The following is a 72,089-nucleotide window of genomic DNA, read 5'->3' as shown; positions in this document are numbered from 1 at the left end:
GGGGCAGTCGGTCGATGTTTTGGTTCATGCCTTCTCGTGTCTTTGAGTGGACTTTATTAACCACATTTTGAATTAAAACCCCCGAATAACGCATTTGAAAGTGAGACATATGTACACTCGATCAACTAGTGTTTATAAATGTTAGTATAAAATGTCTTCTCAAGATACTTTTTGGGGTCTGTATGCGCTTTTACAGCGCAACAAGCAAAGTCTCTTGAGATGACAAGCAAAAATGCAGCGCCCTTTTCGCTTTTCGACCCAATACTCGGAAGAGTTCCAAAACCTGTAAAGGGCTTACTTCAGTGATAAGCCACTTACTTCAGGCGTATTCATACAGGTTTGCTGAATGCACCATCCATCCCCTTATTTGAGATCAGTGAAATTGCCCGAACCTCTTCTTGAATGGACCACGACCTGCGGGCTTATTTAGACCCCAGTACCTTTCCAGCGAGAGGGACATCCCGTGAGAAATCTGAAATGGCGGGAAAAGCTTTCACTTCTAAAACGAAGAGGAAGTATGCTTTTATGCGTGTCAAGGCCTCCTGGAGAGAAAAGTCAAAGTGTTGAATATTGGGTTCTCCTACTAGAATCCAGCGAAGATGGCACACGAGCGCTGCTCACTGTTCCGCAAAGAGTCTGGTTTAACCAGGGAGAACTCCAGACCCAGCCGGGCGCTGGCACGTCACTCGTGTCCAATTCTGTTGGGTGACTTAGTCCTCCAGTGCTGCGACCCTAGTTATCGAGGAGACGCAGCACAAGCACGCTCTTTGTCTTCTCTTGTCAAGAGCAGAAGCAAACATTTAGTTACGAAAACGGCTGCCCCTTTCGCATTAAAACTCCCCACCGACGTGAAAGCGCGGATATTTGCGACTTCAATAACACAAATAACACTGTGCTTCATACCTCGTCCGGCCAGTAGAGAGCCTAGACCAAAGAGAGGGAGCAACTTCAACCAAGGGGAGCGTTCGCAACTTCATGGCTGTCGCCTATTGCGCTATTTGGTCGCAAGGGCGCATGCCCTGCGTTGTCGGATCACGAGGGCTAAAGCGGGCGGAAAGGCTGAGACGCTGGCAGACGATCGAAGCTGTCAGCACCTCCTCGCAGCTCCTATTGCAAACGCGGCCCACAGGTCACGTGATCCGGTCAATCAGTTGGAAACTATCTGAAACGTAGGCTCTCTATACCAGCCGTCTGTTTAACAGAGACGATGAGAAGGGGAGGCAGCGCTGGCGATGCAGACGTGGCAATGGCCGCTGTCCTTCCAGTGGTGTCGCCCATAACCTCTGGCGTCGGCGTAGATTGCTTCGGAATCTTCTACGACGCTTCCACCGCCACAATACGCTGCCTTGACGGAAGATAGGCCCCACCGATGCCTCCTACGTGACAAGGCCGCGGGACTCGACTTATACGTCACCTAATGGAGGCCAGCACGGCCCGGAGATTGGATATGATTGCTGCGTCAGCGTCCGACTGGGAGTCTTTTCCCATCCCTATTGCGCTCACTCACCTCACTCACCCTCAGCGATCAGGTGTGAGGTGAGGGTGAGCGAGTTCATAAGCCTCGAAAACTCGTGAGGTGGATGCTGAGTGAGGGACGTGGGGAGCTCGGTGAGGGGTGTGAGTTCAGTAAGGGGCGTGAGTTCGGTGAGTGCATGAGTTTATTGAGTTCATAAATTCCATGAGTTCATGAGTTTGATGAGTTTTAAGATCGGTACGGGCGTGAATTCGTGAGCTCGGTGAGTTCATTAGTTCGGTGAAAGTGGTTCTGGAGGTCGGTAACTGCATGAGTTCGGTGAAAGACGTGAGTTATGGAGGGCGGTGAGTGCATGAGTCCGGTGAGTTTAAGACCGGTTCACACATACAGCGAAGCGCTAAGTTAGCGCTTCGCTGTATTTGTGAACATGAGGCGCCTTCGAGCGCTAAGTTAGCGCTCGAAGGAGCCTCATGTGGCGCTTCCTAGCGTGTGATGTAGCGCTCGCTTAGCGCTTCAGTAGCGCTATGTTAGCGCTTCAGAAGCGCTTTGTTAGCGCTCTGTTAGCTCTGCAGAAGCGCTCTGTTAGCGCTCTCACGCTCCTTGTGCCGTGCTTGCTGCTGCGGAACATCGCGTGCACGGCGATTCCTTTGTTGTTGTTTTCCCCTTGGCATTGAAAGAAGAGGAAGTAAAACAGCCGCTCTCCAAGCAAAGCGTTGGGCAGGCGATCCAGAGGCATCGACTCTGGGGTGCTATGTTGCGCTTTTTGCACTCCCAGGAGACTTAGAAGAAGGAAGTGACGTCAACGACTAGAGCAAACGCAGATTGGATGTTGAGAGAAGAAAACAAAATCAACATCCAATCTGCATTTGTTGCGCTGTTGACGTCACTTCCTTCTCCCTAGTCTCCTGGGAGTGCAAAAAGCGCAACATAGCACCCCTGAGCGACTAATTGATTGGGTACGACCTCATCGCTTTCTATTCGATATGCGTGATCCTGGTTTTAAAGACACGCAGTTGAAAATAATTTATTTATTTATTTATTTTTATTTATAAATACTGTTAACCCTTGCCAGGGTCATTACAGAGAGGGAAAAACAACAAAACACATTACCTAACATCTTTCACAACAATAGTACAAGTCAAGTAGGCTCTCAAATTCACGAACATTTCCCTGTCAACAATATAACTAGGCAATGTATTCCAGGAATCAATCACATCAGGAAAAAATGAGTATCGAAAAACATCAACACGGGCATTGAACGGCTGAATGGCTAGGTTGTGATTTAATCGGTCACTTCGTTTACATGGTAGTTTTACATAGCTGTCCTTATTAATCATAATTTGTCCATGGATGAGTTGAAAAAACAATATCAGTCGATGGTTTTGTCTCCTTATCTCCAGTAGCTCTAAGTCGCATGAGTCTAACATTGATGTAACCGAATCTGTCCATTTATATTTAGCACAAACAAAGCGGACAGCTAATCTTTGAATTCTTTCTAATTTGGACTTCAAGACTTTCTGATGTGGACTCCAGACAGCCGATGCATGTTCTAGAACTGACCTCACGAATGTTTTGTAGGCAATTAACTTAACGTTCTTTGTTGCGTTGTGAAATTTTTTCCTTAAGAAGTACAATTTCTTTGAAGCCTTAGAGCACACGTTTTCCACATGTTTTCGCCAGTTTAGATCATGGGTTATGGTCACTCCTAAATATTTAAAACTAATTACATTGTTCAAGAAGTTATTTCCAATGTTATACCTAAAACAAAGTGCACTCTTTTTTTTAGTTATATGAGTAAATGTGGATTCAGTATAGTTAATTTCCATGTCCAACTTTTCACACCACATGTTCAAAGACTGAAGGCCACGATTGATTTTAATTTGCTCATTCACATTTGTGACTACCGAATAAAGTAAACAATCGTCGGCAAAAAGCTTCATTTCTACGCCTGGCTCTACAATGCTAGCAATATCGTTGATGTACAACAAAAATAATAAGGGTCCCAACACAGATCCTTGTGGGACACCAGAAAACACCTCCAACGAACAAGACATACAATCGTCAACACGCACCACCTGCCTGCGATTGATCAAATAAGCCTCAATCCATTCTAATATTGTAGAGCTAATACCGATTTGTCGAAGTTTGAAGAGTAGTTTATTATGAGAAACCTTATCAAAAGCTTTTGCGAAGTCTATACAAATAACATCTATCTGCCTCTGGTCGTTTATTGCTAACGAAAAATCGTGAATAGTTTCGATTAGCTGCGTAACAGTGGAAAGATTGCTTCGAAACCCGTGTTGATGCGGGTAAAGCAACTGGTTCTCTTCAAGAAAAATAATAATATGGTTTGCTATATTGTGCTCCAGAAGCTTACATGAAACAGAGGTAAGAGACACGGGGCGATAATTATTCACGATTGCTCTGACTCCGCCTTTAAAAATAGGTATTACGATTGCACTACGCCAATCTTGTGGTAGTGAGTGAGTATGCAAAGATTTCTGAAAGATAGCTTCTAGATAAAATGGCACCCACTCGGCATATCGTTGCAAAAATGCAGTCGGTATTTCATCAGGCCCACTAGCCTTCTCTACTTCCAACTCTAGCAACTGCTGAAATACGCCCACCCGAGTTATTGAAAAATCTTCCATGCAGCACGGGAATGAATTAAATTGTTCACTGTCATAGCTATTACCATTCGCATTCGAATCGCATTCGAAAGAGCTGTGTGTCTCAGTCCCTCAGCCTGGGAACAAGGTTCGCCGGGTACCCGTCGGTATCTCGGTGGCAAAAGATTTCGCGCACCCAGAAGGCTCTTCTGGGCGTTAAATCGTCCAGACACATATGCACTAATCACGTATCTAGGAGTATTTGTCGCATTTCTATTTCAGCATCCCACATGTCCACCATGGTGCTGCTGATGCACACCCAACCATAGGAACCGGAATCGCAGTGCACGCACTAATCCGCAACACCGCGGTACAGCAAGCGCTACTCAAGCGCTAACACAACGCTACTGAAGCGCTAACAGGGCGCTACTGGAGCGCTAACAAGGCGCTACAGAAGCGCTAATCGCGCGCTATGTTAGAACTAAGTCACGCGCTATTAAGCACCATATGAGCGCTCGTTGGAGCGCTCACGTAGCGCTAACTTAGCGCTCCGCTGTATGTGTGAACAGACATTTATAAGGTCGGTGAGGTCATGAGTTTGGCGAGGCATAATGTCCCCCAGGGGCCACGGGTTTGATGAAAGTTTGCGGGGCGACGTCGAGGAAGGGCAAGTCATGTGACTTCTCCGTGCATTTCCGGGAAAGTTTAATCGACGCTCGCTTCGCAACGGCGCTGTTAGCTCGAACGGCTGTTTCCCTGCGAGCTATAAGAAAAGAGGAGTGGTGCCTATTTTTTAATCTCCGCTCTTGGGCTCTCGCTTGTTTCTCGGCGGCTTGGCGTGGTCTCTTGCCGCTGGTCGCTGCTTCGTGGCAGGGTAACGAGAGACAGGGCAGGCTGTCCAGCTCGCCTCGGCCGCTTTCCTGTAGGCAGCTAGGTACCGATACTCGAGCGGGATTTTGTTGTTTCGTGAAGGAGGCAGGCGGGCGCTACGTCAGTACACCTGAAGGCAGATGTTGCTATCTGAAGCGCGCTCGTCTTATGTGCGTTTCCTAATAGTGAATCAACATTAAAAGGAAAGCCGGCTAGGAACTGTCGAGATTCGCCTCTATACTTGTTTTAAAACCATCTGGTGGGCCAGTTGGTTGTGCGATATGACAATATATAGCGCAAACAGCAAGTTTGTTGTTTTGCCCTATATATCATCATAATATACTTGTCTGTTCTAGTCGTGGCCTAGAATTCGGTACAAAAAAAATGAAAGCCGAATTGAAGCGCAGCTCTTGAGGAGGAGGAGGGAAGGGTACTGAGGGGAGAATAGACCCCTCCTTCTCCTCCCCTCATTCTTTAATATGCTTCGGGGGGGTCACCTGACCTCGGGGGGAGGGGGTCACGTGACCTCGCGGGGGGGGGGGGGGGGGGTGTCGCGTGACTTCGGAGGGGGGAGGGGGGTCACGCGACCTCGGGGAGGGGCCACGTGACCTCGGGGGTCACGTGGCCTTGGGAGGGGTCACGTGACCTTGGGGTGACTTTGGGAGGGGTCACGTGACCTTGGGGTGACCTTGGGAAAGGTAACGTGGAAGTCACGTGACCACCTCAGATCACGTGACTTTCACGTGACCCCCCGGTTGCATGCTCTCAGGTTGCAACTCAGGATGCATGCAACTCAGGTTGCATGCAACCTGAGTTGCATGCAACACGCGGTTACGCCGACGCCGACGCCGACGCCGACGCCGACGGCGACGCGACGGCGACGGTGACGCCGCTCAAGCTGGAAACGGGCGCCTAAGAGCTGCGCTCTAAAAGTACGCATAACGTCTTCGTGCTCGTGTACGTTCGAAACGCCGGACTCGTTCGCAATTGGGTTTAAAGGCTGCTCTGCTACATTTACTCGGTAGAGTGTATACACTAATTGGATTGTGGGTTGCCGTAGAACAGTTGAAGACGATATGTTTCTAAATTACATTAAAAGCGATATGAAGCGATCTTTTTGGTTTCACTTAATAATCGCGATAAGAAATCGACGTTTCTAACCTGCAATGTGACACCCCATTATCCACTTAAAAGAGGGCCATCGAGCATACTCGGAATACTGCCTGCACGTTAAATCGTTTTGCAGGTCGGAGAAAGTGTTTTCTTAATTGCTCAAATAGTGTTCACAACTAGTTATGATTTTTATATATTATTATTTATCAACCGGCACTCCCCCAGGTGCATGTCTCAGTCGTTTACTTGGAGCGGTATTTGTCTTTTTAAAAAAACACGATTTATATTTATACAAATAACTAACACTGGGGAAGGAGTAAGAAACAATCCTAAGTAATAAAACAAAATATTTGATATCTGTCCATATGCGTGCTTGTACGGAAGCAAACTTACCCGCCGGAAAAAAATTAAGCGCCCCAAAGTTTTTGTATTTAACAAAACACATCTCCAAGAATTGTAGACCCTTTAATTAGGTTGCATGAGCACGCCCTTCCCCTCCACAAACATAGCCTGGATATCCGCAGTAGGCTATCGGTAGTTACAAGTTAAGTTATCTAAATATACAAGGTAAAATAATTTACGTTACACCAGTAGGACGTTTGTTCATTCAAATTAGTGAATAGCAAATAAAAATTGCCACCCATCAGAAATAATAAATGATTTTAATAGAGAACGCCACTTTGTACACGTATTTTGTAAAAATTCGTATTCAAGGTATTGACTAGTTTTAATACTAGCAAACATTGTCTGAACAACACGAATACCGAAGGCATCTCACACCGATCACGATTTTAACCGCCGAATTCAGAAACCTCACTCAAACTACACTCAAACTGAAGGGCCCCTCCACTTCCTGGAGGAAGGCGCGAGGGCCGGCGCTGGCCAATCGCGAGGACGGATCCTGCGTCGCGATTGGCCAGCGCCGGCCCTCGCGCCTTCCTCGGGGAAGTGGAGGGGCCCTTCAGTTTGAGTGTAGTTTGAGTGAGGTTTCTGAATTCGGCGGTAAGTCAGGATCCATAAAATATAACGCTTTACGAGGCACAGAGTAGGTAGATTAGAAAGTTCCAGTTTTAATTGGTATGTGCGTACAACAGAAAACAAGACACGATAAAAAAATGGCAGTTTGATACTTTAAAGCCATGTTACGGATAAAAAAAAAACAAAAAAAAAAAACAGGACGCGGGATGGCTAGAAAAAAAAAGACGCGTTTTTCGTGTAAGGCTCGTCAAATAATGAGGCGCTGGAGAAATGCAGCCTTCTGGGTTAAGTCCTTATTTTCAACTCTTTTTGTTTGCTTTCCGCCCATTGAAAAGCATGCCGGAAGGGCCTTAGAACGCACCTGGTATCGCTGTGCCGAAGTGTTCTTCCGCAACATAAAGTTCGTCTGCTTTCGCCGCCGTCACCATGGCAACGAACGCCGAATGAATGAATGCACGCACGGTACAACCGCGTGCAGCCAGCTACAGCTGAAGCCATTTGACGAACGCCGTCTGCTAGCCAAAGCCGAACGCGGAGCGTCAGATCAACCGCCTCCGCCGGTGCGCCGCTGGCAAAGACGACGAAGCTGAGACACGCTGACGGCGACCGAGCAAGCAACAGCACCGCGAGACGACTGCAACGGCGGCATTTATTCGGATGAAAGAAGCAAATTAAGCAAGAACAATTTTTATTTGAATCATAACACTCGATATCCAAGCTGGGGACCACATACCTTTGCTGGGTCTTTCCTGTGAACTTTTTACAGAGACACGAGGTGCCGCATTGAGAAAACAGCTCCGTTTGCAAATATGGGGGCCCTGAAAAGGAGCGTTTAGGCCGCTACCAGAACCTATAACTGACGTAACGAGCACTTGACAAGAGGGTGGCGCATAAGTCGTCTTTATGGATGCAGGCGGTGCCGGGCTCAGCGCAGCGGATCAATCGAAGTCACTGGGGACGTCAGAATCCTCGCCCTGTCTGAGTCGGGGCTCCTGATTTTGGCGGCCGCGGCGACGAACGACTGAAATCTATCAGTATTTCCGCGCGCCTTCTCTCTCTTCCAAAACATAAACTTTCCAAGGTGACTAGTGAAATGGTGGCTCTCGCGCCGTCCAAATGGAAGAGAGTTTTTGACGTGGGCCTAGCTGCCCTCCACCGTACTGGTGTGCGCACCAGTGTTCGGGTCGACAAAGTGCAGCTTGTGGTTGACGGTGAAGTGCGTGAAGCGAGCGTCATCTGCAAGCTTGCGATAGCCAGCCCAACAGTCAGTGATTATTCTTGTTCCAGGGAGGACCTACTCGGGTATTAGCCCTTGCTGGGTTTTAGCGTCACGGGTCTCCACAGGAACAACAAAGCAGCACTCGCTGCTACGCTCCATACCGCCGAAAACCCACTGGCCAGGCCTTAAATACCCGCGATGGTACTTTCGCCGCCCGAACATACTCTCCAGTTCTACAGTCACGCCTTCGTCGCCAATCATCTCTGAATGCGTAAAGGCGGCATTTACCACAGCCTCCCTACAAAGGCTCGTCAAATCAGTTATGATCTTTCTTGCGACATCAGTATCCCGCTGAAGGACGGCGCACGGTAGGTTTTGGCACCAGAGGTAGATGATTTTCATGAGTTGAGAAAGCGTCAGGTGCGATCCCTCGAAAAAGGAACCGCTCCGTACCGAGACCTCTCCTGGCACTGAAACTTGACCGGCTTCCTCTTAGGCACCTCACGAGTCATCCACACACCGCATATACGCGAGTATTGCCAGCCGCAGATTTACCGCGGATTTGCAGCGCCATCGCAGCTTCGCACCCTGGGCACGCACGAGAACCCAGGAGCAGGCCCATGCTCTGAAACACATTAATTGCTTCAAGAGTGTCTTTCATGGCGTCATGAAGACGGCACAAGTTAAACGCCATGGCACTGCGATGCTCGCCTCTCGGAGAATAAAGCTCCGAGGTCAAACTGCGCGCTTTTTTGCATTTAATATTTTTATTTATCCGCCATTTTATACCTCGTGACACAATTCTATCATACTCATTGGTTGATCGGTGGGACCACACCATCGCGCGACAAAACAAACACCAAACGTATGTCCACAGACGGCATCGTCACAGAGAAGGGAGCAGTCGAACCTAACAACAAAATGAAGTAACAAAGTCAATGAAAAGAAAAAAATAAGAAGGGAGCCGTTGGCTTTCCCGACGGCGTCTTCTTTGTTGAGAGGAGGAACGGCCGTGCTGCTCTGGATGCTCGGAATGTTCCTTGTATTTTTTTTTTTTTAACCTAGAGGGTGCCACGACAATTTTGATGTTGATTTCTTCATTTAATAACAAACAACGCGTTGGAACGGAGGGGGTAGAGAGTCTTAGCGTCAGAATTCGACATGGTAGAAAAAAGAAAAGAAAATAACGAATGCACAATACATACGGTTTGCCAAGACCGTTTTACTCCGCACTCGGCGAGGCCTCATGACGCCGCCGACGACCGTTAGGCTATTAATTTTTTTTTCTCTAGAATTTTTATCTCGACGACTACTCCTCCGTGCCTCGGAGTCTCCAGCGAAGATCCGGCGGTTTTTAATAATAATTATTATTGTCGCTTGAAGGGCACTCTTTCTATGCTGCTTCGTTCCTGGCGCCATAAAACTATTCCTTCTGTTTAGATTATAGGCGCGAAAAATCCACACTGACTAGGGTTTGAGTAACAACTCTGCATTACTCAGGCCCTAGTCCGTGTGAAATTTTCGCGCCTACAATCTAAAAAAAGAAGATTGGCATACAAAGATATCCCACGCCCACGCACTCAAGGTTGATTCAGAAGTCCAGTGTCCCCGACGTGTTTTTGTAGCGCTTTCAAAACGATACACTGATACCGCCAAGTGTTCTGCGGCCCAGGATTTTGGTGACATTAAGGGCCGGTTGCACCAACGTCGCTTACATTAACCCCAAGCGGCTCTTTCTTAAGTAGACTTAGCGCCCTAAACCGAGCTCGAATAAGCACGGGTTTAAATTCTGGTTGCACCAACGTTAACCCGGCTTTACAGACGCGCCCCTAGCTAAACGCTGGATTTGCCTAGGGAACGTAGGGACAAACAGAGCGAACTAGGAAACGCTCAGAGGTACGAATACGATTGGCGGGGAGGAATCCTGTGATGTAAACAAAAATACTGCTGCTGTAGGCGTCGTAGGCGTCTGCTTTTCGCTGTATTTCTTCGGTGAGTAACGAATTAAAGGTCTCCAAATTTAATAATTTTTTGTTTAACTTTAAAAAAGAGGAGTCAAAGCTTTAAATAAACACGTATGCTCCTTACATCTGTGATTGTGTTTTTAATATCGGCTGATAACAGAATATCTTGACAGTAACAGCAGTTTTCGTGCTCACATTTTAAGATAAAGGAGCCATCGGGGGTCCCAAATCTCTCTGAACGCGAGAAGGACGTTCTACTCGCTACATCGCTGAAGACCAAACATCATCGAGAATAAGCTGGAAGATAAGATGACTACTAAAATCAAATCATGCCTGAGACCGATGAAGTTCAAAATAGTGACGAACTCGCCACGGCAGCTGCGAAAATGCCTAGAAATCGTCGAATAGAAGTCGATGAGATCGTCGCGAGGTCCTTGCATCAACCGTACTCGTTGCTATCAGCCAGGTGACAGAGCGGCACTGTACCGTCATTGAACATGCACTGCAGCCTCAAAGGGACTTCAGTTTCACTGTCGAGTTCACAAGAAAAAAAAAGTGAAATTTTTACTCGATGTGTCCCTCCGCAGGCACGGATTACTTGTCAACTTTATATATGCCCCAGTACGCCAATATCCTGAAAACGGCAACCACGGTGAGCGGTTTGAGCAGCGCCAATATGTTCCAAAAGCCAAGGGTAGTCATATTGAAATAATTTTACGCTTGCTTAACACTGGCTTAACACAACACAGCAACGGGACCAAGGCGTGCAACACAAACCGGGGCCCCCTACCGGACGTTTACGGGGACTTGTTAGATTAGAGTCGACTGGTTTTTGACTCTCTCCACCCCACCACCGGGCCAGTTCATACTGATGACGCAACCCGGATAGGTGGCGAAACGTCTGTGTTGTTGTTATATATATATTTTTTTGTTGTTGTGTTAAGCCAGTGTAAAATTATTTCAATATGGTTTGAGCAGCCTTGGGATCCCCAAATCAATAACTCAAACCCGATTCGTTTCGTTAGCGTATAATCGGAAGAATACACAAGATAAATTACACCAAACTTTTCCATGTAACTTCTTAGTGACCTTGACTGCATTTATTGCAAAATGTAAAAGGGTGAGAGACGGAAGCTAGGCTATTGGCGTAGAGGAAACAAGCTAAAACATTCACAATCGGGAAAAGTTTCAGCTTTCTTGGTCACTGAAGCTCTTGTATTACGAACTTGAAACTCTCCAATGTATGTCATGTCAAAAGGTGGCTTGAACTAGTCAGAATAAAGTTCTTGTTGTTGCTCATTCTAATGCCTTTGTACACAAAGGATCGCCCTTTATTGAAAGCATCATGCTGTGTTTCTTATTTTCATATTTGTCTTTCTCACTGTTGTCTTTATTTGTAAATTACCAACTCACTTAACTTACCTTTTCATAAAAAACACATTTGTTGAACTATGAAATATCTACCTGTCTAGTGTATATGTAATTAAAGAGAATCAATTGTTTATAAAAGTTAGACACTTATATAAGCAATTATGTGAGCTTCCTTTGGTTGTTTGTCTTATTGCACACGCCTGAAGTGAGTATACGAACTACACAAATGGAATTTTACTTATCAGGTTATTTTCTAGGTAACACTGAAGGTCTCGCTTACAACATATTGCTTGGTCATTCATAGTCACCCAATAGATTTAAATATAAGCTAACATCCCCACAACACTTTCTTCAACACAGTTTTTTGTTTATCAGCTATCGTTGAATAGCTTCATGAATTTATTTTTCCACTGCCCAGGTTAGCTGTCTCCAAGTTTTGTTCACTTGATTTTTACCGTAAGTAGCAAATCTTGCACAGAATGCAACTAGTACAAATCCAGTATAGTTTCATTATGGGAAAGGGCAATTCAGGCTAAGCCACCAAATATCAGAAAGACCTAAGCACAGTGAGATATCACCTAGGGAAACTTAATGTGGTTATTGTCAGTGCTGCATCCGTAATAAGAATTGAAGTACCCTTATGTCTGTCGTTTCAGTAAATTTTACACGATCTAGTTGCTTAGGCGTCTGTATGTTTGCACCATGTTAGGAGCACATTTTCATGTGTAAATAATTTTGAATAATATTAAGTGATCACACTGTTTATTTCAAAGATCAATCTACAATCTGTGGACGATGGCCATCCCGTGGTAGTTCTGAGCACTTGAGTGCCGTCTGGAGGCAAGTTGAGTCACGAAATAGAAAACTTTGTCGTAATAGCACCGTCTAAGACGAATGACTGACTACAATCGGAGGATGACAACCATCCCGCGGTGGTTCTGATCACTTGAGTGCTGTCTGGAGGCAAGTTGGGTCACGAAATAGAAAACTTTGTCGTAATAGCACCGTCTAAGACGAATGACTGACTACAATCGGAGGATGACAACCATCCCGCGGTGGTTCTGATCACTTGAGTGCTGTCTGGAGGCAAGTTGGGTCACGAAATAGAAAACTTTGTCGTAATAGCACCGTCTAAGACCAATGACTGACCACAATCGGAGGATGACAACCATCCCGCGGTGGTTCTGATCACTTGAGTGCTGTCTGGAGGCAAGTTGGGTCACGAAATAGAAAACTTTGTCGTAATAGCACCGTCTAAGACGAATGACTGACTACAATCGGAGGATGACAACCATCCCGCGGTGGTTCTGATCACTTGAGTGCTGTCTGGAGGCAAGTTGGGTCACGAAATAGAAAACTTTGTCGTAATAGCACCGTCTAAGACGAATGACTGACTACAATCGGAGGATGACAACCATCCCGCGGTGGTTCTGATCACTTGAGTGCTGTCTGGAGGCAAGTTGGGTCACGAAATAGAAAACTTTGTCGTAATAGCACCGTCTAAGACGAATGACTGACTACAATCGGAGGATGACAACCATCCCGCGGTGGTTCTGATCACTTGAGTGCTGTCTGGAGGCAAGTTGGGTCACGAAATAGAAAACTTTGTCGTAATAGCACCGTCTAAGACCAATGACTGACCACAATCGGAGGATGACAACCATCCCGCAGTGGTTCTCAGCACTTCAGTGCCGTCTGGAGGCAAGTTGGGTCACGAAATAGAAAACTTTGTCGTAATAGCACCGTCTAAGACGAATGACTGACTACAATCGGAGGATGACAACCATCCCGCGGTGGTTCTGATCACTTGAGTGCTGTCTGGAGGCAAGTTGGGTCACGAAATAGAAAACTTTGTCGTAATAGCACCGTCTAAGACCAATGACTGACCACAATCGGAGGATGACAACCATCCCGCGGTGGTTCTGATCACTTGAGTGCTGTCTGGAGGCAAGTTGGGTCACGAAATAGAAAACTTTGTCGTAATAGCACCGTCTAAGACGAATGACTGACTACAATCGGAGGATGACAACCATCCCGCGGTGGTTCTGATCACTTGAGTGCTGTCTGGAGGCAAGTTGGGTCACGAAATAGAAAACTTTGTCGTAATAGCACCGTCTAAGACGAATGACTGACTACAATCGGAGGATGACAACCATCCCGCGGTGGTTCTGATCACTTGAGTGCTGTCTGGAGGCAAGTTGGGTCACGAAATAGAAAACTTTGTCGTAATAGCACCGTCTAAGACCAATGACTGACCACAATCGGAGGATGACAACCATCCCGCAGTGGTTCTCAGCACTTCAGTGCCGTCTGGAGGCAAGTTGGGTCACGAAATAGAAAACTTTGTCGTAATAGCACCGTCTAAGACGAATGACTGACTACAATCGGAGGATGACAACCATCCCGCGGTGGTTCTGATCACTTGAGTGCTGTCTGGAGGCAAGTTGGGTCACGAAATAGAAAACTTTGTCGTAATAGCACCGTCTAAGACCAATGACTGACCACAATCGGAGGATGACAACCATCCCGCGGTGGTTCTGATCACTTGAGTGCTGTCTGGAGGCAAGTTGGGTCACGAAATAGAAAACTTTGTCGTAATAGCACCGTCTAAGACGAATGACTGACTACAATCGGAGGATGACAACCATCCCGCGGTGGTTCTGATCACTTGAGTGCTGTCTGGAGGCAAGTTGGGTCACGAAATAGAAAACTTTGTCGTAATAGCACCGTCTAAGACGAATGACTGACTACAATCGGAGGATGACAACCATCCCGCGGTGGTTCTGATCACTTGAGTGCTGTCTGGAGGCAAGTTGGGTCACGAAATAGAAAACTTTGTCGTAATAGCACCGTCTAAGACGAATGACTGACTACAATCGGAGGATGACAACCATCCCGCGGTGGTTCTGATCACTTGAGTGCTGTCTGGAGGCAAGTTGGGTCACGAAATAGAAAACTTTGTCGTAATAGCACCGTCTAAGACCAATGACTGACCACAATCGGAGGATGACAACCATCCCGCAGTGGTTCTCAGCACTTCAGTGCCGTCTGGAGGCAAGTTGGGTCACGAAATAGAAGACTTTGTCGTAATAGCACCGTCTAAGACCAATGACTGACTACAATCGGAGGATGACAACCATCCCGCGGTGTTTCTCAGCACTTGTGCCGTCTGGAGGCAAGTTGGGTCACGAAATAGAAAACTTTGTTGTAATAGCACCGTCTAAGTTCAATGACTTACTACAATGGGAGGATGACAACCATCCCGTGGTATTTCTCAGCACTTCAGTACCTTCTGAAGGCAAGTTGGGTCACCAGATAGAAAACTTTGTTGTAAAAGTACCGTCTAAGACCAGTGACTGACTACAAGCTGATAATGACAACCATCCCGCTGTAGTTCTCAGCACTTCAGTGCCTTCTGGAGGCAAGTTGGGTCACCAGATAGAAAACTTAGTTGTAAAAGTGCCATCTAAGACCAATGACTGACTACAATCGGAGGATGAGAACCTTCCTGTGGTAATTCTCAGCACTTCAGTGCCTTCTCGGGGCAAGTTGGGTCACCAGATAGAAAACTTTGCTGTAAAAGTATCGCCTAAGACCAATGACTGACTACGGTCGGAGGATGACAACCATCCCGTGGTAGTTCTCAGCACTTCAGTGCCGTCTGGAGGCAAGTTGGGTCACGAAACAGAAAACTTCGTTGTAGTAGCACCATCTAAGACCAATGATTGACTACAACCTGAGGACAACAACCATCCCGTGGTAGTTTTTATTACTTCAGTGCTGTCCGGGGGGACGTTGGGTCACCAGATAGAAATCTTTGTCGCAACAGCATTGTCTAAGACCAATGATTGACTATGATTTGGGGACGACGACGATCACGTGATAGTCCTCAGCATTTCAGTGCCCTCTGGACGTCCCCAATGCCCTGCGGATGTGTCTCAGCACCTTCCGAAATTAGGTTACAAGAATGGCTCAAGCATGTCCAGCCTCTACAGGCACTTAAGAGGAGTAAACTGATTTTTTCTCTCACTGTGGCAGTTGCAACTATCTATTGGGAAGGTGTTACAGGTTCTGAAAATCACTGGCCTAAAACAAACACTTGACTCATTGAAAGAGAACACCATTCAGAAATGGCAAAGCAGGATCTAGCATCCATGCTCTCTGGTGGGAGCAGTAAATCTGTCAATTATAAACTGAATAAAAAAGAGGAGAAATCTTAAATACAAGGGTGATTAGGAATTATTCATGCCTGTAGATTTTATTTAGATAAAAAGTTTCAAAACCCAAGCCTGTCTGGAATTATGACATGGGGAAAGCCTTGGCTGATTCGCAAATTATTTATCATATCATCTACTGCCACTCGTCAATCTGGCAGAATGAGCTCACAAGCACGCTCATTGTCGTCATTAGTCGTCGACACACACGGGCATAAGCTCCGTTATGGCTGACAGTTGTGGATCCTTCATACAACTTCTGCACCCATTCAAACACACTTCTTTGCAACAAAACATTTCCATAATATACTGTGCACAAAGGTTTTGATAGATATTGGCACCAGACACCCCTTCAGACCACAAAAACAGTGACTTCTCCACTTGTAGATATATATATATATATATATATATATATATATATATTTTGGCCCAGGAGATCTACGTACAAATTACAGACGGGGCAGCCTTTCTTTCTTGCACCGCTGCCACAACTACCACACAGTCACAACTGCCTGCACAGCAGTGACTGTAGAGACAGCAACCTTGTACGAAAAGGACTGACAAGACAGTGTGACCAACTCTAGGGTGCAAGATAGCAGAAGTGCTAATAATTTTTTAATCACTGTCGTACAACATGAATCCTTTTTAGCGCCTATATTCTGGCTCCGACCATACGTATTTCTCGATTTCTTTATTTCATGAGCCAATTTTGGTAACTGGATACATATAGCATATATATCAAGGCATTCTTGTATAGTCATATCCACTACATATGTGATTTATACCTTTCTATAGATTAAAACTTACCTACTTTGCTTTATTATGATCATAAACGTCAAAATCAAATCGGTTGTTTAATCTTCAGAGAGTGCTGAGTCAGTCACCTATGAAATTAGATGGTTTGTGTCACCGCTGTAGAGGGCAAACTTTCCATATGCAGCACGACTGCTAACTTGTGGTTTTTACATGCAACTTTCAAACCTGACCTTCCGATCTTCTGTGTACTAGATGAGTGATTATCGTTCCGCTAGCCCGTGGGTGACAGGTTTCCGACCCCTGACCTAGTACATTATTTTCCAAAATAAATAATTAAGATGCCCAAATCAGCCTTCATGACATTTTGTGTTTTTGCTAATTATGCAAATCTCTTCCGTAAGCAATTCGATAATCAAAAGTTTGAATAAGCAAGGCATGACTCTGGGGCTAGTGCCGAGTTATTAGCCAAGAATAATTTAAGCCCACATATTTATTGAAATGTGAACTGCAGCAAAAATACTAAAATACTGTACTCCATCTGTCTGTCTCGAAAACTTTATTACAGGCATATGAGAGAGGTAGTTTGAGGTGGCCCAGAGGGGGCCACCTTTCACAAACTCTAGGTCGGCTCCTTAGGTTAGGTAATCATCTCCTTCAATGTATTCCATTTCATTATAAAAATTAAATTGAATTTTTATCTTTGGGGCACGGTGTGCTCTGGGGCATGCTTTGTTGCAATGCAAAACTGTTGTCTGGTGAAGTAGGCATCATGAAAACACAGTATACTCCGCGACAAATTTTCTTGGGGATGCAGTGAAGAGGAGGAGAGCCCGCGCACAGCTTCATTCAGCGCTCAAAATGGGAGAGGGAACGCGTGACTGTACCCTCCATTGCATTGCCAAGAAAAGTTGTGGGTCTGTGTAGGGTGTTTTCATGATTCCTACTTCAACACACAACACTTGTGCATTGCAACAAAGCACATTACATAGGTAAAAAAAATGATATTTAATTTTAATAATGAAATGGAATATATTGACGGACATGATTACCTAACGATTGTTAGCTTCTACGATACTGTACAGCATGTGGTAACATGTGTACCGGGAGGCCCAAGGCATATATGCTGTCCACAGCACACTGCACCACAGGGCGAATATGATTCTGGTACGGTGTGGTTTTAGGTACACAGATGAATGCTGAATTAATTATTGTACCATTCAAGATGATATTCTACATTAGCACATTCACCTCACTCGTCAATTTGACTAGAAGCTTGTAGGTATGAGTAAAATACTGTGACTATAGGTTTGACTTGTGCCACATTGAACTTTGTATACGCAGTTTGGCACTCATGCCATCACCTATTAGATAACAACATGTGTCATGTGCTTCTGAGCTCAGTATGAACCCAATTTTCACTTTCACAGCTTTCACATATTTCCTAGTTCCAATAAACTAATGGATTCTCCTGACAGTTGCTGACTACTGTTGAAAATACAAAGAAAACACCTATGGTATTCCTAACATTTTTTTTACCGTGTGGTTAGGGAATTATTAACAGCTACAGGAAGAGACCGAGACAAACAACTGGTAGGCTAGAGACAAGCAAACCACCATTAATAAGTGAAACACAAAGAAAAACTGAAGTAAGGACTTACAATGTTGACAATTTAGTGCTCCATCCCAGTATCTTCCTGTTTCTCCTTAAAGTTCCTATCTCCAGTGACAAACTTATCAATATGCAAAGTACGTAGTTGTTTATGGCAGCAGTTTAGGTAGAAGCGAGTGGGTGCCAAATTTTGAAAAGGGACTCTAGGCAAGTATGTGATTCAGTTATATAAAACTCCATGTAATCAAAGGAACACGGATCCAGAAGAAAAACCCAGAGAACGGAGGAGACACTGACCAATGATTACTAAAAGATATTGATAGGTGTAGACGCATTTCTAAAGAGAATTGTCGACTTCATTCAGTCTGATATATTTTGTGTTGCTCTGCTTGTCTATGGGCTACTGCACCAACACACAACTTTTATTGTGCTTGAAATACATCAAAGATTACTTCACTACAATCAAGTTCAAACTTCTGCACTTTTCATCATTAAACGGCATTGTAGACCATTGTACCTTTGACCTCATACAAGCTGTAACAGAGGGGCTGTTGTTAACAACCACCAAGAATACCCTAGAGCTGTGGTGAAACGATCTGTGCGCATGTGTGTTTATGTGAGCGTAGGGGGAGGCGGCACTTTTAGACTGCCTAGGGTGGCAAAGTGTTAAGTCCACCTCTTCCTCCTTGCAAATATGAGACTAGCTCAACTTGGACTTCTGGTCTCTCAATAAAAAAATGAGGTTAGGAACAGTGACACCAGTGAAAATGATGTACAAGACTACTTGCACAAATTAATTGTAGGAGAATGTAACTACAGAAAGCTGCCCCATTATACATGAGTACAGTAAAATGTATTATAAAAAAGCTAGCTGTGAAATTAATAAAAACTAAAGGTAAAAATGATTCTCTACAATACAGAGCATCCACTTCTTGACCAGAAAGCTTGTCAAAGGTTGGTGTCGCTGATGATGCCCATTCAGCATTTTGAAGCCATGCCTAGGAGCACTTAGGCTTGTCGTAAACACAGCTGATGAGAATGGTCTTAGTGCTGCTCTTATCATAGCCTGCAAGGCGGCTGTTCGGTTGGCACAGCTAGGAAAACACACAAATGCCTTACAGCTTCAGATCCACAGGGAGTACTGCTTCGATCAGTTCAAACACCATGTTATGAACAATTGTTGTGTCCAGAATGCCGGAAAGTGCAGTGTCCAGTCGTCAGGCTGAAATTGAAATCAGGAAAACAGCATTTCTGTACATCCCACTGCCCTTCCATGGGGTGGGTATGTCTACTATGTGTGCATACACACAGCCACTGGTGCAGCAGGAATTAATTATATTCGGGAGAGGGGGGGGGGGGGGCGGGCTTTCTTTCATAATTGCGTATAGTAGTCAATGTACTGCACGATTGACGGGTACGGGCACAGCCGTCCCGAACCTTCGGGTGGTAGTCCTTCAATATTTGTCTTGCTTTACTAACAAAACAAAAAAATGAAAAAGTGATGATTTTAGGGAGGGGAGGGGGGATGGGCAGGTACGACCAGACTTGTACGTAATCCGTTACAAGTAACGAAATTACTTGTAATCCCTTACATTTATCAGTAATTTAGTAACGGATTAATTACATATTTTCTAGAGTAATTTCAAAGTAATTCCGTTACATTTTTTACGTAACGAGTTCCTTGTAATCCGTTACATTTTTTTGTCAGAACCAGCCGCCCCCCCCCCCCCCCAATTCTAAATAAAGTTTTTTTATTTTTTATTTTTGTAATGTCGTGCGCAGTGACACTTTCACGCGAATCGACCAGCGCAAAGAGAGGCTTGGCACTCTTCAGTTCCGCAAACCCTTTTTTTGCAACACCAAGCCCCTGAATCTATCTTTCTTTAGACGCTAACATCAATGTCACAAAAAAAGGGGGGGGGGGGGGGCAAGTCATTTTCGCTTTTTTTTAGTTCCCTTGTTTTTTTCCTTGCGACCGAGGACGGGGAGGAGGACACCAAGTGATTGTGCGCCTCTTCGAGAAGCTCGAGGCGGTAAGTGCACTGAAAAGAATGAAACCATTTTTATAATGTCACAACACGAGACAACGCTCCGTCTATCCTACCCTTTTTGTGAGTCAGCTTTTTGCGAGCAGACCTTTTCTGTGTACTCTCGTCCCCAGCCACCTAATAGGCGTATCCGGTATTGGCGACGAAAAAATAATCCAACGTTTCAACCTGCAAATACTAAAAAAATAAAGGGGAGGCAAAAAGAGAAAGTGTGACGGTTACGCTTATATCCTAAATGCCTTCTATTGGCGTGGCAAAGGCAAAACAATGTTTTCGCCCATACTGGAAGTGACGTCAATTCAAGATGGCGGCGTGCTTGCAGAAAAGGTCTAGTAGTCTTCCTTTCTTCCTGTTTTGCCCCAGCAGGACGCATCTTATCTCAAGCAGATATTTTTACAAATAAAACATAATGGTGGCTGACTAGACTTGATATTCTGGGCTTGAGAAGAGAGTGAAATTCGTGAGTGGGGCCATAGCGCGGCTTACTTAGTACTCTACCCTTTGCTGCCCGTGGCATCAGCGGACGTCTATCTGGAGAACACCGGAGTAAACTGCAGTCGGTCTGTGCTCTGTGCGTTTTTGAACGGCACCAAGAAAAGTGCACACGGCAAACGTGCGTTTACATTTCCTTGTTTTAACGGACGCTCTAATTAATTGTGGTTATGAGTGTCCTTCTTTTTCTTTTTTTACTTATATTTATATACTGGAAACTTTTTTTTTTATTCACCAACGTCTCAAGTGAGGCTCGAACTGGTTCAGAACCAAGGGAAGAAGAATATCGAGCCAAACCATATTTATTATTTATTTATCCCCTTACTGTTACAACTGTGTTTTGCTGTTAATGACTTCTACAGCTTCGCGATTTAACCATGGAGACTTTTAGTAGATGGGTCCGATGACTCCGATAACGATATCCGATACTTCTCCGCCATCTTTGCGTATGCATCATATCGTTACCGGGTACCGTTATCGCGGGTATCGGAGGTGTCGGTAGGATCTACTAAATCTCTCGAATAGCATGGCAACGGCTGCAACGACGAAGCTTTGCTCTACATTCGAGGTAAATAGTACTTCCCTTGCTTCGCTGAAAAAGCTCAATGCAGAGCATGAAGCATTTGTGAGGAACAATATGGCACTCTCGTCCAGTGCCTCAGCTCAAATGGTGTTCAGCGTAGCAGTCGACATATTAAGTAAGAAATAACGCAAAATGTCTGACGAGACTTTCGAGAGCCAGTTGTTGTTTAAAATACTCAAGGTCATTAAATGGAACAGGTGGCAACAATAAGAACTTGAATAACCCTCTTCCCTTTGTTTCTTACTTGAGGACAATAATGTTAAAAGTAACGCACGAAAGTAGCGGATTACTTTTTGGGGTAACGGTCAGTTACTTTAATGGGAGGGTAATTGTAATTGTAATAAACTACAATTTAGCCTCGAGTAATTGTAAATGTAATTCCTTACTAATTTACTATTTTTCAGTAACGTGTACAAGTCTCGGTATGACCTTTCAAACCACCCATCTGCCTGTGCCACCGCACACAGCATTTTAAGCATATAAAATGGGAGCGCATAGTTGAAGGGATTTTGACCAAATCTTTAATGCATCTGTTAGTCACAGGGGGACTTAACCACCAATATTAAGATGCAAACATAAGCCCTGTCTTTCCTCCCTTTGGCCATCGCCTCTCGTGCCGCAACTAGTGTCATGATGTCGTGTAAACAAGAGAAGCCTTCACCTCACAGGAAAAGACCAAACCTGATCTCTTTCAATATCTGCCTTAAAAGCCCATTTGTTAAAAACAATGCTCCTATCCAGTGATTTGGATACCGTACCAGAATGCTTTCGATGAACAGCTGGTGGACCAAATTTTTCTGCACAGTGCACCTACCGCAATTCAGATCGGCATGTTCTACCGTTGGTGACTGCATAGAAAGGGGTGTGCAGTCAACCACAAAAATGACACCTTAAAATGGCTTGATTGCGTCAAACCCTCTGGTAATGGAACTACGTATATTTTATTTTAGTGACGGGGAAAGAAGTTATAACTACCAATACATCAAAGCGATACTACTGGTAGATACCTTGATGATCGTACAAACTGTCAATTTTCGAACACGCAAAGATCGCCCAAAACCGTTTTTTTTTTTTTAATTCCTGCTGATAGAGAACCAGAAGCTCGTTCGCGAGTGATAATAGGAAGATCTGGAGTTCATACAAATAGACGGCGGCAGTCTTCGAAGTACGAAAACTCCCACCAGTACATCACATCATGCCGATGAGAACGGTCTTCTCTTCGCAGCACCGGCCCCAGCTTGCCCCAATACAGCGCTGAACGAATCTCGCATTGTAGTCGTTACGATTTGTCGTCGCCACGAATGAAAGATATAAGGGAAAATATTCCTAAAAAGCGCGATCACCAGAAAAGTTACGGTTGTGGAAAGATACAGTTTTCTGAAGCCAAGATTCTACTCGCGAGACAAGGAAAACTCACTGAAGATTGTCTCGAAATTCAGAAAACGAAGGAAATTGAATGTTTGCTGTTTATTATTTATAAGCACCGCAATCTGATGCAAACACCAGAAGTGTCGACAATCAGCTGATCGCCGAGATCATGTACTGCTACTATTCAACGCGCAGATCGGATTGAAAGATATGCGTTGCAAGCAGAAATAAACAAGCTGGTACATAGCATTACGTTACAGTTATGCGAAAATCAGTAAGTACATACGAACAAGTTCGTTGACAGAATAACCAACGGGAAGACAGACGTGAACCCCAAAGCTCCGTACCCGTCTTGGTTAGGGCTAACACGCACTGAGAGTGGAGAGCCAACTTGGAAACAGGCGTAGATAAACACTTCACGCGACAATATTTTGCATCCTTGTCACAGACGAAGGTCATTTTGTAGAAACTCTCACGCTGTTGTAGCCTCAAACACTTTGTACAACCAATTTCGTCCACCGCGTCGACCGCCACAAACCAGCCGCCATGTTTTAAATCCAGGATCAAGAAACAACCAAAAGCAAAGCGCCCAATCTTGAGCGCTCACGATAAGCGTAGTTCAGTGCTAGGTTTAGCGATAAGCGATTTTGGTGCAACCGAACAAAACCGGAACTTAGCTTAGGTTCCCGGCTAAGCTCCGCTTTGCGCTAAGCGGCGTTGGTGCAACCAGCCCTTAGCGTCTTTTCTCACATATAGATCCGCTTCAGTTTGCCTTTAAGCTTCGTGGTATTCAGGTGATCAAGCAAGCACTAACATACTATAGTCAGACACCGGTTGAAGATTTTGCCAGAAAATCCTCCCATATCCCTCATACGGCCAGCCACTCTTCTTTCTCGATGCGCACATTGTCCGCTTCCAAGGTGCATGTTGCATTGATGTCACAGGGATCGGCATTGCTACTTCCTTTCATGGTTGGTACGCGGATTGATTAAATCTCATGGGTGGTACGCGCGCGCCTGAGTGTTTGTGTGTGTGTGTGTGTGTACGAATTAAAAAAGGCGTACTGTCCTGGCATGAGACGATGGTAGGGACGTGTTCACACAGAGACGTCCATCGGGCAAAGAAAGGCTGCGTGCATGAGTGTGTGCGTGTGTCGTACGCCATTTCAATTCGTCCACCGATAACCTACAGATCTTTGTTCACTTAGGCCACAAATTACCTAAAAAAATGTTGCCGAATCAAAACAAAACTCATTCGGAAGAAAGTTTCTTCTGCCTCGTCGTCGTGCAAGTGCCGCAGACACGGCGGCTCCGCACGAAACCGTGTCATCTGCTGTGCGCCTTTCAGCTGACAGCGTGGTGGAAGCTACGTGTCAACCGGACCAATTAATCGTCGTCCTTGCATCACGTAACAGCTCTTCCCCAGTGCCCATGCGGCGGGAGCGCCGGGACGTGGAGACCAAGTTGACATTGAATTGGCGTAGTGGGCCTGTGTTTCCCAGCACGCTTAGGAAACGACGCAGCCCACAGCAAAGCGTGGCAGACGACGGCCGGCACTCATTGTTGCCTACCTGGCGGTGACAAATGGCGGAGTGAAGTGGCTCAGGCCTCCCGCCGGTCAGAAACAATGGTGCTCCCAGTAAAAAGAATAGGCCCTCGCCGTCGGGCAACGTTACTAAAACACTCAGTTGGGAAACCGGCCGTCGAAACCTGGGCCGGTGGCGTCCACCGAGACCGAGCTAAATGCGACAACAGCGCCACTCTTTTTCGTTTGTCTGTACTATGGTCACCTCGAGCTTTTTGAAAGCCTGTTTTTTGCGTAAAAACAAACGGAAAAGACATATTTTGTATGAACTTTATTGGAGTTTAGTACCAAATGATGGGCGCGTGATGTTTTTATCATCTTTAGTTCGCAAGGTTTTGCGGAACAATTAATATTGTTTTTATAAAACCATGCCTCAGCGGGCCTTTCAGGTAGCGCGTTCCGACCTAGGTACATTTTAACTTCAGGTGTTCAACGCGGCGCGTCCGCCGGGGAGATGGGGGTTCACCCCTGTTAAAGCCAGAAATAGGAGTTACGTGCAGTTTCTCGAGTGGCCGCTACGGGAGAAATGGTGGCGTTGTGTTCGTCATTAGCTCGGTGCTCGGAGACAGATTGGGGCCATATTTTTAGGGCTGTCTCTATGGGAGTTTCCCAACTGAGTGCTTTAGTAACGTTGCCGTCGGGGCATGCGATAGCGTGATCGGAGACGACCTCCGGGCACGTTGCCGGCCGCCTGTTTCGTGCCCGCGGTGGTTCGAGGCAGTATTTGGTCGCCCCCGCTCTGCTCGTTACGCCAGCGGAGTGAGCGCCGTTGACACGGTCACGGTACGGGCAGCCATAGCGATGCCCAGACGCCCCTAATTGCTTCCTTGTCCCTTTGTGGGGACTCGATCGAAGTCGCCTAGGAGTGACCTGGCCCTGTGTCTTCACCGAGCACGAAGGTTCAATTTATGGGATGCTCATTTTTTCCTAGTGGCCTTCGCGTTGTAAGCGTCAGAAATACCATGCAAAAAAGGCAGTGTGTGAAGCAAATATGGTTTTAAGGTTCCTTTCGCAGCACAGTGTTTTCATAGGAATAGCTTTTAAGGCCTGTTATAAGCCAAAGCAAGAAAAGCACAACACTTTCAGCGCGCCTGACGAGCACAGTGGCCTGAAATCCCTCGGAACATACTTGGTTCAACCTTTCGCCATTGAGCAGTGTGTACTTGTGCACATGTGTGTGTGTGAAAAAGGGGGGGGGGGGGGAAGGGGAGTAGGCAAGGAGACAGATGGACCTTTCTTTTCAAAATGAGGAGATCTATTGGCATTGCAGATTCTTGCAGCATGCTGAGGTAAAAATGTACTAAAACACTCGCGCCTGCTCACTAACCTAAATTGAGGCATAAAGTAAACAAAATAGAACGGAGAGAAGCGTATATTACATAAACCCGGAGACGGCGAGACGAGGACAGGCCCGTAGGAGGCTGTTCTTCTCGCCCATGTCGCGAGCGTCTGTAGATCAGTTGACTTAAGCCGTGGGCACAGGGTGCAAATGCATCTTTCAAAAGACAGTCTGCGTCTGAGACGTGTTTCTTCTTTTTGAAACGGTGCTGCAGTCACGCACAAAATGCCCACAGACACGCTGGAATGTGCATGAAGCGAACGCATTTTGCACTTGCATGAGGCGTGATAATTCTGTCTCCGTGTCTTCGGCGAATTCGTGCTGTGTCTTCTGTTGTTAAGATTTACCAGTAGCGCGTCTGCGGCTTTAAGTTTTCTCATTCGTGGCTTGAACGTGCGCGGCAGACTTGACTCATGTTTTCAGCTTCAGTTCTAGCCGCTCGTTCTGTTTAGGAACTTCGCTTCGGGCGGCGGGCTCAGCCTTCATCCATTGGAAGAGCACGGCGTCCAAACCTTCGACTGGACATTCGATGCCGAGGTAAAATATTGTGGCAAGGGCGTAGGACATCATGATCATCCCCATGTTGTCTTGAGCCTGCAGAAAATGTTGAACGCGACTCAATCAATCATTGCCGTTTCGATAGACGCTGTTTACGAACGAGTCAGCGTTTGCCCACACCGGGTGTGGGCACTGCACATGCACACAAGAACCAGAATCGGGCAGAGCGAAGCGTCTGCGCGTTGCACCGTGCCGACAACAGCGCCTCCACCGCGGTGTGGCGTCAGACCGTGTGTTGGTGTCAAAGTTGCAAGATTACCCCAGTTGCGCCAGAGCCGTGTATAGAGAGAGTTCGGTCAATGGGAGGAGCGGGCAGAGCCAAGGTGTGCACCAGATGCAGATAGAGGGCTTGGCATGCTCTCTTGGCCAACTAGAAGCTGAAAAGAATTCCGTATCGGTAGTAGCGAGAAACAGTTTTAACGAAAGCGTAAGGGTGAAATGTAGTAACTCTTTATGATCGAAAATAGGGTTAAGGTTGAAGCCTGGGCTGGTTGGTGTGACATACTTAAAAGGTTAAAACAGCGCAAAAGACAACGGACAGGGTAAAGAAGGACACAGACAGAGCGCTGACTCGCAACAAAATTTTTATTGAACTCAACGGTGCAATATATACGCACAATTGAGAACAAAAAGAAGAAAACCAGCCTGAAAAACACCCAAAAGCAAAATCACAAAAAAGGAAGCATCACCTCAAAAAGATAAACCAAGCTAATCAAGTTGCCAGAAAATCAATCTCCTTCCTAGATAATGCAACAGAAGGCCTGCTGACACACCGTGACACCCAATCTGTCTATTTCTAGAGCCTCCAAAATTTCACGTGTCAGCTGGTCCCGGTGGCGTTTTAAGACCTCGCATTGTTGGAATTGAGGCTGGCGTCTGCAGTCACGGCAATGTATGCCGAGGTGACCGGAAACCATCGAAGAGACGCTGTAAGCATGTTCCCCCAGCCTGTCGTTGAGACAGCGACCTGTCTGGCCAACATAATGCCTGCCGCAAGACAGAAGGAGGGAATACACAACTTTCTCAGCGCAGGTGACGTAACGATTCCGGTGCTTCGTAGTGCAGGCCCTCACCTCCCTATCAGAGGGATTAACGGCTCGGCACAATCTAGAAAGCTTGTCGGGAGCGGTGAACAAAACATCCACTTCACATCTGCCTGCAATACGTTTGAGGTTGTGGGCCACGCCATGCATATACAGAATAACGGCGAATTTTTTCTTTCTTTCTCGTCCTTTCCTACTGCTGGCAGGGATATCGCTCGTCTCAGGCCAAGTTTTGGTTTCTTCGAGCAGTGACTCAGCAACAGCTGCCAACACGTGTGAGGGGAACCCAGCAAAAGTGAGGTGTTCTGTTTGCTTATCGAAGCTAGGTTGAACTTTGTGAAAGCAAGACCTTCGCAAAGCATGTGTGTAGCAGGTCTTCGCGATTGCACGTTTTACAATTTTTGAATGCGTGGACTCAAAGGGACAGAAGAGGCTTGCCGGTCCGATTTTCATAAGCCCAGCATACATGGTCCGGGCACATTTTTAAAGTTAAATCTAAAAATCTTGTACATCCGGTTTCAGGTACTTCGTGAGTTAAAACAAGTGGCGAAAGACAGTTAGAAAAGCTGCCTAAATTATGAGTCATTGATGAATGAAAGGACAAGAGTCAGTTTCCAACAGGACTAAAAAAATCGTCTACATAGCGGAAAACCCTTGCAACCTTGGTACCCTCAAGGTGTTCTAGAATGATGCGATCAGTGCTTGCTAAGAACAAGTCGCTAAGAACAGGGGCGTTGCAAGATCCAATGCAAAATCCATGACGTTGCAGGTAGACAGTACCCTCCCAAGTCGAAAAGGTCGACCTCAGGTATTTGTCAAGGAGCTCTAAAAAAATCCTCAACTGATATTCCAGCCGTATTTTGGTAAGCAACAGCACCAAGCCTGTCAATACAATCACGAATGCAGACAAGAAGCTCATCGTGAGGCAAAGAGTAATAAAGATCCTTAATGTCAAACGAGCAGGCCAAATAATCAGTGTGTGCGTTTTCCTTAAGAAACGAAATGATTTCGTCCGAGCTATTCACAAGGAAAGGATCGTCAGTCTTTGACAAATTCAATCCTTTCTGTAGGAACAATGCGACAGCCTTTTGCCAGGTGCCGGCCTCCGAGACAATGACGCGCAAAGGGCAGTCTACCTTATGCGTCTTAGCAGTAAAGAATAATTCTAAACTTAGCTGCTTTCCTCCGTCGATTTTTTTGACAAGCTGATCCAGGTTTAGCCTTCTACACAGTTGTTTGGCCTCAAATTTAACCTTTTGTTGGGAGATGTCGGTATTCGACTGGAGCACAGACGATATAGCTTCCCGTGGCTTGACTTTATAGAGGTCAACTGAGAGGACCAAGGAGCCCCCTTCTTTATCCGATCCTAACAGAGTCAACGAGTTATCTTTAAGAAAAGTCACCACTTGCTTGACAGGAACCTTGGCAGCACCAGGACTGCGCCTCCGGTCACCTCGGCATACATTGCCGTGACTGCAGATGCCAGCCTCAGTTCCAACACTGCGAGGTTTTAAAACGACACCAGGACCAGCTGACACGTGAAATTTTGGAGGCGCTAGAAATAGACAGATTGGGAGTCATGTGTGTCAGCAGGCCTTCTGTTGCATTATCTAGGATGGAGATTGATTTTCTGGCCACTTGATTAGCTTTTTTTTATCTTTTTGAGGTGATGCTTCCTTTTTTGTGCTTTTGCTTTTGGGTGTTTTTCAGGCTGATTTTCTTCTTTTTGTTCTCAATTGTGCGTATATATTGCACCGTTGAGTTCAACAAAAACTTAATTGCGAGTCAGCGCTCTGCCTGTGTCCTTCTTTTCCATGTCCGTTGCCTTTTGCGCTGTTTTAACCTTTTAAGAAAATTTGGTGCACGTGATGTTTCGATTATGATCGTGCAAAAATATGTCAGAAACGAACGTGCCGCTCGTACGCTGTTTTGCTCGGACAGAGTGCGACCACTCGGACGGCATTTTTCCGGCCTATGGCGCATGGTGTACGGATTATGTCGATCGTTTCGCTAGTCGCGCTCATCCACCATGATTTTGAAAGACCGTGATTGAAGCATCACGTGCATTATATTTTCAGTCACCGAAAGTTACTCCGAAGCACTTATTAATTTCGTTTCTCGCGACCACCGCCAGGGTCTTATTTCCGACTTCGGGTTGGCCACTTTCGAATTTGTGAAGACGCCCTGGAACAGATTCAGCTCGTTTTCGGACAATGGCGCCTCCTCATTTGTCTCCTGTACTTCCCAGCGAATGGCCAAACTGTCTCTACATACGGCTCTGAGCTGTGGAACTCCGGCGGAAGGGGGCACCCCGCTCACTCACTTCAGTCCGCCTCGCGTCGTTTACGCCATCTTGATTTTCGTTACGCAATTGTGTTCCATGGAGCAAAGCTGGAACGCCATCTAGACGCTGTGCTTCGAAACGTACGCATTCCATAGAATATACTGCAGTCAACATAGCAGTCGACCGGCGCGTCAAACGACGGGAGGTGAGTCGTGGTGAGTGAAGGGGGGGAGGGGGGGGGGGAGTACTGCTGGTGCAAGCAGTGTTTATGAGCATTTCCGTAGCTATGCTAATCTAATAAAGTTGGCTGGTGTATACTCTGGAGTGTCTAGTTTCTGAGATTGCTTCTTTTAAGACTTTTACTCGGGGACAGCTTTTTCTGGCATTTCGGAAGTGAAGACCGCGCGCGAGCGCAGCTGTGTTCGGCGGTTAATGTGAGTGAGCGCCCGGGTGGCCATAGCTTCGGCTTCATTGCCAAGAATAGTTCTTTCCAAGTGTAGTTATCGTTGAGTGTTTTTTGTTTTGTAATTGTGCGGCGCTTTTGGCAAAGAACCTATCGTCAAAATATTCCGAGTTTTTCTTTTTGTATGTCAGCAGCCGGGCTGCGAGCAATGTAGATGCCATGTACACAAGTGACGGGTTAAAAAGCCGTGCTGCGGAAGACTTTATTAAAGGAGACATGAAGCGATTTTTCTACTTTGGCCAAATAATACTTAGAATAGCTCCCTAACGTTAATAACTGAATAAACTTGCCTTAGCTTTTCTTTCTAGGAAATGGCAGTCGCAAACAAATTCGAGAAATATGGGCATCGTTCATCCCCTCAACTCGGAGCCAGAACAAGCGGCCACGTGGCCTGGTGTCTTTCCGATGCCGCCAACGTTAATCATACCCACACGCTGGGGTTGGCAAAGTAAAAAACGCGTGCTGAGCACCAGGCATCGTTAGAGTTCGGTTGTTCTCATCATCACAGTGGTCGGCCACGAGCAGACTTGTACACGTTACTGAAAAAAAGTAACTGATTACAATTACAATTACTACAGTCAAAAAAGTAACCGATTACCGTTACTGATTACTGCCTCCCAGAAGTAATTGAACAATTACTGCAAAGTAATTGATTACTTTTCAAGTTACTTTCACGTTACTTCTTATTGCGATGACAGAAATACACAAATACACAGTAAAATATTGCCTACACAATTTTGTTTGGTTATTGTTCCCTTTTTTGTTTTCAGACCCGGACCTTGTCGTGTAGCTGACGCGTCGACCTAAGGAACAAAGCCACTAAAAAGTCAATAGCGAGTTCCCGCTTCCCGTCGACTTTATCAGCAATCTGCAACGAGATCCGGAACTCGCCAGCCAAGGCTGGTGGCGCGCTTGTAGAAGAGCGTGGCGCAAAAGAAAAAAGGATTTGCCGACTAATCCTAGTTTTATTTTTTTTTAGATGTTAAAAAAATGTCAATCATTTTTGCTCCATGGCTGAGTGACTATGTTGATTTTTGTGAGAAAAAAAAATTGTGGAATGAAAAATGTAATTGGTAATTGTGTAATTGATTTTGTAATTGATTACAGAAAAAAAGTAATTGAATTACTCCGAGCGTTACAGCTTGACAAATGTAATTGAAGCGTTACAAAATTACACTTAACTGTAATTGATTACAAGTAATCAATTACTTGTAACGCGTTACGTACAAGTCTGGCCACGAGCCACTACCCGAGTGTCCACCGAGGCATTGAGTGTTACGAGCCAAAGTCGAGTCTCGTGTCCAATTCACGAGACGCTCTCGAATGTCGTCAGACAGGTGGTTTTGATCTAACAGTTACGTTCTCAAGCTTTGTGAAAGCAAAACTGGAAGAAACAGTCCGCTTTTATCCTCGTAATTTCCCCGCGACAAAGAAGCTTCTGAATTAGTGCCGGTCCGCGTGCGAGTATATAGGTCAGAATATAGAACAGCGTGCCTGTGTAAAGTCGCCAGCATTCCAATCACATATTGTTTCATGACCCCTTTAAAGTCGCGAGGGCATGGCCACACTAATATGGACTCTTAGGTAAGCGTGCGGAGGAAACTGCGTTGCAATAGTCACTGACAAGAGGGGAACGGCAGGGCCTTTTTTTCAAAGGCCCGGCCGCCTACTGGAAAATAATTGGGGTTCTTTGGATATTTAGACAGCGTGGTCTGTCAGCCATTTCAAAGTCGCGCTCGGCGACTTTCGTCGTGCTTTGACTACGCGTGCACGGTCAATTAATACCCTTGTTACACGGGCACACTTAACTGCAGTTACGCTAAGTCACAGTTAGCGCACAATACTTGCGGACATTCTGCGGCTATGCAGTCAAAGCTATGGGCGAACGTGCGCTTGAGCATCTTGAGCATCTATCGAAGCAGTGCGCGCGCGCTCTTCACTTTTTCTGCAATAGCTGTCAGAGAGTATAGTGCGGTATCTGTGGTGCCGTGCAACAGCAGTTAAGCTGAGTTAACCGCGGTTAAGTGTGCCCGTGTAACAGGGGTATAAGACTCAAAAGATGCCTCGTTATCGAAGGTGGGAAGCTTACACCGGAGGCGGGACAACTAGAACTCCTCCCGGCCGTTCTCATTCTGTCAGTACCCCTCAGGGGTACTGACAGAATGACTTCACAACGAATACTCTTAAACTAAAATTCTCTATAAAGCCCCGCTCACATTGATAATACATTATACCATAGACTCCTATATACTGACAAAGCCTGGCAGATCGCCACGAGAAGCGGCAGCCGAACTGGAAAAGGTGGAGCGGCAGACAACGGATGAGAGGAGAGCCACGTGACTGGCGCCCCGCTGCGGCGGTACGCCGAAACACACTTCTCCCGAGCAAACAAGTGTGTTTCGGGTACTCGCCGCTGCAAAAGCTGTACGCTGACGTCCAGCTTCCCCGAGAAATGACTCTTTGATGCTCTGTGCTACCAGATCGTCGCGCTCCAAATCTGTGACCGGGCCACGGTGTAAAAAGGCTCTTTAGGTGTAGAAACTCCGCTCTCCGCCGCGACCAGATAATGAAAACCCCGCGCGCTTCGCCTCACGGAGCCACCCCCAGATGGCGCTGTAAGTTTGAGGCCATCCGGCAGCGCATTATGCGGCCTGTGCAAGCTGCCCGCTCGGCGTGCCGCTTGCTTTTAGAAGGCTACCGTTTCGCGTACGATGCGGTATGTAGGTGAGGCGATTCAACTATCATCTCAGTCAGCGAACAGTTTTCATAACCAGAACAATGGCAGACGAAAAAACAAGGGTAACTCCCTAATACAAGCCGACGCGGCGGTCTCCGAGTCAAAAAAAAAATATCCCGCTCCTGTAGATAACTTCTAGCCTAGCTTACATTCCGCATTCCGTCGTTTCAGCTTTTTCCAGTAGCACAATACTAACGTCGATAGGTGTTTGTAAAATCAATTAACTCTGATTGCATCGCAGGCAGATACGTAGCCGGGAGGAGGGGGCGGTGGAAGCAAGGGTCCTCGCCCCCCCCCCCCCCCCCCAAATCTTCCATTTTGCTGGCACTTCCTTCCCCTCCTCCGCCTCATGCAGCATTCTGCTATTCCCCCTCCCCCTCCCCCCCCTGCCCCCGAATCAAAATCCTGGCTACGGGCCTGAACGCAGGTAAACAATACCTTATATGCGACCAAAAGAAAAAAAAAATGCACAAAAATAAAGAATGGTTAACACAAACCTTGTTAACTGATGATACGGAACTGAAATGTTTTTACCGTTCACATTACTTTGCAAAAAAAAATATCTTGGGTTCGCAAATTCCCGTTGATTCGGCTTGACTATTACAATTTTTTTTTCAACATGTGGGACAGCTAATGTGATTATTCTTTTATATTTCATAGCAGTCTCTGGGTCCTAATAAATTCAACTGCTGACCCAATTGACACAAAGTTACACATTTTGCACGCAGAGGTTAATAAAAGCAGCATTCCTTCAAAGGTTTACTTGTTGGTACACTTGCATTTGCACGTCGCAGATTGCAGCAAAAGTTTATAGTAACCGCACTCGTCAGGGAAAAAAAAACAGGTTTTATTAATGACACTTCTGATATGAGTAATAACAATATCATCTCAAAATTACTTCAACAGAAAATTAAAAATAAAACGCTGTAAAAAATACTGTTAAAACATTCTTTAATGCATGACACACCCTATGGCTGCTTTTGGAGTTCTTTTTCCCATTACGAGGTGCACAGTCGAAACTCTTTCTTCTTTACTTGTGACTGCTTCTTTGCATCTCAGATTTTTTCCCTTGCAGTACTGTCGCATTTTCATGAGCTCGTAGTACTGAAGTATCCAGGCCATGGCGCCAGTCTTGTGCTCGTCGCAGGGAAATGACACCTCGCCACTTTATATGACGTGGTCGATCGTGTTCCAAAAGACATTATGCTCATCGCAGTGCTCCGAGAAGTACCGCTCAGCTACCCTCAATATCTTAAAAAGCTTAGAGTTCGGGTGGATGAGGCCACCTTGTTTCTTTGAGTTGGTCAAAGCCGCCTCAGGTGCCTGATTTCTTCTTACAGATAGAGAGTTCCTGCAGAGAGTGCAGCGAATGTACTTCCTATCCGTGGTCCCCCTCTTTTTCTCTTGCTTTTCCCAAAACCGCTACCCTCTTCCTTTTCCCAGGTCCCCGCACATTCCAGTCAACGGTAACCTCAGACGGCGCCAACACAAAGCTACACTCTAAAAAAAAAGGGTATCACCTTACACCCTTTTGTCCCATATAATACACCCCAAAACTTCATTTCGACGTACAGCGCCCTATAGTCGAACAGACGGCACCAAATTTTACCAGGGGCTTGATAACGGTGCGATATAACTTATTAAATTGTTAAAGTACGTATCAAAGACCAAAGAAAGAAAACACGGAGCTTTTGCAGTACGGCGAAGAAAACTCAGATAATCTTTTTTGTAGTCAATAATACGTACATCAGCTATCTTAATAAGTTGTACCACACGGCTATTAAGCTCCTCGTAAACTTTGGGGCCGCCTGTTCGATTATGGGGCGCTGTACGCCGAATTAAAGTTTTGGGGTGTACTATATGGGACAAGGGGTGTAATATTACACCTTTTTTTCTGAGAGTGTACCGACAGATCCTCTGTCAACGCGGTTCTCCCAAACCAATCAGCCGCAAATATTTTTCGGCCTTCGGACGTGTGAGTCATGCATTCGGCAGACGTCTTGATCCTGATCGTCTCTTTCACTAATATTAGCAATTTTTTTTTTCTAAAATTTTTATGGTTCCCCAGGTTGAAGAGCAGTTGGCGCATTCATTTAAATGTTTGGCTATTTTCGAGTTCGGATCCTTTTTACACTTCTTTTATCTATCACTCACCATTGCAAAAAAAAAAAAAAAACACAGGCGGCGTAAGCAATGGGTTGCCCCGCGTTCTGGCGAAGGGCCGGCGGCCGGAAGGCCTGAAAGTTTTGGCGCCCTCTAGGGGCAGTCGGAGAAAACATAGGAAAGGAGGGGGAGCGATGTGTTCGCCGTTCCGATCGGGGCGAGGAGAGGAGTCTCTACACCTAAAGAGCCTTCCTACACCGTGGACCGGGCACTCTACGGCTCCGTCATCGAACTGCCAGGTTTTGTGAGCATAGAGGAGGCTCTGATTATACAGAAGACGAACTGCAGACACTGTCTGAGGATATCCCTCGTATGACGGTCGTATTAGTCATACAAACACTGTCTGCAGACACTTTCAAATGTATGAAACGTTTCGAAGATGCTTGAGGCATTTTCCGAGATAATGTCTGTAGTGAGTGTAGTATTTTAAATTCTTCTACTTCCTGGTCTAAGCCAAGTAGATGGCGCAACTGTGCTCCCGAAATATATAAAAAAAGAAAAAAACAACAACAGGAAGAGCACGGGGGTCGTTCGAGAGAGATTCTGCCTGAGAGATCGTGTGTCTTGTGTCTGATTCTCTCGTCCGGGATGAGTTCGCTGGACTCGACCGGCTACCGCCGACAGAACTTCAAACGAGGTGGGCTGGCTTGGAGCAACCTGCCCTAGGCTGTGTTAAGTGAGCATCATGTGTTTTGTACGAGTTATGAGCTGTGTCTCTGCGGATTTATGATCAATTTACAATGCCGATACTTCTTGCATCGCTGTAATCTGTCCGTTCCTTTTTTTGTATGGATTCTTTAATTTTAGCAGCTGAGCCAACTCCGGTCGTCGCTTAATAACTCACCTGCAGGAAAGGCTGGTACGTCTTGCGTTCCCTGCTTAGAACAATGTTGACGACAATCACCATGGGGTTTAGGAGGTACACGCCGAACGAGAGCCGACCCAGCGGGTACCAGAGCGGACAAGCCAGCAGCTTGTGGATCAGCCCGCCGCAGCCTGACGCGCAGGCGTACATCGTCCAGGACACGGCGAAGGCCCAGGCGAACCTGTGCAGTCCGGCGAAGAAGGCGGACTCGAGCGCCTCTGGCGCCCGTCCACGGCTCCAGCTGTACACGCCGAAGACCGACGCGAGTGCCGCTATCGCCGCCAGCGTCCACGTGAACGCTCGCGACCATCGGCCCAGCTTGCGGGGCTGGGCCGCCAGGCAGCCGAAGAGGACGCCCGTGAACAGCTCCGGGGCGTGGGTGAAGGGCATCTGGTGGACGTAAACGGACGTCTCCTCCACACTCCTGCGGTGGGCGAAAATGGCAATAAAGAAAGAAATTACTTTTCTACGGCCAATTCACCCTAAGAGGAACAAGAGGGAAAAAAGCGCGTTTCCTTCCCCTATACTCACGTTCCCCCAAGCGGACACGACAAGCACGTACCCAGGAGAGGGGGCGTCGGGGGGGGGGGGGGGGGGGGAGGGGCATGGGGCCCGGGCTTTCCGAAGCGAAATCTTCCATTTTGCTGGGTCCTCCTCTGCCTCCTCCCCGTCATACAGCATTTTGTCATGGGCGGTCTCCTCTTCCCCCCCCCCCCCCCCCTAATCAAAATCCTGGCTACGTGCCTGGGATACGAAGAGGGAGGAACGAGAGGTTTTTCTCTTTCTCCAGGCAGACAAGAGAAAGGTTCCGCCCTTCAGCCTCATCTTCTATCAGTTTCGTTTTTCGAGCATGTCGATACAGTAAGCTGTGCCGGGTGACCGCGGCGCTAGGTTCTGACCCTGGATACGAATGCATCGGGGGCGGCAGCCGTCTACCTCGACTGGGCCACCCCTCTGGAGCCCCTGCCTTCACCGAAGGAGCGACCGTCAGGCGCCAGGAATTCGCTATTAAGAATGTACATCGGACGGCCCGCCGAGGGTCGCCTTGGCTCTTTGGCCTGCTCGCCTGGGCCGTCACCGGGCCTCCAGGACTCGCGCGGCGGTTCGGAGGAACGGGTCGTCCTCATCATGCATGGCGTCTTCGTCAGCGCCGGGCCGCCAGGGCTTTCCCAGCCCCAACGCACGGGCCTGCGGACGGCACCCTGGAAAGCCTGCCAGGACACTTCTGCCAGCTGGACGGGGGACCGGCCTGGCGAGCAGCCTACTGGGAAGCACTGGGCCCACATCGCCCGCAACATCGGCCCGCGCCCCCACCCGCGGGCTTTATTGCGCATCGTCTGCACCTCTCTGTCATCTATACGTCGTCGTCCTCCCGTTGTAGATATCATCTCATAATCATCATCACTAGACGTGGCACCGCGGGCCTCCATGGTACGGGCTGTCGCCTTTCCGCGGTGCCACGGCTCTCCTGAGCCAATAAAGATGTTCATTATCACCATTATCATCATCAAATGTTGAGTTGATTGAGCTTCAGCGGCAGCGAAGGCCGCATGTAATTCCGTCCCCCAGTCGAAACGTAGAGGACATTTTGGTTCCCCTGATGTTTTTATCACTAATTTTACGAAACGAGCGAACGAAGCCGTAAGGAACACCGAAGTTCCGGAGCAGTGCCAGCAGCGCTACGTACACTGGGCTAAAATGGCTGCCTCCTGACTGCGGACCGAGGTGTTGATGTTGACGACGTTTTGAAAACAACGGGAACTGCGTCCAAGGCAGGCAGGGTTTTTTTGCCCAGTGCCTGCGCCTTCTGTGCTGGATTCGGTTCTGTCTTTCGATGACGAGTGCCAACCGGCAATCAATGTGGTTTTGTATTTCTGCGTTTCACCAACGTAGCGGCAACATCGCCATGGCAGTGTTGTGCATTGTGACCAGAAGACTGGAATTATTGCCGATGTGATCGTGTGTTCGCGTATCAGTGGTGTAACAACACGATGAGCTGTCTGGCATTGATGCCGCTGGTCGGGCCGTGATCGGAGGGGCAGGTTGTCGCAGGTTCACATTCTGCTTTACATTAAAAAGTTTAAGAGCGCTCGAGGGATTGCGCTGCAATGAATCGACCTGCGGATAGTCACGTTGGAAGGCTGGTCTGGCCAGTTTGGCTGTCGTCTGCGATGTCCTGTTGTCTCCTCCCCGAGAGCGGTTGTGCCCTGGGGACTGAACAGTATGCAAGTTATGGCGGAAAGTACGTATATTTACAGTTTGAATTTTTAGCATCAAGGAAGGATAATAGGTAAAGTCGACAAAAAAAAACTATCCTTTATTTTTCTGTTTAAATATACTACGGCTCCCGGAGAAACTGCCCTCCAGGTGGCGCGCTGGGATAAGCGCTGGAAGTTTTCGAGCTCACCACGGCTACGGCATGCTGTGCGGGGAAGCAAACACATGGCTTGGAACCGCAGTGGAGCAGCTTGTTCTATTGGCTTTCAAATAATTATGGCATGATCGTTTACTTTTTAGTAAGATAGTCATACGCTGAGCCGTTCAAAATACTCTATGAGGCATGACATTACTGAAGAGAAAAATTAACATTCTGGGAATAATATTTATTGCTTAGGTGGTTACCAAAAAAATCTGTACCGTTTTTTTATTTCCTCTTTTCTCAGGGTTTTAAAGTATGAGTTTTAAAGGCGGAAACGCAGAGCTGGGAAGTAGAAACCTGGTTAGTGTGCTCTTGTATCGATGTTTGTATGTGTCGTGTATGCGTATACGCTCAATGTATATGTTCAGCTGATGTTTGTAGTATGCATAATGTATCTACATGCACCATGCACTATTGCACTTCGGGCCCGAAGGGCCCGAAGTGCATTTGTGCGATGGTGGCGTGCGCAAATCAAAATATGTGCTGTAGCGCATGAATTGGGCGGTACCTAGCGCCACCTAGCCTAGCTACTTGCACTTACTCTGCTTGACCCTGCCATCCGGTGGCAAGCGATTTAACTTTCTTTGAAGCTTCGCGATAATTTCTTATTACTGTGCAACAATGAGCCAAGTAGGCTACTTCGAATTTGCTCTTTTGAGAGCGGCTTTTGGTTTTGCAAATGGCTTGCGACTTCTCCATGATCTGCTGTTGACGAAGAAATTGTGGCTCGAGGAATAGCAAAGATAAGACGTAAATTGCGCGAACTAACTGGGTATCGGTTGTCTCCGTTCAACAACGCAGTGCTGACGACAAGAAAACTGAATGACTGCATTGGAAACGCGAGTGTCTTTACCTGGGGGGGAAGAGGGAGGGGTGGAACGATTCGGAAAGAAATACAGTTCGCGGAAAGCTCGTGTTAAGCTTTTATTTGCTGCTCCTCTCGCCCTCTACACAAAGACGCAGCGTCCTCGCGCCTTGTTGAGCTCGACTTGGTCGATTTGGGGCCGCCTTAGTGAGATGCAGACGACGACGCTGCGAAAGCCCGTCCTATCTCCAGTTTCTTATTTATTTATTTATTTATTTATGCACATACCTACATCGGCCAGGGGGCATTATTGTAGGGGGATTACATGAAAGAAAATACATGACAAACAAGTAAAATAACAAGAAGGCCTAAAATAACCATTCTGATGTTAGCCTGAGACTGAGGCAGGAAAAGAGGAAGTTTCAAAGTAGAAGAAAAAGGAACAGTCGAGGATACGTAGAGACGTATCCTCGACTGTTCCTTTTTCTTCTACTTTGAAACTTCCTCGAGGTCTAAGCATATTTTTAGCCTAGCCATTTGCCGAGCTCTGCCATAAATGAGAGCAATAAACCATGTTGAAATAACCTGAGACTGGAGTAGAGAAGAAGCATCAAATCGTAGAAGGGACAGAAAATAGACAGGACGACGTCTCAAACTCAGCTAACTTCATTTATTTTGTCCACCTCCTTATATAGTCCCAAACTCGAGGTCATCTCCACCAACACAGTTTTGGGACTATATAAGGAGGTGGACCAAATAAATGAAGTTAGCTGAGTTTGAGACGTCGTCCTGTCTATTTTCTGTCCCTTCTACGATTTGATGCTTCTTCTCTACCCCAGTCTCAGGTTATTTCAACATGGTTAATATTCACCAGCTCGCCTGCACCCTTACTATTTTTTCTGAGAGCAATTAGCTTTTAAAAGTACCTTGCTAGAAAGTAAACGCTTCAGCCTTTTTAGAGGGAGAAGTCAAAGACAAATTTGGGGGTTTTACGTGCCAAACCAACGACGAGCATGTGGCACGCCCCAGCGAAAGACTGAGGATTAATTTCGACCACCTGGAGATATTTTGACGCGCAACCGAAAGCTCGGTAACACGGCGCCTTCTCCGCAATAAGCCTCCGTCAGATGCGGGCTCCTCGGCCGGGATTCGAACCCGTCACCTGGGGATCCGTAGGCCGGCGCTTTGCCACAGAGTCACCGAGGAGGCTTTTTAGAGGGAGGTGGTCATATTTGGTACACTTTATACTGATACTTTAAAAATAAGCTATATAGCTAATAATTTTCATAATGAAAAGATCAAGAAAAAACTAGAGACTGAGGATCACGGTATAGAAAAGGAAAAAAATACGCGCAGCGTCTCCAACTGTGTTATTTCTAAGAAAGTGTAACGGAATACAATTCTGCTAAGCTTAGGGAGACGTAAACCCCGCCCACTTCTTCGGAATCTCGGTCATTTTGTCTTTAGAGAGAAATATAGGATACCGCAGGACGATTTCATTGGAAAAACCAGAAACCCAATCATCAAATGATCAATGTCATTCTGCTGAGCGACGTTCTACCGTTCTTAAAGCGTCAGCGTCTATAAGGCAAGAAAGTGAGGGAGACGAGGAGACGCGTGCGCACGAGGACATCAGAACACCGAGCTCTCGTTAGAATGATGAGTGGGCAGACGCGAAGATAGATGCCTTTTTGTCAAATCACTCTTCGAACGCGTTCTAACGTTCAACACCAAGATTCGGCGTTCGCTGTCAAAGAGTGAGTGGGGACAAAGTCAGCTAGCTTTGCCCATCTGCCCACTCATCATTCCAACCAACGCGCTCCCATCTCCTCTTCTTGAGTTGCTACCCGTATAAGTTCACTAAATTTCACGTACCTGATATTTGTGGTCAGGATCATAATAAACGGCAGGTAGCTGTGAATGTAAGTGACTGCACCCGTGGTGATGCACGTCGCTATAATGATGGCAACCACGATGGCTAAAGAAGCTTTCGGCCACCTGAAAATTCAGAAGGGTATAACGGGGGCAGGCATTTGCCATAACGATTTTATGCATCGTTTAGAGTTCTCAAGTTATGACAAGAACTCGCGTTCAGTCTTGCATAAATGCCTGCAAAAAAACTGCCCCACAATGCAGTAGGAACAAGATTATTATATTCTTTTATTCTGCTCAGTCAGTGATTTGGGCGTCTGGATTCGGTGATCGATATAGTCCCTGACAACTTAAGAAGGCTGCGAAGAGTTTCGATTACATTATTTTCACATTGCAGCTAATCTAATTAGGCGATACCAAGGAAAGAATCACGAGACAAGTCCCGGTGAACGTAAAAATTAAGCCCTGCATTTTGAAAGAGGCGGTACAACGATATTCCAGTTGGAATGTCTTTCGCTTTACACGAGCTTACTGGCACTATACTCCGTTTCACCTTATGTTGACCCGCAGAGAAGGCTAGAAACGCGAGCTCATAGTGTTGGGAGCTTCCCTTGGTGCACGAGAGCTTGTGCCGCCGAGATACGCCCTAGAGCAAAGAGCTCGCACTTGTAGCCTTTCCTGCGGTACATCATCAGGTGAAAAGGAGTATAGTCGGACCCAAGTATACTCTAAACTAGCACGCGACGAGACTGACCGAGGAACTTCTTTGTTTCGGTAATATTTCAAGGATAAAAGCGAGCCCTTTCTTTCAACCTCTTCTTCCCAAAGTCGATCACCTTTTTGCTCTTTCTCGCGTGAGTTTAAACCTGGTGACGCCAGTCTGTAAATAGTCCCCAACCACTTTTGGTTCCAAACTAGACCGTGGGATTCGCAGTATTTGCGAAATCAAATATTCACGCTATTTTTCTAAATTGCCGTTTATAGCACTGTCATACTTAATTCACTCTTATTATAAAAGTATGAGGAGTAAAACATTCCGAAATATACGTTAACCGGAAGTGTTCCAGGTCTACACAGTAGATGGCGCCATTGAAGTTGTTGCCAAACAAAAAAAGGCGGTTACGTAGCTCAGAGGTCACAGTGGTGACACATTAAGCCCTTGATGCGTTGGCGTTTGTCTTGCAAGTAGTCAAATGCGCCAGTGCATAAGGCCCGTGCCTCGTGCAGCCCCTGTAAAGGTTTATCCACACGACGGACCAAATTGCTGTTTTGGTCCGCGGGCCGCGCATCACGTGATCTTACGTCACCGGTTTGCGAGGTCCGCCGGCGGTCCGCGGCCCGCGCTTGTGAGAAATGCCAAGCGACTTTTCTCGCCCGGACCTTGGCGGCGGACCGCGGCGTTTTTAGAACAATTGAAGTGCTAAGTCTGGCAACAAGCTGACTTTTGTTGTTTCGATTGAAATCCAAATCCAAAGTCGTGTTCTTTTGGCGCCAACTGTTGAAGACGAAGAAGACGAATTTTTTTGTTGTACGACGATGGCGGCATGGTGCGACGATGCAACTTTTTACTTCGTCGCGCTCGTGGAGCAATTCCCCGCTCTGTGGGACAATAGTTGCATGCCCTTTTCGGTTCACTTAAGTCCTCCTCGTCCTCAATAGTCAACGCCAGGGCCACCGCGGCCAAACATCTCTTTCGTTCAATCTCCATCTTGGCTCCTTACAAATAGCCTCAAAGCAGCTCGCTGCATGCGTTTGGCAGAGCTGTGAGGTCGAGGGTTAGACCGGCCCGTTCACTCTGTCGTCTGCTCTTTTGGTCCGCCGTGTGGATGCTCATTGCAGCCGGGCGGCCCGCGGGCCTCGCATCACGTGATCAATCGGTCCGCGGCCCGGTCCGTCGTGTGGATACACCTTAAGCGAACGGCGGCGCAACACTGAAATGAGCGGCCCATGGAAGCGAATGGCAGTGGAGCACCCGGCTCGTGGCACGTGCCTTGCGCGTTTCCAGAACAACGGTTGGCGTTACTTGTAAGAAACGCCTTCATCAAGGAGCTTTAGTGGCACAGTGCTTCGAGTGACCATATTTGAATGAGGATCGTAGATAGGAGCGGAACATCTCGTGAACATCTCCATTCTGGCTCCTGATAGTCAATAGGGAGTTTTCGTAAGCCGCGTTTTCTCCTCCGCTAAGCCCTCCGCAGCGAAGAAGCCGCTAATGCGCTTGGGCGCCGATGGCTTTGGCTGTATATAGTTCCGAATATCGTAGTGGGTTGCGGAGAGCGTTGCGGGACGGCGAAAACGATCTACGAAAACTCCTTAATAGCTCGACAAGCGTTCGGGTAGTGGCTCGTGGCCAGTCTTAATGTGTGGAAGTCAGCGCGCGTCCTGTGCTTCACCAACCCCAGAGCGTGGTTAGGATCACCGTTGGCGAAATACACTCGGCTCTAGATCACGTGTCAGCTTGGTCTGGCTGCTTGTTGATGAGAAAAACGCTGGTCGATTTTTTTTTTATTCTTTTCTGTGACTACCGTTGCCTGGGGGAGAAAAAGTAACGCGTGTTTTATAGATTATAAACTTCAGGGATTCAATTTAGCCGTTGGAACCGCAAGCCGCCGTGGTATGGACATCACTGCCTTTGCGACCCTGTGCGCCTGGATCACACCGTGGCCTGGATCAACCCCTCCAAAATACGAATAAAGTATTAATATTGGCGCAAAGTACAAACATCGTTGCACCGCCCTTGACTCTAGTGGGGATAAGAGCTAAACTGACGCGTGATCGTTGGAAACGCATACCCTTCGACCCTCTCACTGAAAAAGCTGACTGAAGAAGATAAACAACAGAACGTGAACATTGCAGAGGACTGATCTCGATCTCTTGGATAATCCACGGGGAAGTGCCGTAATATCGCGTTGAGGTTTCTTGCGTCGTGATTGGTCCTTGGGCGTTAATATCGAATAATCCCGCAATCTGCTTGACTGCGGAGCGACAATGATCGGAACTGGCCGCTCCCTGCTCACACCCTCGGTGACTTCAGGTAGCTTTAGCGTGCGTTCGAGGCTTCTGCTTTCCCTTCATCATTCGCTGGACGCGCTTCTACACCGCAGTGAGTTGCCCACCGCTTGCTCCGGGCACAATGCTTCCTTAGAGTAAATGGGAGCGCGAACGGTCCTCTCGCTCTGTTTTCAAACTGGGCCCACGCAGAACAAGTGTGGGCACTGCGCATGCGCAGAAGCCATATTCGCGCTAGATGTCCGCGAATGCAACGTGCTGACACCACCAGAATGGCACGACTTTAAAGCCGTCTGTTGGTTTCGGCCACACTCACTTGGGAACGACGACGACCATGAGGATGATTCGGATGACGGACAGCTGAAAGTCCACACAAACGTACCACATGTGGGGCAGGCACTGGGAACAAGAGCAGTCGAGTCAGTGCACCAGGCAACCTTAACAAACGCATCTCCATCGTGAGATCAGACTCGGCTTCAATGCGGAGATCAGGTCGTCCGCTTCTTGTACTGGAGTGAATTTTCTTTGATTGAAAGGACCTCAATGCCAAATGCCTCGAGGTCTACTCACTAAACTTCTCAATCAGCCAATAAGACCTCGGTGTTCTGACATCATCACAACCCTAGTGCAAGAAGCAGACGAACTAGCGCACCGCATTAAATCCAGACATTGCGGACGTCGCGAGCTAATGGGACCTATCAAGCAGCGTCCAAAGCGCAAGTCACTGGGTCTTTTTTGTTTGTGATTAGTTCAGCGACAATAGACAACTAACGATAACATGACCAACAACTTGATGGTGCGCTTTTGGCCCTGTCTGATGGGTCCCACCAGATCGTAGCTTCGGCTGTGTCTAGACTTGAAATACAAGGACGTATAACTATGGTGTCTGGAACGCGTTTCCGACTTGTGTGCTTACCTAGTTAAAAAAAAGTGCTCCCCCGATTACCCCCTGATGGCATCACAGAAGTGTCATGCTGTCGTTAGTCACGATCCTGACGGCGTCCCAACAGCTGGGGTGTATATGGCAGACGCCTGTTCACCTGCAGGTTGCTCTCCAGTGTAGGAGTCCGCGGAAGCTTCGGCAGCTAAAAGTTGGGACGCCGTGACGACAGCGAGACGAATGGCGGGGAACCCGGAGGAATGTCACTATTATCAGGCGCCTTTCGCGGTCGTATTCATGACAACAAGGCCTGGTGCGCCGCTGACGAGAGTACGTACATGAAACGACGATACGCGATTATGGCTGTAGCGCTGTTAGATGCAGAAGACAACAAACTGCTTTGTGCTAAAGAAGCGACAAAAGAAAGACAGAAAACATCTTCAATGACCCTTAGTTCAGGGTTTCAGGGGGGCATCCAGGAGGAGCCCAGTGAAAGGGAGGTGAGAAGGGGATCACACAGGGGGGGGGGGGGGGGGGAGGGCTGGCAGTATCATTTAATGCCTTAAAGTCCTCTTCGATCGTAGCGATTTTATAAAGAAGGGCGTCAACGATGGTGGGAGCCTGTTGATTATCCGTTGGAGACAGCCACTTTTAACACGTGGTGGTTCGGAGCCTGGGAGGGAGTTCAAAAAGTGCAGAGCGAATGGATGACTGCGCATGGAGTAGTTCGGACAGAAGGGACATTTGACTGTCCCTTGAGTGCCTCGGAAGAGACGAGTATAGTGTGCGTAGTGTAGTGTGTATGTCTGAGCTCGACGGTGGAGGGTATCTTGTTGTCGGAAGACGGGGAGTGGTGGTGTTACGAGGGTGAGTCTGATTTTCCGGAGTGGTCGGAGTATATATTTTGGCGTGTTGTTGATGGTTTGAGGTACGTTGTAGTTGGGTTTCATAGGATTTCGGCCAGTCGAACACAGGTCCCGAAATGGACGTGACCCGGGAAAGCAAATGTGCTTGTTCGTTGCCTGGGATCCGAGCGGGGCCAGGAATCCAGTGGATGTAGAAGTGAAGGGTGGAAGTGGTGTCGAGAGCGGCGCGGAGCTCGCGTGAAATGTGGTTGCGGAGCTGATTGCATTGAGACGCGCGGAAAGCCTTTTGGGAGTCACTAAAAATTGCCATGGAAAAGTTGTTCGTCGGAGTTTGGGATGGCACGGTGGATGGCAAAGCAGATTGCCTGTGCTTCCACGTGGTCTGCTGAGGGAGCTTGGGTGAAAGTTTAAGTGAGTGAAGATATTAAAAAATTCGAACACCAACCAAGCCCTTCTGTAGGGACCCAACGCTTCAAGGCCAATTCGGCCTCTTCTTCAGGGGCGACTACGGCTATGGCCGTTGAGGAGCAGTGTCCTTTTCTTTTTCTTCTACGGCGTGTGTCCGGTCTTCTTCTTCTACGGCTCTGCCTTTTTCAATAATGTGACGAAGCCCATTCACATAGGCGGATGGTAAAACCCCTAGAGATCTGTTGATGTTCTGTGGCGTTGTTTGAATGTGCCATGATTCTAGGAACAGTCTTTTTCGAGGATTTGTCTCAACGTCAACGATGCATGCGTTGTCGAAGTCAATGCGATGGTCCTTGACGTCGCAGTGCTCAGCAACCGCGCTACGCTCGTGATCCAACTTGCGCACGTTGTTTTTATGTTGACGGATTCTCTCTCTAAAGTTCTTCGTTTCGCCGATGTATGAGGCCGCGCAAACCCCGCACGAAATCTTATATACAACGCCTTGGGCCCTTTCTTTACCAGGGCGATCTTTTGGGCGTGGCATGAGTCGTCCAAGGGTAGACACAGGTTTGTGCGCTAGTTGGATACCCTCTTTCGCAAGCACACGTGCCAGTGCCTCGCTTGTTCCGTTGATGTAGGGAACGCTGATGCGGGAGGTTGGGCGGAAATTCGCACTTAACTGTTGCTGCACGTGTCGTTGGTTTCGGCCTACACGGCGGGCAACGCGATGGATGAAGCTGCTCGTGTAGCCGTTTTTCTTAAGGTCAGCAATGCCGGTTCGTTCCTCCTTTCTTTTGTCCTCTTCTGATGAGCAGATGGTCTTTGCCCTGGTTAAGAGTGTCCTGACCACCGACGCCTTATGATTGGCTGGGTGGTTGGATTGAAACTGGAGGTAGCGTAAAGTGTGCGTCGGTTTTCGGTATACAGAGAATTTTATCTGTTCCTTTTGCCGTTTTACTAGCACGCCCAGGAAAGGTAAGGTGCCGTCCTTTTCGCTCTCCACAGTGAACTGGATGGCAGGCTCGATGGTGTTGAGATGCGCCAGGAATTTGTCCACTTCAGATTTTGCCAGGACGCAGAAGCAGTCATCAACATACCGCAAGAAAATCTTGGGTGGTGTAGATAATGACTGCAGTGCCTTCTGTTCAATAGCTTCCATGCAGAGGTTTGCCGTGGTGACGGAGATGGAAGCACCCATCGCGGTTCCACTGGTCTGCTTGAAGAACTCCCCCCTAAAGCTGAAATATGTACTGTCGAGGCAGAGCTCAAGGAGGCGGCACAGTTCGTCCACGCTGAGGTTCGTTCTGTCGCTGAGGTTTTTGTCTTTTTCTAAAGCGTTCCTAGCCGTGGCGACTGCCAGGGGAACAGGAACACTTGTAAAAAGCGAGATGACGTCGAACGATACCATGGTGTCCTCAGCGCTCAACTTTAATAGTGCAACCTTCTCTACGAAATCGCTGGAATTGCGCACATAGGTCGTCGTATTTCCTACAAGAGGAGAAAAGGTGCGATGAAGATAGTTGGAAAGAGCACGAAGTGGCGAGGTGGTAAAATCTACAATAGGCCGAAGAGGAACCCTAGGCTTGTGAATCTTCGGAAGACCATACAAGCCTGGAGCAGATCCATTCCTACAGAGAAGTCGCAGGTGGAGGCTTCTTGAATCAGGGTGCTTCTTGAAGATGTCCGCTAGAACTTTGTTCATTCTTGCCTGGACTTGTGATGTAGGGTCCTTTGGCAGCTTTTTATAAGCGGAAGTATCAAGAAGATCTTGAACCTTTTTCTCGTAGTCATCACGGTCCAAGACGACAGTCGAGTTGCCCTTGTCGGCTGGAAGGAGCACAATCTTGTCATCTTCTCGAAGCGCTCGAAGTGCTTTTACTTCTTCTTTTGGTAGGTTGTGTCGCTGATGTTGCGGTATCTTAGACAAGATGCCGATCACCTTTTGTAGGGTTCGTTCGCGAGAGCTTGGATTCATGTGCGCGATGCCGTCTTCAAGAGCTGCGACCATTTTTGGCAAAGGCGGCCTCGTTGTGGTCATGTTAAACACGTGGCCCTTGGCTAATACATTTATCTCACAAGGGGAGAGTAACCTGGACGAGAGGTTCGTGACAAAACTAGCGGTGTTGGTGCTGCGTTGTGTTGTTTGTCTGTTTTGCAGTCTCGAAAACTTTTTGCCTTGGGATACTTGCTGTTTTTCAGCAGCGGGGGGGGGGGGGGGGGGGGGCGACACTTTCGGCGAAAGACTGTAGAGATGGGAATACGTCTGGAATGCAGTATTCTAGCTGCCGTCAAGTAAAAAAAAGGTCCAGTTTCTTTTTCTTTAAAGTAGCGTGGCATTCGTGGATGCGGGCTTTAATGAGACGGCGCTCAGCCTGCTCGAGGATCTTGTGTCCTTCCGGCGTATGAACGAGGCGCTTAATGCGAAGGCTTTGGGGAACCACATGGGAGTCCCGGCAGGCAACCGTAAAGTCCAGGTGAGTCTTGAAAATAGAGATGCTCCGAGCAATATTCACATACCGATTAGCAAGCTGCGCTGTCTCCTCTCCGAAGCCAATGCGTAAAGATTTAAAAGTAAACATTTGACAGAGATCTGTCTGGTTGGGAGTAATTAATATTAAAAAATTCGAACACCAACCAAGCCCTTCTGTAGGGACCCAACGTTTCAAGGCCAATTCGGCCTCTTCTTCAGGGGCGACTACGGCTATGGCCGTTGAGGAGCAGTGTCCTTTTCTTTTTCTTCTACGGCGTGTGTCCGGTCTTCTTCTACGGCTCTGCCTTTTTCAATAATGTCACGAAGCCCATTCACATAGGCGGATGGTAAAGCCCCTAGAGATCTGTTGATGTTCTGTGGCGTTGTTTGAATGTGCCATGATTCTAGGAACAGTCTTTTTCGATTTCGAGGATTTGTCTCAACGTCAACGATGCATGCGTTGTCGAAGTCAATGCGATGGTCCTTGACGTCGCAGTGCTCAGCAACCGCGCTACGCTCGTGATCGAACTTGCGCACGTCGTTTTTATGTTGACGGATTCTCTCTCTAAAGTTCTTCGTTTCGCCGATGTATGAGGCCGCGCAAACCCCGCACGGAATCTTATATAAAACGCCTTGGGCCCTTTCTTTACCAGGGCGATCTTTTGGGCGTGGCATGAGTCGTCCAAGGGTAGACACAGGTTTGTGCGCTAGTTGGATACCCTCTTTCGCAAGCACACGTGCCAGTGCCTCGCTTGTTCCGTTGATGTAGGGAACGCTGATGCGGGAGGTTGGGCGGAAATTCGCACTTAACTGTTGCTGCACGTGTCGTTGGTTTCGGCCTACACGGCGGGCAACGCGATGGATGAAGCTGCTCGTGTAGCCGTTTTTCTTAAGGTCAGCAATGACGGTTCGTTCCTCCTTTCTTTTGTCCTCTTCTGATGAGCAGATGGTCTTTGCCCTGGTTAAGAGTGTCCTGACCACCGACGCCTTATGATTGGCTGGGTGGTTGGATTGAAACTGGAGGTAGCCTCCAGTGTGCGTCGGCTTTCGGTATACACAGAATTTTAGCTGTTCCTTTTGCCGTTTTACTAGCACGTCCAGGAAAGGTAAGGTGCCGTCCTTTTCACGCTCCACAGTGAACTGGATGGCAGGCTCGATGGTGTTGAGATGCGCCAGGAATTTCTCCACTTCAGATTTTGCCAGGACGCAGAAGCAGTCATCTACATACCGCAAGAAAATCTTGGGTGGTGTAGATAATGACTGCAGTGCCTTCTGTTCAATAGCTTCCATGAAGAGGTTTGCCGTGGTGACGGAGATGGAAGCATCCATCGCGGTTCCACTGGTCCGCTTGAAGAACTCCCCCCTAAAGCTGAAATATGTACTGTCGAGGCAGAGCTCAAGGGGGCGGCACAGGTCGTCCACGCTGAGGTTCGTTCTGTCGCTGAGGCTTTTGTCTTTTTCTAAAGCGCTCCTAGCCGTGGCGACTGCCAGGGGAACAGGAACACTTGTAAAAAGCGAGATGACGTCGAACGATACCATGGTGTCCTCAGCGCTCAACTTTAATAGTGCAACCTTCTCTACGAAATCGCTGGAATTGCGCGCATAGGTCGTCGTATTTCCCACAAGAGGAGAAAAGGTGCGATGAAGATAGTTGGAAAGAGCACGAAGTGGCGAGGTGGTAAAATCTACAATAGGCTTGTGAATCTTCGGAAGACCATACAAGCCTGGAGCAGATCCATTCCTACAGAGAAGTCGCAGGTGGAGGCTTCTTGAATCAGGGTGCTTCTTGAAGATGTCCGCTAGAACTTTGTTCATTCTTGCCTGGACTTGTGATGTAGGGTCCTTTGGCAGCTTTTTATAAGCGGAAGTATCAAGAAGATCTTGAACCTTTTTCTCGTAGTCATCACGGTCCAAGACGACAGTCTTGGACCGTGTCTACGGCAGTCTACGGCAGTCTATGGCAGAGCCGTAGAAGAAGAAGACGTGCAGCAACAGTTAAGTGCGAATTTCCGCCCAACCTCCCGCATCAGCGTTCCCTACATCAACGGAACAAGCGAGGCACTGGCACGTGTGCTTGCGAAAGAGGGTATCCAACTAGCGCACAAACCTGTGTCTACCCTTGGACGACTCATGCCACGCCCAAAAGATCGCCCTGGTAAAGAAAGGGCCCAAGGCGTTTTATATAAGATTCCGTGCGGGGTTTGCGCGGCCTCATACATCGGCGAAACGAACAACTTTAGAGAGGGAATCGGTCAAAATAAAAACGACGTGCGCAGGTTCGATCACGAGCGTAGCGCGGTTGCTGAGCGCTGCGACGTCAAGGACCATCGCATTGACTTCGACAACGCATGCATCGTTGACGTTGAGACAAATCCTCGAAAAAGACTGTTCCTAGAATCATGGCACATTCAAACAACGCCACAGAACATCAACAGATCTCTAAGGGCTTTACCATCCGCCTATGTGAATGGACTTCGTCACATTATTGAAAAAGGCAGAGCCGTAGAAGAAGAAGACCGGACACACGCCGTAGAAGAAAAAGAAAAGGACACTGCTCCTCAACGGCCATAGCCGTAGTCGCCCCTGAAGAAGAGGCCGAATTGGCCTTGAAACGTTGGGTCCCTACAGAAGGGCTTGGTTGGTGTTCGAACTTTTTAATATTAATTACTCCCAACCAGACAGATCTCTGTCAAATGTTTACTTTTAAATCTTTACGCATTGACTTCGGAGAGGAGACAGCGCAGCTCGCTAAACGGTATGTGAATATTGCTCGGAGCATCTCTATTTTCAAGACTCACCTCGATTTTACGGTTGCCTGCCGGGACTCCCATGTGGTTCCTCAAAGCCTTCGCATTAAGCGCCTCGTTCATACGCCGGAAGGACACAAGATCCTCGAGCAGGCTGAGCGCCGTCTCATTAAAGCCCGCATCCACGAATGCCACGCCACTTTAAAGAAAAAGAAACTGGACCTTTTTTTCACTCGACGGCAGCTAGAATACTGCATTCCAGACGTATTCCCATCTCTACAGTCTTTCGCCGAAAGTGTCGCCTCCACTGCTGCTGAAAAACAGCAAGTACCTCAAAGCAAAAAAGTTTTCGAGACTGCAAAACAGACAAACAACACAACGCAGCACCAACACCGCTAGTTTTGTCACGAACCTCTCGTCCAGGTTACTCTCCCCTTGTGAGATTAATGTATTAGCCAAGGGCCATGGGTTTAATATGACCACAACGAGGCCGCCTTTGCCAAAAATGGTCGCAGCTCTTGAAGACGGCATCGCGCACATGAATCCAAGCTCTCGCGAACGAACCCGACAAAAGGTGATCGGTATCTTGTCTAAGATACCGCAACATCAGCGACACAACCTACCAAAAGAAGAAGTAAAAGCACTTCGAGCGCTTCGAGAAGATGACAAGATTGTGCTCCTTCCAGCCGACAAGGGCAATTCGACTGTCGTCTTGGACCGTGATGACTACGAAAAAAAGGTTCAAGATCTTCTTGATACTTCAGCTTATAAAAAGCTGCCAAAGGACCCTACATCACAAGTCCAGGCAAGGATGAACAAAGTTATAGCGGACATCTTCAAGAAGCACCCTGATTCAAGAAGCCTCCACCTGCGACTTCTTTGTAGGAATGGATTTGCTACAGGCTTGTATGGTCTTCCGAAGATTCACAAGCCTAGGGTTCCTCTTCGGCCTGTTGTAGATTTTACCACCTCGCCACTTCGTGCTCTTTCCAACTATCTTCATCGCACCTTTTCTCCTCTTGTGGGAAATACGACGACCTATGTGCGCAATTCCAGCGATTTCGTAGAGAAGGTTACACTATTAAAGTTGAGCGCTGAGGACACCATGGTATCGTTCGACGTCATCTCGCTTTTTACAAGTGTTCCTGTTCCCTTGGCAGCCGCCACGGCTAGGAACGCTTTAGAAAAAGACAAAAACCTCAGCGACAGAACGAACCTCAGCGTCGACGAACTGTGCCGCCTCCTTGAGCTCTGCCTCGACAGTACATATTTCAGCTTTAGGGGGGAGTTCTTCAAGCAGACCAGTGGAACCGCAATGGGTGCTTCCATCTCCGTCACCACGGCAAACCTCTGCATGGAAGCTATTGAACAGAAGGCACTGCAGTCATTATCTACACCACCCAAGATTTTCTTGCGGTATGTAGATGGCTGCTTCTGCGTCCTGGCAAAATCTGAAGTGGACGAATTCCTGGCACATCTCCACACCATCGAGCCTGCCATCCAGTTCACTGTGGAGCGCGAAAAGGACGGCACCTTACCTTTTCTGGACGTGCTAGTAAAACGGCAAAAGGAACAGCTAAAATTCTCTGTATACCGAAAACCGACGCACACTGGACGCTGCCTCCAGTTTCAATCCAACCACCCAGCCAATCATAAGGCGTCGGTGGTCAGGACACTTTTAACCAGGGCAAAGACCATCTGCTCATCAGAAGAGGACAAAAGAAAGGAGGAACGAACCGTCATTGCTGACCTTAAGAAAAACGGCTACACGAGCAGCTTCATCCATCGCGTTGCCCGCCGTGTAGGCCGAAACCAACGACACGTGCAGCAACAGTTAAGTGCGAATTTCCGCCCAACCTCCCGCATCAGCGTTCCCTACATCAACGGAACAAGCGGGGCACTGGCACGTGTGCTTGCGAAAGAGGGTATCCAACTAGCGCACAAACCTGTGTCTACCCTTGGACGACTCATGCCACGCCCAAAAGATCGCCCTGGTAAAGAAAGGGCCCAAGGCGTTGTATATAAGATTCCGTGCGGGGTTTGCGCGGCCTCATACATCGGCGAAACGAAGAACTTTAGAGAGAGAATCCGTCAACATAAAAACGACGTGCGCAAGTTGGATCACGAGCGTAGCGCGGTTGCTGAGCACTGCGACGTCAAGGACCATCGCATTGACTTCGACAACGCATGCATCGTTGACGTTGAGACAAATCCTCGAAAAAGACTGTTCCTAGAATCATGGCACATTCAAACAACGCCACAGAACATCAACAGATCTCTAGGGGCTTTACCATCCGCCTATGTGAATGGGCTTGGTCACATTATTGAAAAAGGCAGAGCCGTAGAAGAAGAAGACCAGACACACGCCGGAGAAGAAAAATAAAAGGACACTGCTCCTCAACGGCCATAGCCGTAGTCGCCCCTGAAGAAGAGGCCGAATTGGCCTTGAAACGTTGGGTCCCTACAGAAGGGCTTGGTTGGTGTTCTAATTTTTTAATATTAATTACTCCCAACCAGACAGATCTCTGTCAAATGTTTACTTTTAAGTGAGTGAAGTGTTGGTCTGGGGGCAGTGAAACAAAGTGTGGCCGTGTTTGTTGCTGCGATCGTAGCTGGCGTCTGTGTAGTAGATCAGGCATAGTGCCTGAAGAGTGTTGAATTTTTGGGTCATGAGTTTGGCTCTGTGCTGGCAGCGTACTGGTTTGTTGCCAGAATTCATGTGGTATAGGGAGGATGGTGAATTGGAGGGGGGGGGGATGATGTCCCCGGGAGGTGTGGTGTTCTCGATGGGAGGCAAGTGCGAGGTCTTTTAACCAAGAACCTGCCAGGACGTGGTCAGGCGCTGTCGTTGTCCCAATCAGTGCAGGTCGACTTGCTCTTCGGGCGTATTGAAAGGGTCCATACGTTGTAGTTGCTGGAGGGGAGCGTACTGCGGGACGCCGAGGCTGAGAGGGAAGAGTTTGCGGAGTTGTGTTTGGAGGTGTTTGTGGAAGGGGTGTAGTATGCGAGAGTAGATGAAAGCTTCGATGGCACGTCTCATGTCGTCCTCTTTAAAGCTTGTGTGGCGGCGGGAGATGCGATTGAGGATGTGTGTGATTTGATTGATTAGTTTAAAGAGGGTGGTTACGGTGATTTTGCTGGCACCGTTTTTTTTTAATGGTTTGACCTAGGAGTTTGATGTGCTGCGCTAGGTGCGCAGGCTGCCGTCAAGATACATAGTGATGAGGTCTCTGTGTGAATTATTTTTGCGGTAGGTTACTGTTGTGAACTGGTTTGTGTAGCTCGGTTGTGCTAGCAACATGTGTACAAATCATCATCACCTCCATATGATCTGCACTTCATTTTAGTCTTTTTTGATGAATACACAGTCTGATTTGAAACGTTAACTGGGCTGGTCTTGAGCTTTTTTTCTCTGCGGTGTCTCTGCGGACACCACATTTTTGGCGACGAGATGCTGAGCCCATAACGGCCTCACTACTAGCAGCCATGGCGTTCTTCTCTGCTGTATCGCCCCCACCGTTCCTGCCTAAGAGGCGCAGCCTACAAATCCGTGGGAAAAGTGGAAGCGCATGTTCCTGAATTTTCTGGAAACTGCCGGCGGCGACGAGTTGCAGCCCAACCGTCGGAAAGCAGTTCTGCTCAATGTCATGGGCGTTGAAGGACAGCGGGTGTTCTACAGCATCGCTGGGGCACGGACCGGCCAGTCACCTTCTACCGAGAAGCCACTCGAAGGTAGCGACAAAGCATCGAAGGATAGGAAGTCGGAGGGAACGCCATCAGCTGAAGATGCGTTCCAATCTGCAATGACGGTGCTGGACGCTCATTTTGCCACGACTACAAATGTAGTCGGTAACCGCAATTAGTCTGTCCGACTATCTGGGCGTCTACAGATGCACCCCATGCGGCACGACCGGAATCTCCCCTGCTGTTCTATTGCATGGTCGGCAGCCAAGAACAAGGTTAGATATAGTAGGGCTGCCTTTCAAGGACTTCTTCCAACGACCAGAGGCCGACATGAAATCGCTTCGGAAGAGATTCGAGGACCGGCAGACCAAAAGCAAGACGCACGCTGACGAAAAACGTGGTGCACATGCTGCCAAGTTCAAGCAAGGCGACTTCGTTAGAGTACGCAAGCCGCCTGGTGGCAGGAAAGGAGACCTTCGGTATACGACACCGTTGAGGATCCTAAAAAGTAAAGGACCAGGCACGTTTCTGCTGGAAGACGAATGGACGTGGAACGTTTCGAAATTAGTTCTCGACCCTCAAGCGGGAAAAGAAAAGGAACCAGGTTGGTCAGGATGGTTTCCGTTGAATTCAGGGGCACCGATGGAACCGCAGTCAGTTCAATCCCACCAGAGATCGTTGCCAGACGAGTAGCCACCTGAACTTGGTGTGGCAGAGCAGAGGACACCACCTGGACGGAAGGAGTCTACCCCCGCGCTTCTCCCAGCTTCCCAGCAAATGCCGCCATCGGACACTGACGTGCGCCAGCCCTTAACACAATCCCGTAAACCACCAAGCTGGTTCCGGGATTATGTCACATAACATGAGAAGTAATGAAGGGCACGCACCAGACACTGATACTTTGTTTCGCTTAGTGTTGCTAAAATAATGTTTTTTTTAGGGGAAAGTAATGTTGTGTTCTGGTTTGTGTAGCTGGGTTGTGTTAGCAACATATGTAGAAATCATCATCACCTCATATGATCTCTACTTCATTATTGTCTTTGTTCATGAATACACGGTCTGATTTGAAACGTAGACTGGACTAGTCTTGTCCTTTTTCTGTTCCGTCTCCCTGAGGACACCGCAGAAAGGAGGAGGAGTTCGGATTTAGATGAGGAACGAGCCAGACATATTCTGATATAGCGTGCAACAGTGTCGCAGTCGCTCTGCAGTGTTTCTTCATTTCAAACTGGGGAGCCGGTGTTGATCCACAGAGCAACGTCATCAGCATAGGTGGAGAACTTAAGATGGAGGATTCTGTCGAGTTCAGCGGGAAGTTTGCTCATGGCAAGAGTGAAAAGGGTGGGGGAGAGGATGGAGCGTCGTGGTACGCCTTTGCGTAAAGGAAAAGGCGTAGAGGTGTGTCCAGCGATTTTGAATGCTGCAGTGTGGTTCGATAAAAAGTTGCGAACGTAGTTGTACATTCGAGGGCCGCACTTCGTTTTTCTGAGGGTGTTGATTAGTGAGTCATGAGGGACGTTATCAAAAGCCCTGTAGATGTCGAGGCCGAGGAGCCAGCAGAGTCACATGGTGCTTTTCAGTTGGAGGAGATCGTTGTATAACCGGAGAGGAAAATAGTCTTGCGGTAGCCAATGATTGTAAAAGGTAGGGTGTGCGCGTACTCGAGATCCGGTAGGGGGCACAGTTATTGAGGGGTACCCGGTGTGAAGTTTTCTTGGTAGCAGATGTCGCACACGGTGAGCTTTCCCTCCTTGGGGCAGACTTTCGTGCGGTGACCGAGTTGGAGACAGGTTTGACACTGCTGAGGTTTGGGCTTGTGGAAATAGCAGCGGAATTCAAGGTGGCGATAGTAGACTGTGAAAGGCACGTACGTGTCTTGGAAGGTGATGAGTGCAGTCTCTGTCTTTCCCATCATTCCAGCGATGATGACAGAAGCTTCGGACTCGATGTGGGCGATCAGATGACGGCGAGTGGTGAAAATCGGACACCATGAATGACGCCCTTGCTGGAGTTTGTGGAAGCCGAGGGGTAGCTGGTCATGGTGCATGTGGTTTTTTCAATGCTGATTTGAGTGGTTTGAAGGAGCTTGTCTTGGGTGGAGGGGCGATAGACGTTGGCGACGAATATGTTTTGCACGTTATGGATCTTAAAGTACGTCTCTTGTATTTTCAAGGGTGTGAGATTGGCGGCGGTTATGACAGCGTTGGTAAGGAGGGTGGACTTAAACTCCGAAAGGAAAACCCCGTCGGTCAGCTTCATGATGATGATGAGGTAATTTTCCGACGTTTTTTTTTGGTATACCACGCGGTAGTCCACGGTGCATGGGTGTACAGAGCCATGGCGGGGTGCGTCGTTGCGACGCGGCGACGTCAGACTTTTGGCAAAGAGCTTTGAAAGTAAATATTGGCGGAGCGATAGAAACGAGTGTTTTGATCCAGTGACTTCTCAAATCCGCAAAGCAAATAAAGAAAAACATTTTTTGGGGCCCATGAATTGGGTTGTATTCAGCGCCATCTAGCCTAGCTACTTGCAATTAATTTGCTTGACCCTGCCATTTGGTGGTGAGCGATTCAAACCTTTTTTTTTTATGCTTCTCGATATTTTCTGGTTACCGTGCCACGATAAGCTAAGCAGGCTGCTTCAAATTTGTTCTATTGAGAGCGGGAATTGGTTTCTCGAATGGTTTACTACTCCACCGTGGTGTGCGGTTCTGATGAAAAAATTGTGACTCGATGAATAGAAAAGGTAAGACGTAAAATGTGCGAAGTAACTGGGTATCGGTCGTTTCTGTTTAACATCGCAGTGATGAAGATAACACTGAGTGACTGCTCCTAAAACGTAAGCTTCTTCACCTTCGGGTAAAGCTGGCTGCGGAAATAAATACAGTTAGTAGAAAGCTCGTGTAACGCGCTTTTATTTGCTGTTCCTCTCGCCCCGTACGACAGACTTAGCGTCCTCGTTACGCCTCATTTAGCTAGATGTGTTCGATTAGGCCGCCGCCATGATGAGATGCAGACGACGAAGGAACTTTCTCGTCTGCTTGCAAGCAGGAAAGAGCCTTCCTTTCCGAAGGAACATATGTTACAAGTGCGTTCCTTCCTTTAGGGAGGACAATATAGACTTTTGTTTTTACAGTTGTGGCAAAAACCCTGGACGAGGTAAAGGAGAAAATGGCTCCGCTGTTTAAAGGGTTGACACAGGGTGACATGCTGCACTGCGGCACTGTCAGCAGCAAACATCGTGTGTAATGTACGACGTACGAGCAGTTTGAACGCCGTCTAAAAGTCGACCTCCCCCGCAGCTGTCCATGTTATAGCGACTTGCGCAACGTTCCGACTCACCATGTTGGCCACGTTGTCTGCGTAGTTCTGCGTCATCGTGAAGAGCTTCCACCAGCTCTCGTCGCAGTTCTTGCGAGACGCGAAGAACAGGTCGTCTTGATAGGGCCCGGATGCCACCAGGGGAACCAGGTACCACACCCCGAGAAGGGCAGCAACCGACGGAACGAACCTGGGCCGTGGGTCGAAAATAGATGCGCCGCGCACTCCCAGGATTTTGAATGCACGCTATACACCTTTCCAAAAAAGACTCGACCCCAGGAGCAACAAACCGTTTTCGTACCCAGTCACTGAGTTTGAGGCTAGCCTCTCACCGGCGTCCCTCCTAACCCTAACCGAGTGGACTGTGATTTCAATAGGTGCAGCCTGCGTTGGCGCAGTTTCAAACGCTGCTGGCGGCTAAATTCTCGTCTTTTCCCGCTATATTTTGTGTTTCATGGTACATGTATTTTCCCGAGGACATTAGGAAAGCATTGTGCCACATTTGAAAAAAACAAAAAAGCAAGACAAAAACAAAAACAAAACTTAAACTATTTTTGTTGGCTACGCGCGCGACAGACCGAATGCGACTGGTAGTTATTTTTTTTTTCTTCTTAGGATATGTTTTGACGGCGCCGCGGGATTTGCCACATGTGAAACGACAAATCGCTTTGCTGAAAAAAATAAATTGCAACAGAAGAGGACCGAAAGGCATGCATTTTTCACGCTCACAAATAACGTGTGTTAACATTCGAACAATATATCGTACGTACCACACGATGCAGCGTTATCCGAAAAGAATTTATTTGAGAAAGATCTCAAATAACACAGGCACAGTCGACGAGAGTCACATCTTGACGATCGGACGGAATCCGAGACGACTTTCTTTTGGGGCACGTTTTGGGGAGAGCTTCCTTTTTTCACAACCGCACCAAGGCAAAGAAACAAACGAGACTGACCCGTTTCTCACCCCAACCCGGACAGCTATTTTTGGAGATGACTGAGGATTCTACGCGGATTATCTCTGGGAGGGGGAGAACAACGTTCGCGAAATCACGTCGAGGGTCGTTCGACGTCCTTCACCTCCTTCGCTTCCCGTGAATGTCGAGCAGAAAAGCTTGAATGGCAGGCACTTATCAGCCTTATTTCTCACAATGGAAGATAACACAGAAAGTCAGAAACCGTATGCAGCACGCAGAAAAAAAAATTAAGTGGAAACTTTCAAAAGGGGCGAGAAAACGTCGAATGCAAAACTACAAAAATGTAGGTAGAGAACCGCGCTGAACGGGTCTTCAAAGTTCCAGAGAGTGGCAGAAAATTTCTAGCTGATAGAGGGCGCGAGAGACGCACCAGCCGCATCAGCATCAGCAACATGGCGGCGGCCTAGGAGCGTTTTTTGGAAAGGTGTATACTGCAAGGCGTTCAAAATACTACTCAATAATGAAGCATGAGGTAATGGAAGGAGGCCCCGCTCCGAGAAAAATGTCCGTCCGTGTTACCGTGCGTCCGCGCATACCCTATGACGGGGCATGTCAGCACGACAGGTCAACGACCTTATTGGATCTCACTGACGAGATGAAAACGGCAGGACAGTGGGAGAGGGGCTAAGGTGGTTGGGATGTCGATGATTCGGAGTGCAGTTAGGAGGCGGGGGAAGTCTGTGAATGTTATAAGGTCGGTTAGACTCCAGAAAAAGGGGGGGGGGGAGGCATAAGCCACATAAGTTCCCCCCACCCCCTTTCGAGCTACGCCACCACTGCCACTTACCTGATGTAGCGCCTCACAAGGCCGGATACGACGAGCAGAAGTCCAGATATTTTTGGCTGTGGTTTGATCGTTGTCAAGTAACCGGAAAGAAAACCACTGGAAGCAAAGTCAACCAGTCAGTCTCTGCTCTTACAAAGTACATCGAGTGGCGATACAAACTGTTCAGGGCAGCGCGTCGATGTTGGAAAAGGGAGTGAAGGGGCAGATAAAAAAAAGAGAGTATAATATTTTTTTTTTTTTTTTTACGTATTTTAACCGACTGCATTAATGCCTTTGGCGGTGCGGTTAACCTGAAAAAAAAAATATTCACTGAAAGCCTAAAAAGCGCAGCGTGTTACCTGTTTACGCTTCGTCCTTTGTCGTTGTCTTTTTGGTTGCGGAACAATAGGGGATGTTCATGACTCTGTGTTTTTTAAGTTGTCAGTGATGATACACTCCTCGATTTCGGACGCCGAATGGGAACGGAATTTTATAAAGGAGGAAACCGGGTTGAAAAAGATTTCTCTACCCGAGTCCCACTAGAGCGACAAACAGAAACAACCGACAACGACAAATTTCAAACACGTGCATCATGCACGCGATAGTGCCTTTGGCAGGCTTGGAGGTTCTCGGTGTTCGTGAAATAAGCACGTGTGATTGAAAGCCTGCCAAAATACCTTCGCGCGCATGTGACACGTGACTGACGCTTGTCGGTGTCGGCTGTTTCTTTTTGTCGCTCTGGTAGGACTCGGAAATACGTTCCACACCGACTCGAATCAGTTTTTTTTTTTTTTTTTACAGATTTCAAGGCTGGTTTTAGCTTTTGAGGCATTAGACATTACATTGAGTTGAAACGACGATTTCACTGATAAAAGTGTGCGAGAAGTTTCAAATGTTTAGTGCGCAAAATCATCCGAGCACATATGTATAAGTAAACTAAGGAATGATAAGTTTTGGAGACCCCTGCGGAGACACTGGATGCAAAGTACGCTATCCATGGACTTTTACGATGGTTACGCCGAAACAATTTGCATCGAGGTTACGTACGTCATTGCGAAGAAGGTTCCCACCGCTAAACAGAACTGGATGTCCATAGAGAAAAAGAAATCGTTCTGCAATCTCTTCACCAAGACGAGAAAGTCGGCTGAAAAGAATGACGACATCTTTTTCAGCCAGTATAATTCAGCTCCTTATGCGGAGCGCAAGTTTGTCTGCTTTTTTTGGAGGACTTGTGGTGACGTCAGGACGCCGAGCTCTCATTGGTTCTGACTGAAGGATAGTGGGTAGACCTCAAGGCAGCTTGCTTTCAGATCCACCCACTATCCTGCAATCAGAGCCAATTAAAGCTCGCCGTCCTGACGTCACCGTCACAACTCCTGTAAAGGAGCAGACGAACTTGAGCTCCTAATGGACCTTTCCAAAATCGCCTTCTGCGCGCTGCCATCTTTGTCTGCTGGGCTGTGGAACGTCTTCTGAGCATGCGAAGCTTCTCTGCGGTGCTGTATATCAGACGCTGCGCATGCCTCCACAGCTCAGTGACTCGGCATTTTTCGGACGGGTAATAAGCGATGGAAAGGTCTATATTCGGTTTCACTTCACTGTACGACCGCGGCCTACACCAGTCTAGGGGAGCCAATCAATCAGCGCAACATGTGCGTAGTCACGGCGCTCGTCGCTTTTGTGCGTTCACCGACTAATCACGCGCAATGAATGCGCCGCCATCTTGCGTTTTTCTTTCCGCGTGATTGGCTTGGCCGGGGACTGCGAACGCGCTAAGAACGCCGTGACCACGCACGTAGCCAGGATTTTGTTTTGGGGGGGGGGGGGGGGGGGGGGGGGTGTTTCGCCCATGACTAAATGCTCTATAAGGGGGAGGGGGGGAGGAGGTTCCAGCGAAATGGAAGATTTCGGGGGGGGGGGGGGGGGCCGTGTGCCTGGCCGTGACTATGCATGTTTTGCGTTACTTGGTCACATTGGTCGTGTAAAACTTCCTGCCGACATGTCCAAAGCATACGCGTGTATGAACCAAATAGGCTTCGAATATGCTTGAGAGCTGTCCTTAGGTGATTCTGTCGTCACGTATGCAACAAACACCGTGCTTTCGGTGTGATAAGTGTTACTGAGACCCTGTGGGCGTGGCCGTTTACCTTTTTTTTTTTCGAAGATTAATGGATGATACTTTAGTTAAATTAAAGGTCTCGTTTCTGCTTCCATTCGATGAAATCATGGATATCAAGCTACTAGAAGATCATTGTCTGGCATACATTCAGGCCGTTGCGACTGACGCGTTGTAACGTCAACACGAAAAAAGCGTGCCGTGACGGCGTGTCGTCCTTTGGCGAGCCCCGGGTTCCGTGGCTCTCCGACATCTCCGTATTGAACGTACGAAATCAAAAGAAGCGAAATTCTCACGTGACTGATTTTAGCCAAAGAAAACGGGAGCCACGAGGAAAATGTGATCCGGTGCTCCGAATCTCAGAGGCCCCTTCCGTTGACTACCTCCTACAACGTTGTAGAGAACCGCCGGAAATGCGGAAAGAAGCAAAAGGGCGTTTGGCCCGCCGCAACTTACAGGAGTGTCGGAAATCTCTAAAGATGTAGGAATGTCCCTGGACGACCCACGCTGCGGACAGAACTCGCATTCCGTACAGGAAGCCTAGTTTGTCACTGTAGTCTCCCCAAGCAGGCATCTGAACCAACTTCAGGGCACTTCGCCGAAGGGAGAAGGACAAGGCGATCCTAGACAAGGTTCCTAAAGAAGATAGCAAATACGCAGCTGAGATCAATCGGGAAGTTTAGGAACAATTACGACAACTTTAAATTTTTTTTTATGCAAGATGACTTGACGAAGCGATGAAACGCGACGCAAAATGCTTTAACAGCACTGAGAAGCAGATGGGCAGGTTTCTTTATCGCTCGTTGGGCTCTGCATAACCTGCTCAATATTGCCTCGGTTTGATGTATCACTGAAAGTGACAGATGAACTACACGGCGTGCAAGTTGGCCTGCTTTTTGCACACCTGGTGAGTTTGTTTACTCCCCTCGAATGCACCCACGTAGATTTGTTTTCCGCCTCGCCGACCTCAAGCAATGACGGCGCGAGCTTGGCTGCGTCGTCATCGCGCGTTCTCTACGATTTCTCTATGTTGCCTTTTGGTTGGCGTGCCACCCCTTGCGTTAACATGCTCCAAAAACGCAATTTAGAACGCTAACTCGCCGTATAAACCATTTTTCTAGAGCGCAGCTCTTAGGCGCCCGTTTCTCGGTTGAGCGGCATCGGCGTCGGCGTAACCGCGTGCGTTGCACTATGGGACGTCACAGTTTCCCCGCTAAATTTAGCGGGTAAACTTAACTGCTAAAATTAGCAAAAAAAAAATTTTAATGCTAAATTGAGTACGAACATTTTCGATAAGTTTCCCGCTAGATTTAGCTGAAATATTTCCCCGCTAAATTTAGCGGTGAAATTTTTGCCAAATTTAGCAGGAAATTTAGTCAAAATTGTGCCCTCTGAATGGGAGGAGACCAGGAGAAAAGGAGGGGCATACCCTTCCTTCCGCACCCCACCCCCTCCTCCTCCTCAAGAGCTGTGCTCAAATTCGGCATTACATATAATTGCACACGTCTTTCATTTTTCTTCTTTTTTGTGTGTGTGTGTGTCGTCTACCTTGAATTCTGACGTGGCTTAGTTGCGTCAAAATATCAGATCATTTTATTTGCCGATTGGAAGGCGCCGGAATTCAAAGGGCTCGTGCCACCAATTTTACTTTACTTTGAGTATGCTTCTTTTTATTGTAGTTATGGTTAAAATATTTACTTTAGTTTTTGTCGCCCAACCCATTATTCCAAGAAGGCAACCGGCGCAAGAAAACGGTTTTAGAATTCGGTGCTTTCGGTTTAAAGAGAGGAAACAACAACAAGAACAACAACAATAAAGACATCAACAACAATAACAACGATAAAGACAACAACAGTATACGGAAAGGGTCATAGTAAACGATAAGGGCCACTCTGTTAGAGCAATGCTGTACACAGCAATTTGTACAACTTTACACTTTGGTCCTGATCACTTGGTTACCAGATTGCCGCCCTTTCATCTACATAGTGCAGGCTCCCCGTTAAAGCACCGCGGCAAACACCAACATCGGTTAGTTGGCTCCAAATATGGCTACCGTCCAGTGCTCACCAAAGTAAATGACAAAAATACTATATATTTCCGGCTTGTATCAAAATATCTCACAAATTACCAGAGCAAAAATCTTTGTAGATATCCACAGCTATAAATATTCACAGAAACAAACCAAAAACGTCTTTACAGATAAACACCAAAATTAAGCAAAACATACAAAAAATCGAGACTTTTAATTTTAGACATATTTATTTATTTATTTATTTAAAAGTTCCCTCAAGGCCCGAAGGCATTACAGAGGGGAGCGGGTTACATCAATAGAATTCAACAACATACAATGAATAACAACCTATGAATGTAAAACAAATGTACATATTAGTGAAACGCTGAAATGTGAACATTGTTAAGGCAATTTTTGAAAGCAACGCTGTCAGATATTGATACCACAGACGCTGGAAGGTGGTTCCACAACACTGTAGTTCGGGGTATGAATGAATTGTGAAAAGTAGTAGTGTTACATGAAGGTACGCCCATCTTGTGTCGGTGATCAAGACGCTGTGATATGTATGCATTAACAATGCTTCTTGGTTTGATATCAAGTAGACAACAAAGGCGTTTGCGAAATGATCTTTTAAAAACAAATGTCTGAAGATTCGTCTATTTATTTAAGAGGTGCTGAGATTATATCGCGCGAAATTGCGAAGAAAACGTAAAATATCTAGCGCCAAAATTTTGTCATCGAGATGGGAAGTTTTTTCATCAGATTCGTGTTTACAAAGAAGCTAAAGAAGTTCTTAAAAGAAAAAAGAAACAAGGTAGAGGTAAATTCAACAGTATTGCCATCCTGTGACTCTGAATATCACGTTCGTTTTCCCAGATGTAACTAAACGTGGGAACATACGAAAAATCTCCGACCAGTTGTTACGTCATACCCAGATTTTTAGGCCGCAAAGTGCGTGTCGCTGGTGTGGGAAGTGATGTAATCGCAAGCTTGCCAGGTATATTCCCACGCATTGACACTAATCATGGCGTCTTTGTATGACCTTTGTAAAAAATAGCAAGAGTGCGTGTCGTTAGCTTTGATAGGCGTTGAAGATGAGCGAGAGCGAAGATTTTGAAAAGTCTGGATCTGTCCTCACGCTCCTATAAGCAGGGGCTTTAGCAGTACTTTGAAAAGGATTTTTCGAAGCCTCCGTGAAGCAAATTGAAAAATAATCTCGATATTCGTGATCCTGAAGGCCAGATGAAGACAATTTAAGTGTATTTTCTCAAATGCAGAGCCGCTTCAGTTTCCCTTTAATTAGCAAACACATCTAAGACGCTTTAGAGGCCACGTCTCCACCGTTTAGTTCTCTTCGCTTCACTTCTGCGGTCAGAGCGCGCGTCTTCCACAGGCAAACAATATGGAGTCACTAAAAGGTTCCCAGAGTCCCCCAAAACAGAACATTCTGGAAACAGTGAGTGGCCCCGTCATTGTAACACAGAACGAGTTTTATGAGCCGGATTCCATAAAAACACGCAACGCTTGAATATAACGAAAAGCCGACCACTAGGAGTGTGTTGTTCATCAAAGTAATACAAAAGTGGTTCGTAGCTGAGCCATGGGACGATATAAAAGGCTTGAAAGAAGAGAGCCTCCTGGCGGATTTTAACCCACTACCTTAAGATTGTGAGCCAAGTGCCTTATCGACTCAACAATAAAAAAAGTTATCCCTCCCATGCTAGAGTGAAATATACTTAAGCTTTTATAATCTCCCCGTGAGTCAATGTCAAGGAGGGATTCGGTGCGCTAGCGCGGTCGCACGCACCGCGGACTGTAAAACGTGTGGTCGAATGAGGACGGTTCATGGAGTGGCTGTCATGCTGCGCCATGTGATGGTGTTCGTCAGAAACGGGAGCGAATCTTCGACACACTTGCTCCGTGGCAAAGTGGCGCCGTTCAGACACCTCTCCCCTTCCGCCCTGACCATAGCTCCGACGAAGCAGACGGCTGCAGAATCTATGCAAGCTTATCGGGAAGTTAAGAAACGGCAGGAGCAGCAGGAAGAGCCTTCCCCAGGGGCCCAGCCGACGAACGCCGATAAGCAAGAGGCGGATCGCTCATTTTGTGCTTGTCAGTTTTGCCTGCATGATGAAGCCCGTATATTATTTTTCTTGCGTGGACAATGGAGATGCTTGTATGACCGTAACTCTATTACTCAGAATCAGATGCAGTATATGTTGGAAACCATGTTCAAAAAAAAAAAAAGGAAAGAGCAAAGAAAATTGCAGGTGTTTACCAGGGTGTCCAGCGACAGGGAAAACCGGGAATTGTCAGGGAAATTTTATTGACCGGAAAAAATCAGGGAATTGTCAGGGATATTGTTAAAAAAACGAGCCCAGTCAATGAAAGCCGGAATCGTTCTTTGTTCTTTATTCTTTGGGTAAGGTTTGGTGTCTACCTGGCAAATTAGGTCCCCGAAAAGCCCACAGAAGCCAAGGTATATAAAAACTTGCTTTGTTTGGCCAGAGCCAGAGTACTCTTTTGTCCCATAACTGCCAAACCAAAGTGAAGTTTCACTGTTCGGTTTTTCGGTTATTCCCAAACTTTTTTGGACTTCCGTTATCGAGCAAATGCCAAAATCATGCATCGAATCTGATTGTTCGGTTGTCGGGAGGCATTTTCCGCTCATGTCTGGCACATCGGAGATGAGGTGGCGAGGTAGAGGAAAGCCAGACTTGTCATTTCTCTGGCTAGTAAGTTCCAAAGGAAAGTACCCTGACACTAACTAACGCCTTGGAGCAAAACCTTAGTTGGCTCATGTTAGGCTTTTTTCTGGCGTCACGCTTGGAAAAACGTGAAGAGCCATCGCGTGGTTTCAAGCAGAAGCTAAGAACTTATAATTCGAAAATCCCAATGCACTCTAAATGTGCGCGCAGTATGTTCAGCACGCCTTGCCTTCACGTTGTGGCCCCTTGGAATCTTTGCCACCTCGGGCTCCTTGGTATTTCCGACGTTGGTGGAAGTCAAAGGCTGTTCCGCACATTATGGCCAAAATCCATACTCCGAATATGACTCTGAAAACACGGACGAAGGCGATTCGGTGATGTGTAGGACTTCGGCCCAGAAAAAACATGAAAAGTGACGCGAACGAAAGAATTCAGATCTGGTCCACATTCGCTAATCACGTCTGTGTGCCCTCGGCAAATCGAAATAGTCCGTCTCGGTTAGAGTAATTAGACAGTTTTAGTATAGCGTTGCTCGCTCTTGCGTACGCAATACGCAATAGTATAGCGTACGCTAAAATTACCTGCTCGGACCGAATTTAGTTGTTCGTTACGTTTTCGAGTGAACACCGCGCATGATCTTGGTCAAATTTGCTAGAGCCGTAGAATTCCGCGTGCCTTATAGCGCAACCATGCTCCTGAAAAGAAATATTGAAGAAGAAAAAGTGTCCAATCATTTTATTTGAGATTAAACCAAGCCACAGCTGCCTCGTCAAGCGCGCTTTTCTGCGGGGTACAGAGGCTACGAGTGCGAGAGCGTAGCCAAATTCGATGACGGAGCCTCCGTCAGTCGTTCCGTGGAAACGGCACCTTTTATCAATGCTATCGCGGAATGAAATTCATGACCCTGATGTCCAGTGCATAGCGAGAACTTCGGCGATTTCTTTTAGAGTCATTCGTCCGTCGGCGATGAACTCTGGGAATAGGCTTAGCGTTGAGCAGATCGCAGCGTCGACGCACACTGCGAGCGGCGAACATTTCCACTGTGCACTCCTTCAGCTGCAGGGCGAACTGATTCGACCGCGGTAGGTCCCAGAAAGAATCGCCGAGCTGAACACCACGCAATTTCACGTAACACAGAACTTCGAAAACACCACGTCGCCCTTGCTGCGCCAGTCGAGGCAACCGCCATCTTAAAAGTGGCGCTCTCGTTGGGTCCGAGATCTCTCGAGAGCGTCCCACAAGGCCCGCTAGCCAGCAACGCAAAATCCCCACCGTTGCGTGCGTACGCAATACGCTAGCCCTTCTATTGCGTTCTGGGCATGCACACTCACGACCTGCAATCTCCTTGCGTACGCAAAGCTATAGCGTACGGTCCACTAAAACTGTCTATTATCGAGCACTGAAAACAATATTACAAGGACGAGATGTGGCCAGGAACTTTGTTTCACCTTATGTGCAAACGAAGGCGAAGCTGGAAGCGCGAGCACGAAAGCTCCGTGCGTTCAGGCTTTGCTCGAGCGCGCGAGCTGGGGAGAAACGCAAAAAGCGCTGGTCTCGCGCTTTTAGCTTTGGCTTCGCTCGCAGATAAGGTGAAACGAAGTATAAGACTCTATTAATGTTTCAATTTTACGCGTGCTTGGGGTTTACTGGAAGTTTGTTCGTGTGCATTAAAAGGGTATGTATATACTTATATATTGAGTTGAACTGACTTGCAGACCGGGCGTCGAAGCACTAAAGCTTATGATCAGAACGAATAGGGTTAGTTCATGTTATATAGACGATTGCAAGCTGGGCGACTGGCCGCCGCCATGTCTCTGCTCGAGCAGGCACGTCCGTGCGATTACGAGCTTGCCAAAGCTACATTCACCCGCGCGTTGCACGCGCATGCACGCATGGGGCACCACTTGTGCGCCATGCTTGCAATTGTCTCCTTGTGAAGAGGTACTAAAAGACACCATAGAATTAGTTTTACATCCCAGGCCCTATGATTTGCAGACATTAAATTTCTAGAATGCCTGCGTTGTATAAGAGATCTCGCTACTAAGTGTCAGATATCCTCGACTAGGGTGCCTCAATGTCCTTCTGTTTAGGGTGATGCCACCCTTTGTAGTACCACATGCCGACAGCACGCGCTCACGGGAAAAATACAAAGAAATCGACGAAAACAAAATGTCGCGATAGCACAGTCAGCGCCACAAGCGCGTGCAGGGACACGCTCTTCCACGCGCTTCTGAACAAAAAAGAAAAATAAACGTGTGTGACAAAATGGCGAGATGCCACCACCCTAAGCAGAGCGCACATGAAGGCACCCTATCCTCGACCGTTACTACACTAAACTTTTAGCCATTCTCAAAATAGATCAAATGGGAAGACAGGTCGCGTGAGATCTTCTTCTCACTTGCAGACAAGAGTAAGTGACCTCGTTATACCGCTTGAATACGCAAGATAGGCAACCTAGGAACTTCAGAAAAGAGTCTGAAAAACATTTCGAAACTAGATTAAAATATTGAAAGACACAAAGGAACTGAAATATATTGAAAACGTTATAGGAAACATACTGAGTTATTAAAATATATTTGAATTAAAATAGACTACAAAATGTGCGCCATCTGCCATGGTGCCTGGAACGCGTTTCCGACTGGTGTGTTTACCGCGTCCGAAAAAGTGGTCCATCGATTTCTGTCCGATGACGTCATAAAAGTGTCACGTAGCCGGTCGCGGTCCTGGCGGCGCCCCAATAGCTGCATTAGATGTGGCAGACGCCTGTTCCGCTGCGGGCCGCCCTCAAGCAATTGACAGTCCAGGGAAGTTTGGGCAGACAGGAGTAGGAACGCCGCGACGACAGCGACACTCGCGTCTGCTCGTGATTTCTACCGAAACTTGTACAACCATCCGCCAGGATCGCGACATCCGACAGCATGGCACTCCGGCTTCTGTGACGTCATTTGTTGACACTTCGGGGCCGTTTGCGGTGTATGAGTGGGACAGAACGCTAAACAGTCGGAGACGCTTGCCAGGAACCGTAAATCTGCAAGTCACGACGCCAGGCGGATGTTTTTCTGCCGCCACAAGTTGCCTAGAGGGTGCGAGGTGCGCTCCATGTCAGGAGGAAGTAAATTTTGTTCAGCATAAGCTTTCTCGACCTAAAATTTATAAGCCTGATAATACATCATACAAAAACAGACAGACAGCAAACAATATCCGAGTTCTTTCTCGTCGGGCGATTTGGTCACACTGGTCATACCATAGCCTCCTCCATACTGACAAAGCCTGAAAGATCGCCACGAGATGCGGCCGCCTAAAGTGAAAGGTAGAGCGGCAGACAACGGATGAGAGGAGAGGCACGGGAAGGGGGTTTTCGCTGCGGCGAGACGCCGAAACACACTGGTCTCGAGTGATGAAATGTTCGCTCGCGCTCCTCGCGTTCCTCAAGCAACCGCTTCTTAGACATAAGGAAGATACATAGAAAGGGGGGACGGACAACGAAGACTTCCAACTAGCAACAACATTTATTGACCCGAAGTTTGCATATATAGGTGAAGGAGGGGAGGGTGAAAGACGCTACACTGGAAAGTGGGAAAGCGATGGGGGAGAGTGTAGAGCCAGGGAAATGAGGGACGATCCCGTGGGGTAGATATCTAATCGCTCGGAGCCGCTGAAACGAGGGACGTCAGCTCTGGCCCCAGGAAGTTTATCTCCCTCCTAGATAAGCCTATGGACGGGGATCCGAAGTTGCTGCGACTGTAGTGCATGGCGAAGGCCTCCATGATCTCTCGTCCGTATCTTGAGGCGTGACCTCCAATCCTGGTGGTCGAGGGAAGGTCGGCCGAACAGGGTTCGCTGCACTCAGAGGTGTGTTTCGCAATCGGGTGGTAACAAATCTCCGAAGTGTCGGAGGCGGCTTTCTTGATCTCGTTTGCATGTTCCCTCACCCGATCGTTTAGGCATCGGCCCGTCTGTCCGATGTATTTAGCACCGCAGGACATGGGAATCGAATACACGCACTCTTTGCAGCAGGTTACATAATTGGTCTGGTGCTTTTTCTGGCACGGGGGCGCTGGACCGGGGTTGTTGACCTTTCTACAAATAGAAGCTAATTTGAACTTGCAGGAAAATACAACGTTGGTGTTGAAGCCGAGCGCAATAGATTTCAGGCGATGTGAGGTGTTGTGCATGTAGGGGATGCACGCAAAGCGTGACTTAGGAGGGAGGGGTTTGGACTTCTGCCCCGCGACAAGTCTTTTGATTGTTGTTTCAATCAGGTCTCTCGGGTATCCTGCCTTTATGAGGCGACTAATCTGCTTGGATAGGCTGGGGGCGGAAAGGTGCTGACAGCATTTAACCTTTGCCGAAGCAACTAGATTTCGAACGATCCCATTTTTTACATTCCTTGAGTGTGAGCTGTTGAAAGGAAGAACGGGCTTAGAGGACCTCTGCTGGTGAGCCCAGCAGATACCTTTGCTAGTTGGGACCAACCTGAGATCCAGGAACTGTAAGCCCTCAGGGGAGGGGGCCTCTTTGGGGGCCTCTCCGTCACCTGAGGAACGGTGGAGACGTGTCAACCAAGGCCCAACCAGAGCCCCCCATCAACTTGTCAGGGGCTACGTTGTCTCCGGCCACGGAAAGCCTGCTCGCCCATGGACCTAAATTTGCCCCACCCGTGAACAGCTCCAGAGTCGACGAACTGGCGTCGGTGTACGAGATCGCCGCCAAGATCCCGGAGGATAGCCGTCAAGACTTCGTCGGTGCCGGTACAAGGGCTGTGTGCTTCCACGGGGGGAGCAGGAGAGCCAAAAACGCCTCTACGCCAGTCATCAAAGAACTTCAGGCCGGTGAGCTGAGTTTACTTCAAGCTGACAAAACGGGTCAGTTCGTCATCCTGAACAAACAACAAATGCAAGAGAAATCTGACGAGGCCCTAAAGAAGAACTTTATCGGCCTCAAAACGCGGCCATCCGGATCCCTCAGGTCCAGGGTGAAGGCAATGTGCGATTCATCTAACCTCCCTTCTTTAAAAAGTGCCGTTCTTGCTCCAGCGAAGCAATACCTCTCTATTTTCTTTCCGCTAAAACCCACAAACCAGGCGTGCCGTTCCGCAGCATTGTATCCGAGACGGGGTGTTGGCAGAGGCCTTTGGCGAAGTTTCTGCAGAAACATCTCGGCACGTTAGAGCTCCCCCAACCTTTCAGACTAAGGAATTCGGAAGATCTCCTTCCCGTGCTGGACGAGTTACACGCCGGCACTGAAGCTGTAAGAGCGTTCTCGCTCGATGTTGTAGATCTCTACTATAGCCTAAATGTGAAGACCCTCCTGGGCTTCATTTCTGA

At 47.6% G+C, this 72,089-nt stretch overlaps 1 protein-coding gene across 1 annotated transcript; it reads right to left on the bottom strand.

Annotated features, from left to right (window-relative positions):
- Positions 1 to 26,001: 26,001 nt before the first annotated feature.
- On the bottom strand, positions 26,002 to 40,853 carry LOC115313931 (nose resistant to fluoxetine protein 6-like). Its single transcript, XM_042290644.1, has 3 exons — positions 40,804 to 40,853; positions 35,691 to 36,128; positions 26,002 to 26,129 (listed from the first exon to the last, which is right to left on the bottom strand). The coding sequence occupies exons 1-3, from the start codon at positions 40,824 to 40,826 to the stop codon at positions 26,003 to 26,005; spliced, it is 588 nt and encodes a 195-aa protein (XP_042146578.1). The 5' UTR covers positions 40,827 to 40,853; the 3' UTR covers position 26,002.
- Between the last annotated feature and the right edge of the window lie 31,236 nt (positions 40,854 to 72,089).

The sequence above is a fragment of the Ixodes scapularis genome, unplaced genomic scaffold, assembly GCF_016920785.2.
Source record: "Ixodes scapularis isolate PalLabHiFi unplaced genomic scaffold, ASM1692078v2 PGA_scaffold1__304_contigs__length_218370807, whole genome shotgun sequence".
Taxonomy (NCBI): domain Eukaryota; kingdom Metazoa; phylum Arthropoda; class Arachnida; order Ixodida; family Ixodidae; genus Ixodes; species Ixodes scapularis.
This window is presented reverse-complemented; position numbering and strand designations above follow the sequence as displayed.

Coding starts and splice junctions, on each gene's coding strand:
- LOC115313931 (XM_042290644.1), bottom strand. CDS start 40,826: ATGATCCTGACCACAAATATCAG. Junction 36,129..40,803: donor ATCCTGACCACAAATATCAG/GTACGTGAAATT, acceptor CGCCCACCGCAG/GAGTGTGGAGGAGACGTCCG. Junction 26,130..35,690: donor CGCAAGACGTACCAGCCTTT/CCTGCAGGTGAG, acceptor CACAATATTTTA/CCTCGGCATCGAATGTCCAG.